The sequence below is a fragment of the Phlebotomus papatasi genome, chromosome 1, assembly GCF_024763615.1.
Source record: "Phlebotomus papatasi isolate M1 chromosome 1, Ppap_2.1, whole genome shotgun sequence".
NCBI classification, from domain to species: Eukaryota; Metazoa; Arthropoda; class Insecta; order Diptera; family Psychodidae; genus Phlebotomus; species Phlebotomus papatasi.
In genome coordinates, this window is record NC_077222.1 from 70,498,337 (window position 1) to 70,570,425 (window position 72,089).

Genomic DNA, 72,089 nt, shown 5'->3' on the forward strand with positions numbered 1-72,089 from the left:
CTTTTTGTTGTTTCGTTAAGTCAACTTATCCATGTTTCATGTTTCATGATTTCCTTGAAATTAGTTATTTAATCTCCGAACCATTTTGTGAGACCTCTCTTGGACTTTGGAGAGAGTTTCATGAAACATACCAACAGTTCGTGCGTTGAACAGTTTTCCTGCAAATTTGCATTATCAAAATTGAACCACATCGAAGTTTGCCATGGAATTCTTACAAAATTTCGACATTTTGAATTTTTTGTAAAAATCCAAGTGACATTAGTACAACTTCGAAGGAGGATTTCATGCCAGTTTTTGTTTTTTCCTTGTGGCTTTCAGGCACATTTTTCAGAGTGATCGGACTCCACAGCAATCAGTGTTGCGCCAATTCAGTACACTCGTTCGGATTTAATTACATTTAATGCGATCGCGCGAAGGCTGAGTGAGTCACCAACATCGCGCAAGCAGAGGAAAAAAAAATTGTGAGATTTGTGCGACTGTGATTTTTCCTCACCACGATTTCTCAGACATTTGTGGCCTTCTTGGGCAATTTTTCTAGTTCTAGTGTGTTCTGTGGTCAGTGGAGTGTGTACTGGGGCATTCTGAAGGGGTTTCAGTGAAGGGGAATTTGTGAAATTGTGCTGAAGAAAGAGGAATCTTCTTATCGGACGACATAAGACGACGCAAAGAAAAAGCTGGGGAGGAAGTCCAAAATTGACGCGATAAATTGGTGCAAGTGGCTGGCAGAATCTGGCCAGAGGTGGTGCGAGGAGAGACGGATAAATTGCGCTTTGTGATTTACTCGGTTCATTGTCGCGCGAGAAAAGTGGTTGCGGAGTTGTCTGTGTGGTGTCCGGAAGACGCCATCGGAGTTGATTGTGGTTGTGGAGTAGCGTAAGACGGAGTGGGAAGATGCAAGAAAGTGACCCAGCACGAGTCACAAGGACTTGCCAACTAAAAATAGCCACTAGTCGTGTTTGGTGAGAAGTCTCTTGGTCACTTCGTTTGCATCAATTTGGAGGTTAGTTCGGGTTTTGTGCACTCTCTTTCACCTGCTGTATCGATTCAACAGAGAATGCCCAACAAAACAAGCTGGCAGGACGCAGAGGGAAACACCAAAGGAGAGGAAGAACTTGGTCACCGTGAGTCACACAAACTCACAAGAGTTGAATGACTTCTTTGGCTTTGGTGTTTTCCAAAGCATCTGCCACTTGAATGGGCTCAAGATGAGGGTTGGTGGGCCCAGAAGGGGCATTTTGGTTGACCTAAAGTCCATAGGAAGGTCAAAATCAAGACCAAGTCTCTGAAAAAGGCATAAAAGCTCTTGTTTTTGGGACCATCTGTTTTATCAAAGGTCAAACTTCCTGGAAAGTTCTGAAAATGCCCGATATACTGCTGTAGTATTAGTTAATCAACATCAAAATTGTCATATTGCTCAAACTCTCTTTATCGGTTTCTTGGAAAAGTAATATTGTAATCAATTGACTAATGGCTTTTGATATGATTTAATCACATTTGTAACATTTTTTTCTTTTTCAATTGAGTAACAAATCTCACTTTCTTAAAACATTTTATTTAATCCAATAAACTTTGTCATTTAAATTTGATTTCTTTAAAAAAAATTTGTTAAATTATTTTTTAGAAAAGATATTGTTTTTTAACTAAACTAAACAGGTAACAGAATGTTCTAAAAATCAGAATCTTTACAGCTTAATTTTTGTTTTACTGAGTTGCACGTTGCAGAATTTGATATTCACTGGGTACATTGATATTCACAGAAACACCTAAAACATTTGCAAGGTTTTATTTTACGAAATTAAAGTGTTTCCATTTTTATTTTTGATTATTTCGAGAGGGAAAGTATTTCTTAATCACATTTTCTGGAGAAAAATTTAGTGCTCTTATGATTAGACACATTGAATGGCTTCCAAAACTGACTGATGGTTAAAAATTCGTATCAAATTCTTAATCATTCTGCATTTTTTAAATTCCCAAATATCGTGGAATTTTGCCGGAGAACACAGAGTAAATTTTGAAGTATAGAAAACATTACGAAGATTCTGTGAACATTTTTTCTATTTCAATTTATTTGAAAAAAAATTAGAGGCTTAAGAACTATTTCCAAAGATACAAAAAATAATAACAAATGTTTATTTAATTTGTTCGAATCGTTACAATAAATATAATATAATGTGCTGGGCACACTTACGACTTAAGCCGAGAGACGATTTAACATAAACTATAATGTAAACTAAAAATGAATTTGACTAAATTCCCATTAGTTTCCCATTAACTAAGCCATTTCTCGGCTTAAGCCGAGAGAGGGACTAGTCAGAAACTGATGAAAATGTAATCCTTTCATTGTTTTGCTTTAAATTAAAGTCAAATTAAGGGAAGAATACCCCGGATCGGAATGTTAAGAGACATGCTCCATATTTAGTTGAAAATATAATCCTCAAAACATTATTTGGTATTTTTATGTATACTAATTGATACATTAGTGATCCCTTTAACTATATCGGTGCTTTTGAATTTTTAATTTTTACAATAAATTAATAAAAAATGTGTAATAGCAAACTTGTACTTTGTACCTCGGATCGTTATGGCGCTGGCACACCTTTTCAATTTAATGAAATTCAATCGATTGAAATTTTACCTCTTACTCTTTCAAACTGAAATCAGATATAGCTGTCTCTTTTCTTTCAAATGGAAATTGAAATTTCAATTTCAATTTTAAATTTCATTTGGCAGAAAGAGACAACTATATCTAATTTCAGTTTGAAAGGGTGAGAGATAAAATTTCAATCGATTGAATTTCATTAAATTGAAAAGGTGTGCCAGCGCCATTAGGAATTTAATCAGGTGTCTCAGGGAAAATTGGTTTTATAAATTAAATCTGAGTTAATGCATTGTATTCTTGTAAGAGTCAAATGGTAAAAAAGTAGCTAATAATTTTTAAAAAATCATTTAATTTGGAGCAACAATGTGGTATTAACCTGACGACCCGAGGAACACTGCCGATCGCTGGTGCTCTTCCCTTATATTATTCTAAGATAAATTTTAAGCTTTTAATCTTTAAAATGGCTTTTAAAAGCTGATTTCTTTTTTTCCGTTTACTTACGAACTATTCCCTACTCAAGCTCTTAGTCCTTAGCCCTATAAGGACCAGAGGGTCAAAATGGGGGGGGGGGTCAGAAAAATAGTTTTTCCAAAGTTTTTAGAGTAAAATATAACTTTAGACGGCCGTAGGAAAAAAATTGTTTTTGGGTCAGTGGTGACCCAATCGTCCTTAAAGGATTAAGGCTTATTTCGACAAACATCCTACTCTGGGAATCCTTATACAAAATTAATTACATTTACAAAAATTATAACCAAAATAATCAATCGATAAAATTCAACCTTTTTGCCAAATGCTAAGGTAAAAAAAAATGAAAAAAAGGATGTGGGGGATCTCGTACATTAATAGCCGTACTGAGATGATTGGTATTTTGTGATAAGGAGTCAAGCCTTTGGAAGCTTTCTGAAGTTTGTTTCAATAACATTTTAGACAATTAAATATGTATAAGGAATTATTCATAAGCAATTAGAGAGGCTCGTGTTCCCGGTTTCCCGAATTGGTTTTCCTTGAGTTCACGGAATCCCTGAATAAAATTGGCATTAAAGAGGCATTAATGAGGGTTTCTGGAATAATTTGGAAAGAAGATTTCATTGTCCGTTTTATGATTTTTCGAAGAGTTTTCTTGAAATTGAAATTCTTGTATCAAAAATAAGTAGGGGAAAGCGCGCTACTTTCAGACGACTCAAGTTTTGGATAACTCATTTTTTCTCTACGTCCCTAATGGATTTCACCAATATCTCTTTTCTAGATATTTGAGGCATTGCGCCAGGCTATTAAAAGATATATAATGGGCCAAATGAATTTAATACTAAACCTAGCAAGACCGGTCAAACTGACCTGTTTAAAAACATTTTAAAATTAACACACATTTAAAGGGTACAATGTCGCTATACAACTTTATGAATTTTTTAAAATTTGCATGTAGAGAAAAGTAGGGCACCTTTGAAATTAGTTTTTTTTTTTTACCAATTTTTAAATAAAATTGAGCCTTATCGTGATATAATTATGATTCTCAATTTTTTTTGTGCAGCTAAATTATATTACAATAATGCACAATTTTATTTAAAAATAGGTGAACAACCCCAAATTCAAAGGTGCCCCACTACCCCCTAATATATTTTTTAGTCTTTAAATTTAATTTTTCCTCTTTTGCAATAAAAAATTATTGAGTATCCTATTATTTGATCGAACGCGCTAGCAAAAACGACCAAAAATAGTCAGTAGGTTTGGTGTTGAAACACCTTGAAGAAAATGAATTGTTCAAAACCTGATAAAGAGTATCAGAAGGCATAAAGTAAAATATAAACTTTGAATGACATAACTCGGCCCATTTATCTCCAGTTCTTCTATTCGGTCTCTCTTGAATTAGTTAAAAGATAATTCTTACAAAAAGAAAGTTTTCGGGTAACTACTTAAAAAGTTAAAGAAAAAGTATTTTACTGATGTATTTTTGATCCTTTAATTCAGATTTAAAATTTTGAATTTTCTTAATTTTGAAGTAAATAAAGCTTAAAGATTTAGGTAAAGGTTTAAAATTTTCATTTCTGAGTTAAAGGATAATAATGTTTCTTCTTTTACACTTTTACTTTAAAATTTTCTGTAATTAAAAACTTGAAGGTTCGTTCGACCGGTTTTAAAATTGAAAAGAAAGAAAGAAAATCTTAAAGGAGTTTGATCGTTATTGTGAAGTTCAACTAAAAACCTTGAAGAAATTTAATACTTTAATTTACATTTTGATTGAATAAATATTAATATTAAATATTTAAATATTTTATCCCTTATTCTAATTCCGGTTTTTACCGGAAAATGGTGAAATTGAGTAGATCACTATGGAGTTAAATGTTCTTGAAGTCTATAGTGTATTGTCCAACGGTGGTAGCCAAAATCCTGAAAAGGGTAAAATCGAAAATGAGGATTTCACCTTTGCTTGAAAAATATTGCAAATCTTTAGTGAAAATTAGAAGAATTCATAAAGGCAATAACAATTTTCTCGGATAATCTCCGTGGATCGCACATACATAATTTGCATTATATCTACAATTTATGTGAGTTTAATATTCAGAATTTTGGATTTTGGAACTTTGGCTTTCGGAATATTAACGTTCGGGATATAGGTTTTTAGGATTTTTACTTTCGGGATTTTGACTTTTGAGATTTTGGATTTCGTTATTTTGGCGTTTGGAATATTGGTTTTCGGGATTTTGGCGTTCTAAATTTTGGCATTCAGGATTTTGGCTTACGGGATTTTTTCGTTCGGGACTTTGGCTTTTGAGGTTTTAGCTTTTGACATTTTGGATTTCGGGATTATTATGACGTTCAAAGTATTGATCGGGACCCATTCTATTGCAGGTTCGGTTCCTATTAAAATCCTTTCTCTTCAGAATTTCAATAATCTGTCCGTAATCTCGTTTTTCAGATTATTTACATGCCTTGCGACTCAGAACAGAATAATTCTATTATATTTTGCAAAGTCAGAGTTTCTTGAGGCAATTTTTTGCTTCCTTTATCAATAATTAATCTGTTGCTTCCTCTGCAATTGCTCTTAAAGTTCTCTTGCTGTCTGATACAATGCAGATGTCCTTATTTTCCAGTTTGTGGTTCAGAAGCCAAACAATGCTGTCAAAGCAATACAGATTTCTTTGGTGAAAGATGGTGCAAATTGCCCTAGAACTTGACATTTTAAAATTTAAGAAGAATATGGATCTGCCTTTAAAGGTTTTTTTTTTTTTTAAATTTATGTCAGAGTTTTCGATCTAAACTAAAGTTTTAATTTTAATATTTCTTTTATTTCATTTTTATGCAGTGGGTACTGTTAGTCTCTTTTCCGTTTTCACTTTACCAATTTTTGTCTAAATTAGAATACATTACGTAAAGTTAAAGCAGAGCAATAAAAATTAAATTGAAATTAATCTTTATAATAGATTTATACGTGCATGCCTTTGGTTTATTATAAATAAATTTCTTAAAGAGAATTTGTGTATACTATTTAAATTTGAGAATGTTACTAATAATTAATTTCAAGTGCAAAATAACATAATAATGATTCCAAAATACAAGAGCTGTTTATAATAAATGTTTTTAATAAGCAAGGTTGCCAAATATTTTATTCATATGACGCAAATGAGATCATTAATGAGAAAATAACTGTTTTAACTCTTTCCGGATCACAACATATCCAGCGAACGAATTTCAGTAAAACTCACTTTATTGTAAGTCTTAGTGGTCAAATATGATACTTTTGTAGAGAAAGAATTTTTTCCGCCTCTGGGAAATTGGAAAACTCGTGGGTACTCTCGTCCCCAAAAGAACGAAAAGGAGACAAACTTCAATTTTCCAAAAGCCAATAATATCAATTTTGTGAATTATTTTTGGGTGTCAAATGACTCCTTTACAATGTTGATTACTAAAACCAGAAGAATTATTGACCAGTATCTTGTGGGATGTCCAGAAAGTGGTCAAGAAGACACCAAGTTCCTGCTTGCCAACAGATTCCTCAAAATATGTCACACAATAACACTTTAAAACACATTTCTCTCAACACGATATTATTACAGACACATTAAGCTTTCTCAAAAGCATAAAAGACACTTCCTGGACAATCAGAATTCACCAAAATCAGGAAGAATAGGAAAAACTTCCTTGAAAGCAATCTCCCTCGCTGCCAAATATCAAAATTATCGGCCATAATGGCAAAAATGTCGCTCCCGCTTGGAATTTTGTTACAAGGTTGGTGTTAAAAAGCAAATGGCGGGCATGGCGGGATAACCTTACATTTGACCTCTAAATTTTTGGGACCGAGAGTACCCATAAAGTTTGAAGAAGTTTTTTGAAAATTTAAGAAAAAATTATTTTTCGAATTTATGCAATCTGTAATTGTTAGTTATCATACTTATTGACCCCGAGAGGTTTTTCCTTATTCTGGTCTAAAAATATCAAAAATGTCACAATATCTGCAAGGAAGCAGAAAATCGAAAATTTACGATTTTTGACCAAGAATATCTTAGCTCAGGAGTTAATTGGGATCCTGCAAAAAATCTCCTAGATTTGGACATCCTTATAGTTTGTAATCATCCACAAGAATCGGATTTTATCGATTCTAAATAGTCCAAAAAAAAATCTTTTTTCCATGGGTACCCAGAGTACCAAAGGAGACGAAAGAGTTAAAAGTCCTTTCTGCACCTTTATATTTCATGCTAATAACACTGTGCAACAAAATGAAAACTTTTTCCGTGTGATTTCAAATGACCGGTATTTTCGGATTCCTTGGTGTCTCCCGAGTATATGTCCCGAAGAAAGTTATGGTCCGTAACGTCTGGTTTCTGAGCTAGATTAAGATGAAAATCTTTAAGAAATTGTTTAGAAATATTTTGTGAAATTTGCTTTATCTCAAAAATGGTACATATTAGGATGTTAGTGTCTAAGGATAACTCAAGAATGTGTAGAGGAGGACTCAAGGAAAATATTCCAGGAACGAACCATATCCTTATGTCCTTATTTTCCTTGAAATGTTCCAGATTTTCCCCATAATCTCTAAATATCCTTCAAATCCATTAAAAGGATGCACAGGACGACTTGCATTGTTTACAAAAATTTTCTCCTGAATATCATAGGATCATAAAACTTACCGTTATCCAGAAATTATGCACTTGAATTACATTATGAAGAACAGACTTTTCTCAAAAAATTCAATATTTTATCTCATATCTTACCAATATAAAATTATAGTAACAAATAGTTTACCTTTCTTTGTATTGAACTATCTAACACATTTCTGACATAGGGGAAACTAGGTTCTTACTTTTATAGAATTTCTTGTAAGGTACGGCAAATTAATGGAATATTAGGTGAGATTCTTAAAAATCTCATCTACTATAATTCTACCAAAATTTCATATCTTCCGATCGGGCCCAAACTTTGCCAAAATGTGTTTCGCCACTTCCTGATCACAAATATATGGGTGGCTTTTGTAGTTTAGTGTAAAAAATTAAGTTTTTGGCACAATAACGCTGCGAAAGTACTCAAGTGCTGATATGACCACTTTTACTCGACTACGTTATTTAAAATAAGGTTTAAAAGAAAGTTCTTACAAAATTTAATGAATCTTTAATATTGTCGTAGTTCGTCACATGGAAAAAAGAATCACTATGGTTAAAAAACGTGTTTAAAATAAATAAATTGAATTATCTCGGCTACCAAGCAGCCAAGTAAGAACCTAGTTTCCCCTATGTCAGAAATGTGTTAGATAGTTCAATACAAAGAAAGGTAAACTATTTGTTACTATAATTTTATATTGGTAAGATATGAGATAAAATATTGAATTTTTTGAGAAAAGTCTGTTCTTCATAATGTAATTCAAATGCATAATTTCTGGATAACGGTAAGTTTTATGATCCTATGATATTCAGGAGAAAATTTTTGTAAACAATGCAAGTCGTCCTGTGCATCCTTTTAATGGATTTGAAGGATATTTAGAGATTATGGGGAAAATCTGGAACATTTCAAGGAAAATAAGGACATAAGGATATGGTTCGTTCCTGGAATATTTTCCTTGAGTCCTCCTCTACACATTCTTGAGTTATCCTTAGACACTAACATCCTAATATGTACCATTTTTGAGATAAAGCAAATTTCACAAAATATTTCTAAACAATTTCTTAAAGATTTTCATCTTAATCTAGCTCAGAAACTAGACGTGATAGACCATAACTTTCTTCGGAGTTATCACTCAGGAGACACCAAGGAATCCGAAAATACCGGTCATTTGAAATCACATTTTTTGGTGTTGCACAGTGTAATCTTTCTTAAGCTTCTATATCTTTGATAGATTTTATCAAAATGAGTTTTACACTTAAATTTTAAATAATTTAATTCTCAATATGAAGTACGTGAGATAGGAGAATTTAAGACTTACTTTTCATAGAGTTTTAACTGTTAAACTTTCGCTACTTAAATATTTAAGTACTCCTTATCACAGCATTTAGGGGAATAATGAGGAAATTAAAAGTCTGTGGAAGAACTTCATAGTTACAAAGAGTTAAAGATAGAAAGCATACCTCAATCCTAGTTTTATTTGAATCCTTAAATTTTTTGATAAACTTGATAAAAAATTCAGTTCTTGAAAACTATAAAAAGCTCCGGAGCGCTTTTATTTAAGCTTTTTTTATGATTAAAAGTGCAATTGCTGGGGATATTTAGATTGGAAGAGAGCGACTGTGAGTCTTCATGGTTGTATTTTTATTGTGACTCGTGATAAAATTCTCTGGAATTTTTCTTCATAAAACTAGACATTTTGCAATTTAGTTATTTTCTTTTCAACAGTCTTGGGCATCCTTTTCTTCGTGCTTCAGAGATTGACTGAAGTTGTGCTATAGGATGGAAGAGAAACGAGTAGCAGATTATTTTGTGGTGGCAGGAATGCCAGAACAACCACAATTGCTCCAAGAGAACATTTTCAATGACAGTGGTCATCTCAAGGCTGCCATTTCAACAGATCCTATCATAGACATTGGGGTCTTTTTCCCGGCTCACGGTGAAAAAGTACCCCGTGGCTTTGAGATTCTCGAATATACTCCAACTGGGCTGTATGCTGATTTGAATTTTGGTTCTGTTCGCACCACCGCGTGTTTTATCTACTTCCGCCGGGGCAGAGAAAAGCCACCTCTTGTGGACATTGGGGTGATGTACGATGGGGCCGAGAGAATTATGCCCGATGCTGAGATTGTTCTGCAAACACCAGGAGAACGTGTGGCCAATGTTAATAATTCCTCAGCAAAGACTTTTCTCACTTTCCGGCGTGCCAGACCTGATATGCCATGCAATGAACTTGTGGTGACGGATCTGTGTGTGATCGTGCCTAGCAAGGGTGAAAGACCACCACATGCCTTTTGTCAGATCCACAAGACTCTCAATAAGGGCATGATGGGTAGTGATGTTTATCTGTGCTACAAGAAATCCATGAACCGTCCGCGGCATATCAGCTATCAGCCCGAAATTCTCCACAGATACCCAGCTGCAGATCACAATGATTTCCCCCTAAATCTCTGTCCGAGTGTGCCTTTGTTCTGTCTGCCCATGGGAAGTTCGCTGGAGTTGTGGCCTCATGCCGTTCAAGAGAATGAACGACGCCGCAGAGCCCCAATTGCTCCGATTTTCAGCACATTTGTCCTTACCGTAGCTGATGGAACGTACAAAGTCTACGGATCAGCGCTGACGTTCTACGAAGATTTTCCGTAAGTAAAAGTAGTAAAATGTCGTAATTTACTTAGTACCTAAATCAGCAATTGTCGTAACTTAATGGGGAAATACACAGTACTAGATCGGGTTATAATGCCAGCGTTTTCATTCAGAGCAAGATGAAAAATTGGAGTACAAAATTCAAATGAGTAGAAAAACTTTTGAAAAATAATAAACCTATAAAATTCTATATTTTCTAAATTTAAGATAAAAAAAAAGAATTTGGAATCAAATTTTTATCAAAGATATCCTTTAAAAACTTCCTTGGAAACCCAATTTTAAACAATTTCAGCGACAATGATAGAATAAAAAGAGATTTGTTAAATTAAGCTAATTCAAAACCTGTTCCAAATGGAAATTTTTCGCTACTCTAAATGGAAACGTCATTGTTTTCATGATAAATACAGTATTAAATTATTATATTTATATATTTTCTATACCACAGTTCCATTATTTATCTAATTTTGCTCCAAATAAAGCGAAAATCCATTCATATTCACAAATTTTGATTTGTTAATTTCTGGGAAAAATTAAAAGTGTACCTCTTCTCCATTGAGTTTTTCATCGATCGACCATGTTTTCCAATGAAAAACACAATGAGGTGATTGTTGTTTATTCGTCTTGTTTAACATTTATGTTAAATTTCTGGCTAATTTTAGTTAAATTAAGTGCTAATCTTTATTGTTAACGGTACGTGAAGTTTTCAAATGAAATAATTACCTATTTCGTGAACAAAAAGGGTTTTTCTTAAGTGTCTACAAATGTTTCAATAGGAAACCCCGGAAATATGATTTTTTTTGGAGAGATTTTCTTATTGTTTTAGACGAAAAAGGAGAAAAGACCAAGAATAAGAACAAATCCTGCACTCAAGAGCAACTCAGCAAGGTTTTGGAAGCCTCTCATCGCGGTTTCACTTACGCTGTTTGTCTCCAATTAGAAACTTTTCCTTGTCTCCATTTAGATTAATTTGTTTTTAATAGAAGCATTTTACACTCGAGTATTTTTCTTGTATTTAAGAAGTTTTCAAAACCTAAAGAATTTTCATTAAAAAGTAACATTCTAGAAGAGTCAAGGAGCAAATTTATGTAATTCTCTTCAGAAAAACTTGAACTTAATGTGTTGAATCTTCTGTCAAAGTTAAAGCGTCTGGAAATGGTTTTGAATTAGGACATTTACCGTACTTGATGAATTGATAAAAATACAGTACGTCTTGGTTGATTTGTTTAACAAAATTCATTGTCAATTGAATTTCTATAAATATCAAATTATGTGAATTTTGACAATGTGACGTGAACTAAAATGGCAATGTCACGGCTACAGAATCGTATTTTCGAAAAAGCTCTCCTAAGATTTGAACCCAATTTGTGATATGGCATTGAAAGAGCGTTACAGAATTCCCCTCCTGGACTACCTCTAAAACATATCCGAAAATCATAGAAAAATTGGAAATGAAATCACCCAAGGAAATGAAATCACTCAGCGTCGTTTGAATCAGCAATTGTCGTAACATATTGAGAAAAGAAGCAGTTTAAACATCTTCGGGTTTTAATGAGATCGAGTTTTAGTTCTTGAGGAAGATCGCACGTCAAAGTAGAAAGTTTAAAGGAATAGAAATTTTTAGGCAAAGTAGAATATAATTTTCCAAATTCGATATCTTCTAAGATAAGAGAAATTGAGGCTTCAAATTTTTAGCAAAGATAGACTTAATAAACCACATCGATCGCTTAAACTTTTAAGTAATTTGAGCAAGAAGTAGGGGAAGGTTTTCAGTCTTCGAACACATTATGTCTTCGCAGACACTCTGTCTTCGAACTAAGTTCGAATTAAGTCACACATTTCCTGAAAAAATTAGGTCAGATTCATTAAAGGAATATGGGAAAAATATGAAGTGTTCGAAGCCTGAAAGCCTGCCTCTATAAAAATGAAAAATAGGACTTTTTTGAATTCTTTTTTTTTTAAATATTAACTTTACTAAATTTATTTTTAACATTTATACATTGTGAGTGTTTGTGGAGTATTTCAGATTTTTTGAACAAAAATTCATTGCACGTTTAAAGATTTACAGAGTTCTTCCTTTGAAAGTTCTTTTATCAAAAACTAACACGGCTTGAAAAGAGAAAATATGACTAAGATTTTCAATTAGTTGCATTTACTCGATGTACTTTGTCTCCAGTTCGCCTTGTCTATCTTTTTCAAGCCATTATAAAGAACTTTTGCCAAAAGAAATTGTTTTTTCAAAATAATTTCGTAAGCACATTTCTGATTAAGATAGAGAAAAATGGTCTTAAACAAAATTATAGAAGAATAAGTTTACTATAATATAAAAATATGTCAAATGGATATTTCTTTCATTTACGGCAGTCTGTAATAAAGCCAACAAAGCAGATCAAAATAACACAAATTATTTCATGCTTGATAATACTTTATCAAGTTGGTTAACTGAATTTGTTTTGTATCTGTACTTATTGCAAATAACGCATCACTAATATAGCGTTTGTAACAAATGTAGATACAAAGGAAATGCAGTTAGTCATGTTGCTGATTCAACCTACGCCGTCGATTGTCTGAGAATGTTTTTTAAAACTTCAATTCATTCATTCAACAATGACAATTAATTTCCAATTGGGATCGTGGGCCTAGGATACCCCACGTAGGTTAGCAGCCTACACCTGTCGATTCATCGTCACCTCAGGGTGATGTTCGTGATCGATTCCAAGGCGCTTCAAGGCAAGATCCTGAATTTCATTCAGCCACCTTGTCCTAGTCAGTGGTAAAATGAAAGGATAACCGGGGATTCTTTGAAAGTATCCTTGTTTTGAGACTTATTTAACTCCGGAATAAACAAATAAAAACAATGAAAAGGTAATTTTTGGTGATCGCTCAGATGACAGAAAAAATCAAAAATTGGTATCATTTTTGAATGTTCTGGCATGAGTTACAAGCAAACAAAAAATGTAAACACGAGAAAGATAAGTTATTCTCGGATATTTAACCGATCAATTACTGATTTCAAGACCAGTTAAATTTTGACTTTAGAAAATTCAAGATGGCGATTTTTTTAAGTCATGTCATAGGTATGTTTGGACGAAATGTCCACCTGAATGACCTCCAAAAAATATTCAAAAATAAAAAAAAAAATGGTAGGAGTCGTTGTCGAAATAAACCAAAAAACATGATTTTTGAGGAGATTTAGGCGGATGGGCGGAAAAAAATAAAAACGTCTGGATATATTGTTTTATTTATTGGGGGTCACCAAAGACTGGAAGTTGATATCATTTACCGTTTAAGCTCCAGGACGGTGACAAGTTGAAAAAAAGTCGATTATTATAAATGCTTTCTCTTTGATTTAGAGCAGTAAAAAGTTTGAATATGTCAAGGAAATATTAACCGCTTTTTTATTTTAATAATGATAACTTTTAAATTACTTTTTTTCAATTTGAAATTATTTTAGAAAGTCTGCTATGTATATATTTGTTTTGAAATTTAAATTTCAAGAGGAGAAATTTCCCAAATGTTGGGTTTTTATTTGTCAAAATGGAATATTTTTTTATGTTCTTTTAAATGTAATGTAACTTGTTTTTTCTAACTGTTTTTTTTTTTAAATATTGGGCTCAGATATCCATGGCGAAATTTTAGGTTGTAACTAGATAGACGCGGAATTGAGTATAATTTCTACATTTGTGTCTTATCTTATTTCTGATGACTGTGGGTGGTGTTTAGATAGCAAATTTAATCAAAAAATATATTATAGATTAATTATGTAGGATTCGTAAAAGTTTTGAGAAACTATTAGTTTTGCGGTTTGTGTAGTATTTCTCTAAACTGAAAAAAATTTATAAGGGAATGTAAAATAAAATAAAATCAACAAGCTAAAATGTTGCAAAACATGAAAATGCAAAAGAAAATCTCTATGCTAAGTAAATTAGGTTTTTTTTCTGGTAAATAAGCTGAGGAATTAAATTTCTATAATTATGCTGAAATCTCATAAAGTTTTCATTTTCAAAAAAAAAAATATATATATATATTAAAAGAAATATTTTAATTGGGATTTATAAAATTTGCAGATATGAAAATCTTACGTCGGAACAGAAAGAATTGTTGGAGTGGAATGAGGAGATGCAGGAAACACATACGCTCCATGTCAACAAGTCCATCTGTCTCCTGTCCCATCATCCCTTTGGCGACACTTTTGAGAAGTGGCTGCAGTTTCTCCAGGTAAATCATATCTCTCATTACTAACGCAACAAAAAAACTTCTTATACCGACTGTATGGCGACAGATAAGCCTCTCACTTCGATTTCTTTAAACATTGCCACAATTTTACCCTCCTGGAATTGTGGATTACAGTGTTACTTTTAAATATTATTTCAACGTGAATAGCAAATAACTTGATATCTTATCGGTATGCAAATGATTGAATTTCACAAAAAAAAAATAAAGAATTGTGTTTATTCGCAGCAAATGGCGGCAAGTAGACAACAATTGCCGGTGCCCATTGAGAGATACATTACGCAGCTGCTGGATGAGGTACCTTTCCCCTCGCCAAGCATTCTTCTGCAATTGTCCAATGTCAGCAATGATCGAATACTACTTACTCAGCCTGAAGATTCACCATTGCCACGCAGTGGAGCTGGCTTTAGGCAACTCTTGGCCAATTTGGGCCCTGAAAACTGCCTCCATGTCCTTCTACTTGTGCTGACTGAACAGAAGATCCTCATTCATTCACTCAGGTAATTTGCAATCTTTGATCGACGTTAAAATAGAGCGGAAGTAAAATTTTCAGATTTTTCTAACTATAAATGAATGCTGAATGATCTCTTGAACATACGCTTTCAATTTTGATTTAAAAAAAAACGTAAAAAAAACAAAAAAAATTATAAAATCATCTTAACCCTTTAAGGACGATTGGGTCACCAGTGATCCAAAAATTGAAATTTGTCTTACAGCCTTCTAAAGCTATGTTTTGCTCTAAAGTAAAAAGTCAGAAAAAGGGATTCTTTCAGACACCCAATTTTTGACCCTCTCTCGTCCTTAAATGGTTAAACCCAGAAGATCTTAAATTTTTTGTCTGCTGCAACACTGAGAAAAAAAGAGGCTGAGATTAACTATTTTTCCTCATAACTTTAACACTTTTTAGGTGTAAAAATATATCAACATCTTTTTATGTTAATTTTACATCTTTTTAAGGGTAAAATTAACATGAAAAAGGGTAACTTTAACCCCCAATACACCTAAAAAGGGTAATATTTACACCGATTTCGGATCAATACTGCAGGGTAAAATTAACATTTCTGGAATGTTATTTTAACTTTTTCGGATTTCTCTCACTCAGTGAAGGATGAACAAAACAAATTTAGAACTTTAAAATAAACCAATCTTCTTCCAACTTTAGCCCTTCCTCAGGCTATTACACTTTTATATCCTTAAAATCAGTAAAAAAAAAACGTTTTATATAGGTTTGGAAGAATAGGATGGGAAAGCGTTTTATGCTTTGCAAAGTACTCGAACTCGTGATTTAAATGGTATTACTTCAAAAGTATTTTCGCACCATTTACCGTTTATTGATTTATAAGTTTCATAAATTACTCAAAAGATGGCTCAAAATAGTTTAGAAAAAAATACAATTGAAATTCTGATTAAAATAAATTATCGGTTTATGATAGGTTCATTATCGATTCATAACTGCTTGGGATAGGTTCAAGCTCGTCAAGAATTACAAGACCTGTCAACGAACCCGAATATGATCACATTCGGTTGAGAAATGCACTCTTCAGAGCCTTTATAATCTTTGATCTCGAAAAGCGTTATTCGAATTGATTCAACGGTATTTGCGTATGAGGCCAAAATGTCCGCCTGGAGAATCTCTAAAACATATTCAAAACCGAAAAAAATCGCACAACCCGTTTTCGAGCAATCTTAATCTTAGAAAAACATGGTTTTGGAGGGAAAATGGAAAGGTTGGAGAAAAACGAACGGCATGTTAATAATGCAGAGGCCAACTTATCGGGGGGGTCCTCTGAAGGTCCCAAGTCTCTATTTCTAATCTTTGATTTTTAGCTCCGGTAACAACTTGATGGCTGTGACGGATCAAATGATATTTTGTAGCTCTAGAGAAAAGGCTGAATCTTTTGACAAACAGCGGAAGAATTGGAGAAAACAGAATATCTGTGAGATCCCAGAAAAGGAGGATATTTTGTAAATTGTTGTATAATTTGTCAAATACAGTATATTATATTTTTAGTCTAGAAAATTGACGCTTTTGACATTTGTATAGTTTGCAATTTTTCAATTAGCACGAGTTTTACATAAAATTCTAACCAGAATATCAGGTTTACAAAACTAGTGCTTCACATATTTTTGATAGCGTATGCGATATTTATAGTAGTTTCAAGCTATTTACGTCCTTATACGATAATAATCTTGATTAATACTCTCTAAAGAATTTTCAAAGCCAAATTTAAATAAATTTGGATTCGCTGAAAATGTCTTTGAATTCCTGTTAATCACTTAAACGGTTTAGATCGGTTATACAATCAATAAAATCAGTATTTGCTTGCATTTTAATCGTATTAATTCTACGCTATTTTGGCTAAATTTTAGATAATCTGTAAATTGAATCAAACCGTTTCTTTGGAAGTAAGGGGTTATTTCAAGTTAATCGCCCTCGAAGATTTTCTAAAAATGGTTTTTCAATGTCAAAAGCTGAAAAAGGATCCTAAATAGCATAGTTCCCAAATTTCTTGTCAAATAGCAATAAATATTTTGTTAATCCATTAACTCAATCTACAAAAAAATGGAGATATTATAATATGCATATTATCACATATTCTTCTCGCGTAGGGCCACGCTATCAAACATGCATTTGAACGGTTACAGACTTTGAATTATTTGCAATAAAACATTTCAAATACCATTTGTTTAATGTAAGTGTCTAATGATAGAATTTTTCATCCAGAATTGAAATCAAGAAAGACAATGAAGAAAAATATCATCAAAATCGGCGCGATGTCTGACTTTTCATGCGTCACTTCAATCAAAACTTTGCATGGTTTCGAAAGTTGTCATTCTGTCCATTCTACTTTAGGTTTTCATCGATTGTAAATAGTCAAAAAAATATTTTTCTCAGAATGTCCATATTTTGGATAAAGGATGTGAAAGTGTTAAGGCAATTCGAAATAATTCAACACGAAACATCTCAATATATAATAGAATTATTATATGTCATAAGCTAGTCGTTTTCCTATTGTATTAGGTTACAAGATAGATTATAGCTTTGCTCTTATAATAGCACATTTCTTAGGCGATTTGGGCAATTTTAATTTCATTAGAAAAGTCTTTGAAAAGTTATCAAGTTTGAAGTAAATTCAACTGCTTATGAACTTGCAATTAATTTATGGGTCGGTAAAAGCTCAAGTAAACTCAGGCTGATCTTCGAGAATATCAATTTAAGTCTGTAATATTTGGCAGTAATGGATTAGGTGAATGAAATTAATGTAGAGGCCCTCTAATCGATGAGCCTAAGCCCTTAGTGTACGTCAGTTTGAGTTAAATCTTTATTGCCAAATTTTACAGACTGAACATTTTCGAGAAACAGCCTATGTCTATTTGGATCCGAAAGAGAAGTTGCAAAACGATCGAAATTGTTATGATCATGCTATTTTAGCAGGTTACTGTTCACAAGTGCTCCTACATAATCGACTTTTCATTGTGTTGGTTCCTGACACGATATTTTGGTGGTTTTAGAACACGGCGAGGACTGGGGAAAATAGTCGATACAGGAACCAATGCAAAGAAAAGTCGATAATGCAGATGCACATGAGAATAGTAAAGTGTTAAAAAAGATAATTTTTCATTGGAACAGCACCATAATTGTGCTACAGTAGACTCTCAAATTCGGGCATTTGGGACCGAAATTTCACCCGAATTGGAGAGAAATTCGGGCATCAAATTGATTGAAATGCAACGATTTTTTGTTCTTTCGCATACTAATATTAAGTTTACATACTCGTATTTATGGTAAATTTCATGAAACCCCTTTTATAATGCAAAATCACATCATAACTAAGACGAAACATGCCAAATTTCAGAGTATTATCTTCATTCGAAAACTTAAAAAATGACGATAAACTTTTTTCAAATTAACCTGATGCCCGAATTAAAAAGTAGCCCGATCTTAAAAGAGCCGAATTAGCGAGAGTCTACTGTATTCCAATTATTTATCACTTTCCTGTTCTCAAGTTCTTCTACATAATCGAATTTTCTTTGTATTGGTTTCTGCCTTGACTGTTTTTACCAGTTCTCGTCGCGTTTTAAAACCACCAAATAGTCATGACAAGAACCAATAGAAAGAAAATTCGATAATGCAGACGCACTTGAGAACAGTGAAGTGCTAAAAAAAATATGCTCATTTTTCATTGGAACAGCACAGTAATGCTGATTTTCTAGATCTAAACCTATTCAAATAATTACAGCATAAGATATTTCTAAAGCGCGATTTTTCTTTTGCAGACCTGCAACCCTTACTGCAGTGGCTGAAGCTGTAGTGACGCTACTGTTTCCCTTCAAATGGCAATGTCCCTATATTCCTCTCTGTCCCTTGGGACTCGCTGAAGTCCTCCATGCTCCGTTGCCTTATCTAATAGGGGTAGATTCGCGCTTTTTTGATTTGTACGATCCACCAAATGATGTCACTTGTGTGGATTTGGACACAAACAGTATAAGTGTTTGTGAATCCCAGAAGCATCTGACAACAAAAATCCTTCCGAAGCGTCCAGCGAGAATTCTCAAGCAGACCCTTAAGCATTTGGAGGAGGTGAGTCAGTGTCACAATGTTGACAGCACAAATAGTCTCGATAGGGATTTTAAGAGGAAGAAGCGTGAACAGAATTTAGAACAGAGAATTCAAGAGGCATTTCTACGATTTATGTCGTCAATTCTCAAGGGATATCGTGATTACTTGGTGCCAATGTCAAAGGCACCAACAATTGGTGCCACAGATCCCAATGCACTGTTTCAATTGAGTGCATTTTTACGGTCAAGGGATAAGGCACACAATAAATTTTTCCAATTGCTCATGAAGACACAGATGTTCATACGATTTATTGAAGAGAGGTCATTTGTGTCTGATGGGGATCAGGGATTGGCATTTTTTGATGATTGCACGGAAAAGGTGGGTGCTTATGAGGATACACCCACGGAGATAAGATTGGTGGAATGGGATAGTGGGCATAGTAGTGAGAGGACAAAGTTCATTTTACCACCAGAATGTCAGCCAGGAGCTACAAATGGCCTTCAGACATTCACATATAGTACTTTTATGCTGAATCCCACCCTCTTGAAGCACTCCAAGAAGACACATTTGTCGAATTTTGCTCAAGTTCATGCACATGTAACACCGGGATCACCTATGGCACGTCGGACAAAGCATGAGATTAAGACAGCTCAGAAGATTGCCAGGAAGAGTGCATTGAATCCGGAATCGTGGGCTAAGCATCTTCTGGCAACATGCTATAGCATTTACTTTATCATTCTGCCGAGTGTGGTTACGGATAATCCTGGAAAGGAACACAGTATCCTCCGGGCAGCTTATGATTTACTGGCAAAAGCCAGTAAGTATAAGATTCACTGCGATGAGGTGTGCTATCGGGTGATGATGCAACTCTGTGGCATTCACAATTTACCCGTGTTGGCTGTTAGATTGCACTATCTGATGAAGCGTTCCGGTGTTCAGGCAAATGCACTCACCTATGGCTTCTACAATAGATGTGTTCTCGAGGCTCAGTGGCCGTCAGATTCGACGACCTTGAGTCAATTGCGATGGAATCGACTGAAGAATGTTGTCTTTGGTGCAGCACAATTTCGCAAAGCTGGCAAAAAGTTCTCCTCTCGCAAGAAACTTTCGGTGTCGTGTGAAAATAATCTCAGTACTCTCGAAACTGTCGATGGTACATCCCGGACGAGTTTGGATTCATCACACTCCACCAATGATCCACCTGCAGCCACAACAATTGATTTTACTGCCTTTGATCGGCTCCGGGGACGCCTGGGGAGTATTGTGAGGCAATCAGGACCACAGGAACCAGCTGATGTGTTTTCCAGTGCTGGACTCTTGATTTCCGGTGAGGGAACCAATAAATCTCCCAGTCCCAACAAAGATTCTCCGGTCTTTAAGCCGTCACCGTCGAGTCCGTGTGACTTAAGTCCACGCATGCTGGCTAAATCTGATAGCTTTGCCGGTGATTCGGGGCTCATTGATAAGCTCAACAGCAAAACGAGGCGAGTGCTGAATTTTCAAGAAGTCGAAGAGGAGATTGAAGATAAGCAGCTGAGTTCACAGGAAGAACTCAATGATGAAGAAGACAATAAACAATTGTCAAGTCCAACCAAGTAAGTCCAATGACAATTTATTCACAGAATTCATTTTATTTGTTCATCAATTTAATGCTTCAATTGATTTTGAATCATCGAAATTCCAGTTTTTTTTTCTTTCGAAATGAGCAATTTTTTGGGAATACTCAATGAGTGTTATTGCATTTTTTGTCATTATTTTTTTTGTCACATGAAATTAAATAATTAATTTTGAATCATTTTTTTTTGATTTGTGGTGTCACTGTCGGTTTTTGTTCAATTCTAAGGATTTGTTAAATTGTTAAATTGGAATTGAATTCGATGAATTTCGTAAAGCAGAAACAATTACCAAACGAATATTTTCATTTTTTATTATAACATTGAATATTTAACTAAAAATATTTTAATAGGCTTATACAACTCATTTTTTTATTTAACGTGAAATGTATGATAAAGTACAATGTAACCAATAAGATGGAAAAGTCCATTAGGACTATAGGGTAGTGGTCCTGCCAAAGGATCTCATAATGCTAGGGGGAGATATGAAAGCGAAAATGTGTAGGGGAGACCGGAGAGGTGTGGGACACTTTTTCATGTTTTGACTTTGAGAGAGTATTCCAAGAAATCACGATATTGTATTACAATTTTATGCGGTCTATAGGATACTTAGGGTAAGTGTGCCTAATTCCGGCCAGCTTGTAATTTCGGCCACCTTTTTTGTTCCTCGAATTTCCTTGAACTTTTAGATTTTACGTACTCTAAAGATTATACAATGCAAAAGAATAACAAAAAATGTAGCTTCGACAAACGAGATGACGTGAAAAAGATATTGGAAGAATTCTCGAAGGGCAAGGAACTATGAGAATGAAGGTGGCCGAAATAGGGCACCAAAGCTATGTCTATATTTTTATTCATTTTAAAATGTATTAAGAATGATTTTAGAGCAAATAAAGACGGTAAACTCTTTGCAAGGTTCCAAGCAACACTTTCAGAAGAAAGAATAAAAAAAATCAATTTGTATTTAAAATATTACATTTCAAACTTGAGACTTTGACGCTTGCATGCAACTATGCCGAATTTTGGCACACTTACCCTATGGATATTGACTTTATAAAAAGTACTCGATAGAATTTGGAAAAGAACTGAGTTTTCTTGGAGAAGATAAAACATTTAACTTGTCACTTTGTCCCAAACCTCCCCAATATGGGGCAGTATGGGACGCAAAACGGGATGTTTGGGACGCGTTTTTTCTCGCATAATTTGCATTATTGGAACACGTTAATTAATTTTAAGTAGGGTAGAGTCAGTACTTTTTCGCCAGTAAGCACTTTTTCGCCACCTACAAATAAAATCACTTTTTTAGGGAATTATGAGCTCATGGAACTACGAAATGACTATTACTTCGTTACCTCTAGTCCAACGGATCAGAAAACCATAACTGGTGCTCCACCGACTAGATTATTTGCAAGTTAATTGAAGAAATTGTCGATAAGCTGAACAGTCACCAAAAAAATATGGAGTTCTTAAGAAACTTGTCAACGCTCAGACAAATTGTCTTGCAATATTTTATGTTTTTGCAGTACAGTATTTGATATTTTTTCACTGAAAGTCACTTTGTTATTAACTAAGCTTCGCTCTAATATAATTATTTAATAATGTTTTCCAAAAAAATAAAGAAATACGGATGTGGTGAAATAGGGCTTACTTTTTTCGGTTGTGTAAGTACTTTTCGCCACTCATTTTTCCAAGCATTTTATAAGTGGCGCACCTCGCGGAATTTAGTTGAAACAGACGTAATTGTCAATTGATTTTTGTCGCAAACAAAAAATGTGCAAAAAATCGTTCGAAATACTCTAATAATTGTCTAATATAGATGTTAAATAAGAAAAGTACTGTGCAATGTACTTTTGCGGGTTTTCGAAAGCTGCTGTTTCTTAAAAATCAATTAAAAACAAGTGGCGAAAAAGTGCTTACACAGTGGCGAAAAAGTGTTTACAAAGTGGCGAAAAGTACTGAAACATGCATTGTTGCAGGAAATGTATTTTTTCAACTAGATGCCCAAAGATTCCCGGAAAGTCTCCTGGTTCATTAGAGAGACAATGCATCAAAGCACTTGTACAGAAAATTTCTTTTTATTTCGACAAAAATTGTAATAATTACAAGGGTACAAAACCTTAAGGTGGCGAAAAGGGCTTACTCTACCCTACTAGATAAAAAATATTTCTAATAGAAATAAAACTGTTTAATTTTTTTTCATTACTTAGAAATTAATATCAATTTAATTTGTACAGTAGAGTCATTTATTGTCAATCAATTATTCAAAGTATTTTCTTCTTATTTTCCATCTACCTTTCTTTGCTTTTTTAATTGTAAGTATTGCATTCATGATCATGAAATTCCTCACGCGAGTAGGTTTTCTTGGCAACTTTTAGTTTCGAACTCATTGATGGATTCCTGTTTGATTTTACGACAACTGCATGTTACCTATTTTATCGTCATTTCTCTGAAAAAGCTCTCGTTTTACCATTTCTGGAGAATTTGTGAGAATTGTAGAGGATATTGCTCGAGAAATTTTTGAGAAAATACTTTTTAACGAGATTGAGCAAAGGTCGAATATCCTCTAGTGAGTAAATTATTTATTATCAAGACATTGATGGTTTAATTGTTCCTGTAGACAACTCGTAAGTTAAATCAGCATTTATCGTAACTTCCTTTTGACAACTTTTCAGGAGACGAAATTTTCAGTTCAGCTTTATTTTTCTTAAAAATGAGCCCAGAATGCGATAGTTTTGAGACAAAATAATAAAAGTGGCACTAATAAACTGTAAGTTAACTCGAGAAAATCTTTATAAAATGATTTAAAAGCTGAGATATTTAGAGATATGTTCGATTAAACCCAATAAGATTTTATCGTAACTTCAATCGTTTATAAAGCCGTAACTTCTAATGTATGGAGATTTTGGAAGTTACGACAATTTTCAAAAATGCATTATATCAATTTCAATGACTTTAGTGATAATAAGAACCTTTATTTGGCTAAATTAATCCATTAAACTTTTATCCCTGTCCCTAAAAGCTGTTATTTCATAAATTTTATTGCATAAACTTTTTGCGCCACGTCGCTTGTTTTGTTTTGAATTAATGACAGATGGATAGGGATTTTTTCTTACTTTTTTTCACACAAATATTGAATTAAAATTATTTCATGTTACACTATTCGCATTGTCTTCCGATATTTGGAAGACTTTATAAACGGTGTATTGAGAAATATTGCAATTTTGCTGCAAATTACAAGCCACGCAAACGAGCAAAAGAACTTACGGCAAATGCTGATTACTGAAAATGTTGTATAGAAATTTGTCGTAACTTCCCCAAAAATTGAAGTTACGACAAATTCTGATAAATTTTTCTTAATTAAGGGCACTTACGATAATTGTTGTTTAAAATAATTTTTAATGGGCTTATAAAAGTTTCTTTTCCTCAAGTGCGTTTAATAAAGAAAATTACGCAGATTCTAAATATGTATAAATCTCAAAATCGCAAAAATGAAGTTACGACAAATGCTGAATTAACTGACGAACTGCTCAACTGGTAAACTTTGCACAAGAGGAAGATTTCCAGTAGAAACTGGGCATTATTCTCCATTTTGACAATAAACAATTGCAAACCACCTACAATCTTGTCGAAAATCAACGTCCCATTCAACCCCTTTCAGGTGTCCCAAACATCCCCGCGGGTAATTTTGGTATCTAAAACCTTTGAGGAAAAAACAAGAGCGTGTAATCTCTGAAACTTTTATAAAAATATGTTCCCAGATTATACTGCTAGCTAATGAGATAAAAAAGTTTTGATTATATATCGCTGATATAAAATACAAAGAGCAAAATTTAGAAATCAAAAAATACAATTTTTAAGAAAGTGTTCATAGAATTAAAACAATAAAACTGAGGATATCCATTCTTTTAGTCAGGATACATCTTAATATTTTTTTACGATTGAGTAGTGGTTAAATCCCATTTATTTCAATAATTAATAAAAAAATCGCCTTGTCCCACACTACCCCTGTCCCAAACCTCCCCGGTCTCCCCTACACCACTTCCAGACACTTCCACAATTTATATAGAAGAGCTCTTCACACTTCCAGCATTTCGAAAAACTCCCGAAAAAGCTGCAATACTTCCGGCACTTCTTACACTCCCATGCAATTCTCATACTTAGAAATCAATAATTTATTTAATATTATGAAAAATCTATTTAAAAAAAAATCACAAGAAATTTATTTCTACGTATATTTTTTTTTTAATATTTTGCTTATATTTTTAATTTCTTGCAGCAGATATTCTTCAAATTAAAAATCGAATTGAAAATCATTCTTCAAATTTTTATTTTTTTCATGCCTGTAATTCATAAATATTATTTATGCATTTCAAAAACAAATTTATTTAATATTGTATCAAAAATAATTGTTTTCCAAAAGTTGACCATTTTTTATCGGCTAAAAGTTTCTTGTTACGTTAGTTGCTCTGAAAAATAGATCATCCGACTGACTTTATTTTCGGACACTCCCACTTCCAAAGACTTCCAAGCACTTCATTTTCAGTTGTACACCACTTCTGACCCTAATATCTCCCCCTTGTCATAATGTATAGTAAGGTTTAGCTTGAATAAACTGGTGGTTCAGTAACCCCCTAATCTTGCTTGGCTACCACTAAGATGCCACAAAACATGCAAAAAATATTTTATATTTTTCAAAAGGAACGCAAATCATATTTTTGAGACTTATACGGGCTTCAGATCTAAGACTTAGCCATATGGCTTAACTTCTCTAATTTCTTATCAATCAAGATTTCTTGGAAAATTATCACTTAAGATTGGAGAACATAGGCAAGTGATTTATTAAATTTTGAAAAGGCAATAAAATTTATTACAACTTTGAATTTCGAGATCATCGGGAACTGGACTAAACCTTAGGTCTAAAGCCGGTCTTAGGGTAACTGTTCCAAATTTCGTCCAGTTTGTAATTTCGGTCACTTCTTTTGTTCCTCAAATTTCCATTAATTTTTATTTTTTTCAAACTCTAGATATTAAACAATGCAAAAAAAACAAAAAAAAAATGTCCCTCTTACGAACGAGATGATGTGAAGGAGACTTTAGAATTCCGGAAGGGCAAGAAACTAACTATGAGGATCAAGGTGGCCGATATTTTACCCAAATTAAACCTTATATTCATTTTAAAATGTATTAAATATAATTTAAAAACACTCTTGAAAGAGAAGTAACAAAAAATTCCAATTTGTATTAAAAATATTACGTTTCAAACGTAAGACTTTGACGTTTATATGCAACGCCGAAATTTGGTACGTTTACCCTACCCTTACTTCGTTAAAAATGATTTAAAACAAATATTTGAGAAAAAATCTGTCATTTTTTCAGATAACTTTCATAAATTCGACTTTTACTATTTTATGATGCTGGCACTCCTTTTCAAATTGAATGAAATTCATTCGATTGAAATTCTACCTTTTACTATTTCAAAGACAAATCCAGATTTAATTGTCCCTTTCAAAGACAAAAGACAATCATATACGATTTTTGCTTTGAAAGAATGAGGGGTAAAATTTCAATCGATTTGTTTTCACTCAATTGAAAAGGTGAGCTAACGCTATCATTGCTCAATTTTAATTTTTTAGGTATCTCATTCTTTTTTGGCCTAAAGGTTAAAATAAAAAGTGTTTAAGCTAGCATCAAGCCATTGCAGTCTGAGATTCAGAATAGAGACTTATGAAGAGATCGGGTTGTGGCTAAGTCCAAAAATTTGGAGACTTAAGCAGTCTTCAGATGCGATGAGGTTAGGCCACACATAACCTCAATATTCTTATACTAACTTAAAAAAACATTTAAGTCTAATATAGCTTTATTTATTTGTTTTTAATATCAAAATGTTGTATTTTAAATTTTGAAATATTATTAATTCAAATTTGAAACATTCCTGTATTATTTTTTCTTTATCTATAATTAAATTTACCAAAAATCAGCTTTAGCACTATTAAAAGCGAAAGAAATAATTAGAATCGCTTTAAGATATCTGCTCAAACGAAAACAAGTCATAAAATATAATTTTTAAACTGTATACTTTGTTACGTATTTTTGTATCACATTTAAAATTGCGTATTTAATATAATAATATGGAAGTTTTCCAAACCCGAGGAAACACGTTACGGAAATTTTTAAAACAAGTGGAATAACTAGACTAAGATAAGTTTAAAAAAAAATGAGTCTAGTTGTTTTTGACTTTTGTAGAGAAGGAAAACTTCCATAAAGGCGATAAAAGCATTTAATTTTTTTTAACAAGTTTTATATAAATGTGCACAACTTTTTAAACTTTTTTCAATTGCTTAAAAAATGGGTGGTAAAGCGTCTAAGCTTTTTGTGAAGTGTTCGAATTCATGCTGTAGATCTAGATGCTATGTCCCATAAAAAAATTTTAAAGTTCTTGAGAGAGGTACAATTCATAGGGAGGGAAAAACGTCGTTCTCATACTACTAGTTTGAGTATTTCACAAAGTTCGTTTTTCCACTTTAACGTTTTTCATTTCATCGACTTAAATTGATTCTTATTTAAAATAGCGCACATGTATTTTTATCATATAATTCTGAATAAAAAAATAGTTATTGATTCTTAATGGTTTTATAACTGATTCATCGGTTGAAAAATCAAAATTATGGAGAGGTTTTGTTTTACTTTTGAAAGTAAAAGCCTGTTATTACACTGAGAAGAATATACCGGTGTGCGATTAACATTTTTTTCATAACTTTAACACTTTTTAGGTGTAAAAATATATCAACATTTTTTAATGTTGATTTTACAACTTTCTAAGGGTAAAATTAACATGAAAAAGGGTAACTTTGACCCATAATACTCCTAAAAAGCACAATATTTACACCGATTTCGGATCAATACTGCAGGGTAAAATAAACATTTCCGGAATGTTATTTTAGCTTTTTCGAATTTCTCTCAGTGTAGGAATGATTCAAAAGTACTTTCCTAAATTTTAAAATTTTCTTAAAAATACCTTAGAAGCATAAGTGCAACAGATATGTTAGAATAAAAATTATTTATCGGTTCATTAACGATACTTTCATAGTCCTAATGAACTTTACGAACTTATTGTGGGTCTTCTGCAACGGATAGTACATTGGACCCTCTTTAATCTTAGTCTCACACATTTCAGTTCATATTTGGTTGAAATTGGTTTAAGAATAGTCAGGATTACCAAGACATTCCTATCATTGCGAAATCTTCCGAATCCGTTGGAAAGAGGTCAAAATATACAGAAAAAACATTTCGTAAAATTGTTCGTAAATGTTTGTGATTTCCTATTGGGGACTTAGGGTAAGTGTGCCAAATTTCGGCATAGTTGCGTGCAAGCGTCAAAGTCTCAAGTTTGAAATGTAATATTTTAAATACAAATTGATTTTTTTATTCTCTCTTCTGAAAGAGTGTTGCTTGGAACCTTGTAAAGAGTTTACTGTCTTTATTTACTCTAAAATCATTCTTAATACATTTTAAAATGAATAAAAATATAGACATAGTTTTGGTGCCCTATTTCGGCCACCTTCATTTTCATAGTTCCTTGCCCTTCGGGAATTCTTCCAATATCTTTTTCATGTCATCTCGTTTGTCGAAGCTACATTTTTTGTTATTCTTTTGCATTGTATAATCTCTATAGAGTACGTAAAATTTAAAAGTTTATGGAAATTCGAGGAACAAAAAAGGTGGCCGAAATTGCAATCTGGCCGGAATTTGGCACACTTACCCTACGAAAATTTGGAAAACTTACCCTGGTAAATCGTGATCATGATCACTTGACGACCATTTTTTGTTCTCTTACAAACATTTGTCCAAAGTTTTATCAGGCAATGAAGAATGTACGAGCAATTTTTGTTGAAAAAGTACAAACTTTTACGAACTTTTTTGTGGATTATTCGCCTTACGAGCATTTCGTAACTCCCCAGTAGGAATTCACAAACATTTACAAACAATTTTACGATTTTTTTTTTCTGTGTAAGGTAGTTTCGCATTAGTGCTTAAGGGCAGAATCACATTGACAATAAAATGCTCGCCGTAGTCTCACCGTATTTCTTTAATTTACGCATTTTCATTTCAATTCTTACGCAAATTTTCCATTACCGTATTACCTTATCTCACACACGGTGGCACTAGGTGAAAATAATATAAGAAAATTGAAGAAATAAAACGAAAATTCGATAAACGGTGAGCAAAAAAACTGTAAGAGAAATTAATCGTAGTTTTTTTGCTCACCGTTTATCGCATTTTCGTTTTATTTTTTCAATTTTCTTATATTATTTTCACCTAGTGTCATCGAGTATGAGATAAGGTAATACGGTAATGGAAAATTTGCGTAAGAATTGTAATGAAAATGCGTAAATTAACGAAATACGGTGTGAATTTTACTGTCAATGTGATTCTGCCCTAATCCTTTAAGGACGAGAGGGTCAAAAATTGGGGGTAAAATAAAATCATTTTTCTGCCTTTTTAGACCAAGACACAACTTTAGACGGCCGTAGGAAAAAATCATTTTTGTGTTACCGTACATAATAAAATATTTTTATAGAAATGGTGACTGTCGAATCATTTCTTTGTTAAAAAGGATTCAACAGTTTTTTTCGTGTTGTATAAATTTCGTATAAACTGTAGTTATCGATTTATTACCGATTAATATATAATTAAAATCCGTTCAGACTTGTTAGGGGTTTTATAACTTTTCTAACAGTAAGTTGCCCAAATCGGTTGAAAAATAGTAATTCTAGAACATTTTTAACCTTTTACCTTTTTGACAGTCAAAACCTTAAGTTAAGATTGATTCTACCGCTAGAAACAATTAAAGAAAGTACGGTTTTTTAAATAAGTAAGGAGGTTGGAAATGAAGGTTATGTGATTGATCCGTAAATTGATTTATGGAGGAGTCCTAAAAAGATCCCTAGGCGTTATTTCAAACTGTTTGATCTCTAGCTTTGTTGACAGACGAATCAGACGGATAAACAGTATTGCACCATTTCGTCGATTCCATCAATCGTTGTCGTATCTGCATTTCTTTCGTGTCAGCTTTTCACGCAAGAGGAGATGTCTGTATCTTTCTGAAAAATCTTCTGATTCGGAAAGATATGTTGAAAAATTTAGTCTCCAGGAAATGCAAGCAATAAAATGATTTTTATGAAATAGAAACGTGATAAAATTAATGATCCCGAATTCTGTGATATTTATTACTTAACATCTTTCAATTTATTATAGCTCCATTGCAAAAGCATTTTGAATTCTTTTCTCGTGACGTTCGTGAGTTTTGGGATGCCATTCGCTTATCAGCTTTAAAATTTTATTTTGTAGACTGTGTATAAGATTTGTTTTTCTTACCTTATTCTACCAACCATCGCAACACGAAACAAGCTGCTTTATCACAAATATACTGAGATATGTATGAGATAAAAAATTGAATCAAAAATCTCGGCGGAAAACAATTTTTTTTCGTATAATTTTCCATTTCTATTTGCCAAATGGTTCAAGAATTTTTACAAGAAAGAAAAAAAGCATAAATTGACTTTCTTTTTAGATTTGAAACTTGACTATTTTCTTCCTCTGTAAAAAAAGCACTTTTTTTTGGGTGATATTAAATTTAGCAATGTCAGATTGTTCAAAAATATCTTTTACGTGTCTAGGTCAATAACACTTTATTGTCAGGGGACTGGTTTATTTTTTTATTTATATCCGTTGATTAGGAAACTTTTTTATGAAATAAGTTTTTATATAATGTTCACAATAGACACATAACACATAACGCTGTTTTTTCATGCTGAAAAAATTTGTATGAAATTAAATGCCCATAATAAAAACAAGGTCCCCTTATTTCAGATTGGTTTTGCTAAAAGTTTGTTTTATGTTTTACTATATGATTATGTAGCTGTAGCTACATAGTGTCTACCTACAGAAAAAAATAGTAAACATTCAAGTGATATGGAGTACATGAGAACATGAAGCTTTCAAAACTTTTTTTTTTGCTCAGTAAAACTTTTAATTTAAAGTGAAAAGCTTGTGGTGCAAATGAGTAATTTTCTCTTTGCTCTATCTCATCTCTTCTTCACTAGAATTTCACCTCGAACACCTGTGACACAAAATGATCCACTTGGCGCACTAAATGACGATGACCAGGAAATTTCCGTGACTCCACAGACAAAAAATGTGGATGGGGATGAGGAAAGAGATTCATCGTGCAATAACAACAATACAATGTATACGGATCAACCAATTTTGTTCAAGGGACACAGAAGTGCCACTTTTGATGAATCAACACAGCTCAACAAGAGTATGCATAGGTCTGAGACAATGCCAGCGGCCTCGGTGACATCGAGTTTGGCGAGTTTGGGATCATCACTGAAGTTTAGCTTTGGGTAATTAAGAGTCACTGCTATTTTACCCCGAAGTCACTTTTTTTCCTTCCTTTTGTGCTGTATATTCATATATTTTTTTTATCCTTGTGCGTTTGTTGAGAAAGCAGCATGATGTTCTCACACTTTTTAGCTGTGATTCTTTACAGTCAGTGGTTTCCTCCTTCTAAAGTGAAACGCGACCTTGTCCGAAATTGCTTAAAGGGGTTTCCTGAACAAAAGGACAAAAATAGCTATATTTGCGATTTTTTGGAAGAGTTTCCTCAATTTTTTCGCATATTCTTATACATATTTAAAAATGTTTAAATATTTTTTTCACTAAAAAAATATCGTAAAATGTTGAACTAATTAAGATTTCATCGGAATGCCTCGTCAAAGCAGTATCTAATTAGTGGAAAATTTGCAGCTTGTAATTCTTGCTGTAATCCAAGGAAATTTCGATTTTCCTGAGTATTTCATAGCTGAACTAAGAAGAACTGAAGAAAATCATTAAATTAGAACTTTTATTCATGGTTTAAAAAACGAGTTTTGTGAAAGACAAACGTGTTAAAAAAAAGTTCAAGAATCATTCAATTTAACTGAAAGAGAATTTAATTCCTGAAGAGAATTTCAATTGAAAAAAAGGAGTGGCAAAGCGTCCCAGGCTTTGCAAAATGTTCGAACTCGTGACTTAGATGCTATACCTCAAAAGTACTTTCGCATCATTTAGCGTTTACCGGTACTTAACCGATTTGAATCGATACATAAATCACTCAAAAGATCCCGCACAATAGTTTTAAGAGTAATAGAATTGATTTTCGGACAAAAAATAGTTATCAGTTAATAACCGGTTAATTATCAGTTCACAACCGATTTGAACCGATAACGAATCGGTTGAATGAATTTAACTGAATGTCAGAAAAAAACTTAGTTATCTGTTCAGGCTTGTCAGGAATTCCAAGACCTTTTTAACGAGCCCATACGTAATACCATTTTACCATTTTTTGGCATTGGAAAACCGTTTTTAGGAATGATTCATCGGTATTTTCGTATATTAACGAAATGTCTACTTGGTTTATAGGGTGTTTCAAAAAGAAAAATAATTGGCACTAGTCTTAGGATACTCTACGTGATGAAATAAGAAAGTTTTTCTTCGGCGACCATATGATCAGACGCTGTTTAGAGGTACCTAAACGTCCCTCTAATGTACAGGGTGGCTGAAAAAAATGCAACAAACTAAGCGCTATATTATTCTCATTTTTTTGTTCAACTTTTTTGAAATAAAGAAAAAATGGTAGTAAATACATCAAAATTTTAGAATATTATCGATTTTGTGCAATACGATCTTATTTTGACTTAATTATGGCCTTAAGTTTGTTAAAAGTGCTATCGCAGTTTGCACGAATGTCAGCCTTCTGAATGTCCTGCTATACACCAGGAAAGGCTGCCTTCAGCTCTTAGACACTTTGCAACTTTTTAGTCCTAACCTTCACCAACAAAATGCCTTTTTTTTGGAGAAGTCAAAGCATTTTTCATCCAAGAATCGTTGAGGTCATAGTGCTCCCAAAATGAAGTTCGAAACATTTTTTTTTGGCAAATCTTGTTCGGAGCGTTATGTCTACGACGTTGTCGAGTCTTGATCGAACTTCCATTACTTCTTACTAAAATTTTTGTTTGTCCACGACTCCAACACTCCTTCCAGGACAATTTCTAGAAACACATTGGCAATCGTTTTGACGGTATAGCCTAAAAACCCCAGTGGAAAGCGATAATTTGTCTTTTAAGGAAGTCCAGAGTCCAGACCTTCAAATAGGTGGTCCTTGACTTCCGATGGTCATTCGAACCATTATCGTATGAACTTTCCTTCAGATAGATTCAATCATTTTGTTTGCACATCAATTGCTCAATTGAAATTTTTTCTTATCAGAAAAAATGACATTCTGGAACTGAACATGAACGTGCAAGCGAATTTATTCCGTCGTCGATCGAGCATAACTTCTTTATGAGGATCGACGATGTCTCTTCCTTTTCAGGATTTTTAAGGCTTCATATAGAGGTTCTTTAACAATATTTCGTTTGTCTGCAGATGTGACGCAGATTTTGTTCAATTTGTTTCTTCACTTTAAGGACGATGACTAGCGATGGAGCAATTTTTCTAGACCTCCACCAAAGCATTTCAAAATGCTACTAGTATTTCTGTACCAAGTTATGTTTCGAAAAACGGAAAGTTTAATTACATTCATGGTTTTGAAGAGCCCTAACTATTGCTGCTTCCGCATTTCCTGCAAAATATAGCGATATTAAATTGTCACGTTTGAGTTCCATTACGGTTTAATAAAAAAGTTTTACAAAATATTATCGAAAATGTTTTTGTAGGCTTTTAGCCAATAAAATGTACTAGGATAAGTGTGCCAAATTTCGGCATAATTGCATATAAGCACCAAAGTCCTAAGTTTGAAATGCAATAATTTTAATTCATATTGATATTTTTTGTTACTTTTCGGGAAGGTTGTGTGGAACCTTGAAAACTAGTTTATCATCATTGTTTTCCTTAAATTACTTCCTAAAATATTGAAAAATTAATAATAATATGGGCCGAAATTACACTCAAAGTGGCCGAAATTAGAAGCTGGCCGAAATTTGGCACATTTCCCCTACCACTATGCAAAATATGAAGCCTCTGTCACCAGTAGTTTGACAGCTATGCACTCTGAAAGTTGTTGCATTTTTTTTCAGCCACCCTGTAGAACACTTTCTACTTAGAAAAAATAACATTTCAATTTTCAATTAGTTGATTGACCAAACTTCTTTAAAATTAGGGTATTTGGCCTTTCTTAGGCCTTTGACCTTGATGGCGGTTTTTTCGGTGAAAGGTGTCGTCTAAGGACGAAATGTTCGGTTGGACTACCTCCAAAATATTTTCTAAAATGAACGAAATCGCGAGGGCCAATTTTGAGATAAGTCGAAAAATCATGCTTTTGAAGACGATGGAAGGGGTGGGACTGGGAGGTGACTTAGATAAGTTAGTTCGCTAGAGCATGTTGACTTGTGGGGGGGTCGTCGAAGATCGGAAGTCGATATCTCTTATGGTTTGAAATGAAAGCCAAGATGGTGAGAAGTTGAAAAAAGTGGATTGTGAAAACTGTTCTCTCTTGGAGTTCGATCAGTTAAAATCATACACTCAGTCCCAGGATTAAGCACATTTTCAGGACCGAAAAAAAACGCGCAAAATGGAATTACGCATCGAGAAAAATTGCATACCCGAAGGAGCTTTCTTTTGAATGAATCGGCCGTAGAACGCGTAGAACGAATTTCACGCGGAGTAAAAGTAGTTCAAACAAAAAGATTTAACTGTTTAATAGAAATGCATTAACAAACGGTACGTTTTGGCCAGAGTTCTTTAAAAAATGGTTAGAATATTTAAAAAATTTGCCCTAATAAAAGAAAGTAAAGTTTTATTCTCAAAAAAGTAGCAAAATGTTTTCAAATTCCCCGCGTCGCAACATAGAATACATTCAGGTGTATTTCAAAAATGACTTCATAAATTGACTCCCAAGGGTAGGCAAATTTGCATAATTGTATGTGCATAATTCCGTCAGGTGCATAATTCCGAAGGACTTAATGCCGGGACTTAGTGTAAAAACACATTTAAAAGCATAATAAATGCGTTGCTCTGTTACTCCGGCCGGACTCACACTCTCTTGGACGTAGTTTCAACTGATGTCGGACGTGTTCCTGAATTCCCCCTGTAGAAGTTTCAGATGTGTTTGAAACTAAAAAAAAAACAATGAAAAATCGAGTTATACTAACTTCCGTCACGTGGAGCTCTAGGACCATCTTCTATTAATTTATAACTTTGACAACGAATGATTAAACTTCCTTCTCAGGATTATCTGGTTCAACTTTGAGATTAGTTTCCTCAGCGCAATTCTGTAGCCTCAAATATCAGATCGCAATTAAATCTGCAATCATTCCAAGTATAAGCTCTTCTTGGTGGTTATCTGTAAAGAATCACAGCTACCATAAGGCTTTTATGCTCTTTCTTAAAATTTCAATTGCTTTCTGTGTAATTTATTTAGTTAAAAAAACATGACTTTTTTGCTTCTAGATTTTTTTTTAAAATTTTTATTTAAGAGTCATTTGAATATTTATTTCTATGTTTATATATTAATTTGCAAATATGTGTACATATACATAAACCATAGACGCTATTCCCCTGCACGTTTGTCGTTGAGAAAGGATCTCAAAATTCCAACGCAAATAATCGAGAACTTTCCCAATATCAGGTGAGTTTTATTTCTCATTCAAAAACATTTGTTGCTTCTTTTATATATATAGTGAATTTTATAATATAGTTATATACTTGTTAGCTGAAAATATCTTTCATCTTTTTTTTTATGTATTTGTGTTGTTTTTATTTAAAACATTTCGGGGCTCTTTTTAACTTTAAACTTGCAAATTTTTGGAAGAATTTTTGTTGTTGGAGTTTTTGGGAAAAAGTTTTATTAAATTTTATCCTTTTGCAAATTCAATTCCCATTCCACACTGTTCATCATCAAAATCACCTCTGGGCGTCCACAATTCGGGAATGGTTGACTTTTTGATGTACATCATCCAGTCCAAGTTTGACGGGAAAGAAGTCAAATGAAATCATTCAAGGTGGAATAAGCACCATTAAGCATGCAGCAACATCAGTTGTGAAGAAATTGGATGAAATTAAGGAGGCAATATCGACCAATTCAACACCTGTGAAGACGGGAAGTTTGGAACGTGGAGCTCAGCTACATATGTCAGAAGATGATTTGTTGACTGATGATCCAGCTTCTAGATCTCGACGTGCCAGTGATTTGGATCTATGGGGGAGATTGAGTGAATCAAGGAAATCCAGCTACAATAATTTAGTGCCTCTTGGCGAAAATACGTCCAGCAATAGTTTGAACAACAACTATCCAACAATACCGGACAATTTGTATCCACAATTTGTGGAGGTAGGCAAAAAATTTTTTTTGCACATGCATTCTGTCTTTTTCATCTGGGGCCGTATCCTCCAAATGTGAGAGTTTTATTTTGTGGGAAAAGCCAACTCTCCGTGTGGAACTCGCCTATTTGGTATACACGAAGTTTTCGATTGGAAATTTTCTCATTAAAAACCGGGGAGAATTCTTTAGTGGTATTCCCGGTAAACTTGGTTAATTTACATAGAAAATAAGCAAATAAATTAAAATATCGCGTTTTTTTCAATTTTAAATGGTTTCTAAATGATTATTTCAGTTAATAAATACAATTTCCGTATATTTATAATAAATTTCAATGAAGTTTTTTTTTCTTAACCCTTTAAGGACGATTGGAACACCGGTGTCCCATAAAGAAAATAATTTTTCCTGACTACCTAAATTTCTTTCTTTCTTATGTTAGTACGTAATCGTAAACTAGAAGGTTGAAGGAATCTAGGATATTTTTTGCAAATCTTCAGCTATTTGCTACAAAGTAAATTTTTAAGCTAAAAAATGACGAATTTTTAAATTCTCATATTGAAAATTTATTTTAATTATTTTTTATACTTCCAATTTTTTTTAAGTCAAACTGTTTTGGAAAAGAAACTACAATACTCAAACATAATATTTTTCATTAGAGCGAAAATTAACAGTCACTAGTATTGCCAGAAAAATTATTTTAATTTTTGGGCTATTTTTGTCCCTATCGTCCATGAACACAAAAAATACACCAAATCAGAATTTGTTGGATTTTCTAAGGTTAGATGTAAGACCTATTACTGATTTTGTTTATCGGTTTCATTTTTATTGCTGATTTTCGGTCAGCGAAAACTGTCTCGTCGTTAAAGGGTTATTAAACTGTGCAGGAATTTCGAACTTTTTTCTTATTATCTCTCATTATTTTTCTAATTGTTAGATTTTGATACTAATCATTTTCCAAATTGTTCATTATTTTGTTTAAGCTCTCGTAAATAAAAGGACGGTTGTAGCCATTTAATGATTAGATCTTTGATTAACCTATTTATGTTTTTTGATAAATACGAAATTGAACATATTTTTAGCAGTTTACTTGACCGTGAACTCTTTAAAACTCTTAATTTTTGTTTTAACTAAAACCAGAGAAAAAAAATCGCATAATTTGCAGGGATTTTATCGGGAAAAGGTGCTTTTTTAGTAAGTTGAAATTGTTAGATTTCAAGAACCAACAAAACAAATATTTTAAGCTGCAAAATAATACCAATTATTATAAAATTATTAAATTGATAAAAATTGAACAAATATTTAAAAATCGTGTAGTTACGTGTTCTTCCTTAAATTATAAAAAAATATATTGAGTGAGGTTCATGATATTCGCATCTATATTATCCTTTTTTATTCGACATACAATCTAAGAAAAATTGTAACTTCTCTATTGATAAACTATTTACAATGTTTGAAACGCTTTTCTTTAGGTTAATATTAGTCTTTATTTGAGAAAATTCCTTCAAATACTCCACGTAAAATAGAAAAGAAAACGGATAATGTCTATAATTTTTCGCGAAAAACATATCAATTTTGAATTTTGCTCTTGAAGGCATTGAATAAACGAGCAGTAAAAAGTCAAATTTGGTCAGCAAAAAACTCGAAATGATCAGTAAAAAATAAAAAAATGGTCAGTAAAAAATAAAAAGGGCAGCAAAAAGTTTAAAAAGATCAGTAAAAAATTAAAAAAGAGCAGTACTTTATTAAAACCGGTCAGTAAAAAATGAAAAGTGGTCAGCAAAAAATTAAACATGATCAGTAAAAAGTAAAAAGTGATCAGTGAAAAATAAAACATGATCAGTAAAAAGTAAAAGATGATCAGTAAAAAACAAAAAGTGGTAAATAAAAAATAAAAAGTGGTCAGTAAAAAATTTAAAATGAGCAGTAAAAATATTGAATTTGGTCAGCAAAAAATTAAAAATGATCAGTAAAAAATAAAAAGTGATCAGCAAAAAATTTTAAACGAACAGTAGAAATATTCGAGATGATCAGTAGAAAGTTAAAAAGTGATCAGCAAAGAATTAAAAATTAACAGTAAAAAAAATAAAAAAGTGGTCAGTAAAAAATTAAAAAGTGATCAGTGAAAAATAAAATATGGTCAATAAAAAATTAAAAATGAACAGTAAAAAATAAAATTTGATCTTCACTTTTAATTTTTTACTGACCGATTTTTATTTTTTGCTGACCAATTTTAATTTTTTACTGACCAATTTTTATTTTTTACTGCTCGTTTTTAATTTTTTGCTGATCTTTTTTTAATATTTCACTGATCAATACGAATATTTCTACTGATCATTTTTAATTTTTTGCTGACCACTTTTTATTTTTTACTGATCATTTTTAATTTTTAACTGCTTTTTTTAATTTTTTTTTGCTGCTCATTTTTAATTTTTTGCTGAGCAACTCGAATATTTTTACTGCTCATTTTTAATTTTTTACTGACCATATTTTCTTTTTACTGATCATTTTTAATTTTTTGCTGATTAATTTTTAATTTTTTACTGATCAACTCGAATATACTGATCAATTAGAAGTTTTTACTGACCAAATTTAACTTTTTACTGACAAAATTGAAAATTTTTGCTGATTATTTCGAATTATTTGCTGATCAAATTTGATTTTCTGCTGACCACTTTTGACTTTTTACTGACCATTTGTTTTTTGCCCCATTAAAATAGCGGAAGTGCGAATTGTTTATCAAACATTGCGAATATATCATGAATATTTATCGAGGTTCTCAAGTATTGCAAAAATGTTACAAAATACTCGTCAAATCCGAAAACAATACCAAATTAGCGATTAAGAAAACTTCTTGACGAAAAATCGTAACCTCTTAACATTTAATATGCATCGTCGCTTGAAAATTGGTTCAAAAAATCACAAAAAAATACAAGAAAATGTGAAAATATTGAAAAAATAAATAATAAAAATTGTTGCAGAATAATATTACAGAGAAAAATAAGGTGAAAATTACCTTACACCTTTTTTTCTTTTCCGAATCCCTGTTGAAATTTTACTTATTATTTTCAAAACAAAACACAAATTTTAAATGAGAATTCTTAAATTTTACAGGAAAATATATATTGATATGAATTCTATAATCCTTGTCAAATTTCTAAAAATTAAAATAAAAATTCAATGAAAATTGTTTTTTTGTTAAAAATTCTCTGAAAATTCACTTTAGCATTATTTGACAATTTCCAGAAAATTTATACAAAACCACAGGAAAATGTGAAAATCTTTATACCTATAAATTGGGTAAGTGCGCCAAATTCCGGCCAGCTTACAATTTCGGCCACCTTTTTTGCTCCTCGAATTTCCATGAACTTTTAGATTTTACGTACTCTAGAGATTATACAATGCAAAAGAATAACAAAAAATGTAGCTTCGACAAACGAGATGACGTGAAAAAGATATTGGAAGAATTCTCGAAGGGCAAGGAACTATGAGAATGAAGGTGGCCGAAATAGGGCACCAAAGCTATGTCTATGTTTTTATTCATTTTAAAATTTATTAAGAATGATTTTAGAGTAAATAAAGACGGTAAACTCTTTACAAGGTTCCAAGCAACACTCTTACAAAAGAAAGAATAAAAGAAATTAATTTGTATTTAAAATATTACATTTGAAACTTGAGACTTTGACGCTTGCATGCAACTATGCCGAAATTTGGCACACTTACCCTTCGTATTTATAATTGAATTCGTGCAAATGGAAAGGGCCTTTTTTTTTAATATTTTTACTGAAGTAAAATATTTTAAAAAGAGAAATTTGGCATGAAATGTCTTTTCTGTCATTTAAGTGTTAAGAGGAGTCGCAATGAATAAATCAAAGGTTATAATAATGTTATTTAATTGTTTATTCATTCATTGAATTTATAATTACTTCAGTATTCAGTTTTTTTGCGACCAAACAGCGCGTGGAATGTCAAAAAAAAACGATTTCCACAAGGAGTTTCACACGAAAGTCTCGCTTGATTCTCTCTGATATTCGTGGATACGGAGAGAAGGCAGGTGGAAAAAATAGGCGATAATGTCATGGAGAGAAACTCGCGTAAAATCTTCTCTCACAAAGTGGAGGATACGGGCCCTGCTCGTTTTTGCCATTCCTAGATAATTGGTAAAATATAACGTTGTGTGCCTCTTTGTCTCTGCCAACAGGTGTGTGAGACACAAGAATGTGATATTACGATAGAATTAACATCCTGCTCACAGTGTCACAACTGTTCTGTACTCCTATACGATGAGGATATAATGGCGGGATGGTCGGCGGAGGATTCCAACTTGAATACAACATGCCATGCCTGTAGCAAGTTAACTGTGCCATTCCTCAATGTCTACATGAATGTACACAGTGAGACGTTGCAGAAGGTGAAGAAATCAGAACGTATCAGTGTGCCGTATCTGAATCCATTGGTGCTGAGGAAGGAATTGGAGAATATTCTTATGCAGGAAGGTGATGCTGTCCTCTGCAAATTGTCCTTTGTAGAGGAACATCCTATCATTTACTGGAATTTGGTGTGGATTATGGAGAGAATTGATGTTACTACACATCTGCCTAATTTGTGCCTGCCCAAACAGGTAATTTTTCTTAGTCTTATTTTTTTTAAAGATTTATCTCAGACATGTTCTAAAACATATTCAACTTTGGAAATTTTCCTCGAAATTTTGAGAAAATGTGAGATTAGTGTATGAGGCTTTGTGAAATATTCAAACTCGTGACTTAGATCCAGGATCTAAAAAGTATTTCCGCATCATTTACCGATTACCGCTTTATAACCGATTTGAACTTATTTATAAATTATACTCAAAAGATCCCTCAAAATAGTTTTATTAAAAGTAATAAAATTGATTTTTGGAGAAAAAATATTTATCAGTTCATAACCAGTTTATTACCGGTTCACAACTGATTGGAACCGATTTATAATTTTTCAAAACATTGTCTAAAATATACCTCAGGAATAATGTAATTGAGTTTTGGATAAAAAGTTGTTAACGGTTATGAAGCGGCTCATTACAGTATCAGAATTGTTTGGAACCGATTTATAAATTATTCAAAACAGTATTCAAAATACACCTCAAGAGTAATATAAATTGAATTTCAGATAAGAATTAGTTATCGGTTATAGATCGTTTCAATACCGGTTCTGAACCGATTTGAACAGGGGCGTCTCGACATTTCATTTTTCCATACGTTTTTGCATAGAGGCACTGAAGACTCAGCCAATGACTAGCAGGCAAGACAGGCAAGACTTAGGCAAGTTTTTTCCTAAAGAGAATTAACTTATCAGTCTGATAAATTTTGAAATCGTACATTAACCCTTTAACGACGAGACACTTTTTTCGGACCGAAATCAACAATAAAAATTTAACCGATAAACAAAATCAATGAAACGTCTTACATCTGACTTTGGAAAATCCAACATATTCTGATTCGATGCATTTTTTACCTCTACGAGCGATAGGGACAAAAATAGCCCAAAAATGTAAGTAATTTTAATTTAATGAAAAATATTACGTATGAGTATTGTAGTTTTTATTGCCAAAAAGGTTTTGCTTAAAAAAAATTGGAAGTATAAAAAATAAATAAAATCAATTATGAATTTGAGAATTTAAAAATTCGCCATTTTTGAGCTTAAATATTTACTACATAACGAATAGCTAGAGACTTGCAAAAAATATTCTAGATTTCTTCAATCTTCTAATTTACAATTATGTACAGACATAAGAAAAAAATAACTTTAGGTAGTCAAGAAAATTTATTTTCTTTATGGGACACCGATGTTCCAATCGTCCTTAAAGGGTTAAAAGCTATCTAAAAATACATATTTCATAATGTTCGCCGAAATAATATAAGAACTAGGAGCGAATTTGTTTAAGTAGCGGTGCAATATCTGCAAATTTTTTACAAGGAAAAGTGAAAAATAGCTTCACTTTTTATTAGGCTTGATGGGCCCCTATATTTGAACCTAGTCAAGTTTTTTCAGAAATTCTACGACCTTTTCAAAGAGAATTAGGACTCCATTTGGTTGCAAATGCGCTCTTTAGATCCTTTTTAACTTCTGACCTTGAAAAAACGTTATTAGGAATGATTCAATGGTATTTTCGTGTGTGGACGATTTTTTTCACCTACGTAATATCTAAAATAGGGCACTCAATGGGTCAAGTGGTAGAGCACTTGCTCTATGATGCAAGTGTCCCAGGTTCCAATCCCTTTAGATCACCAGGAATTTTTCTGACGTTAAAGGTGTTCGTATTGCATTCAGTGAGCTTCATTGCACTTGATCCCACGGGCATGAGACTGAGAACCTCATCCTGTACCAGAAAAAAAATAATGTACCAGAAAAAAATGTATGTCTAGAAATCTCTTTATGGAAGGTCTTGTTCCTTCATGGAATGTTGTGCCAGCATTATTATTATTATTTATCTCTAAAATATATCCAAAATTGAAAAAAATCGTTGAAACGTTTTCGAGCAATCGCAAAAACATGGTTTTGGAGGTGAAGAAAAGGTTGGGAAAATAAGGAGCATGTTAATGTTCTCACGATCGACGTATGGGGGACCCGCCGAAGGTCTCAAAGTCTCTATATCTAACGGTTTGAGCTCGGTATGCTAATGACCGGACGGACAGACGGAAAAATAGCGTAGCGTCAAAAATCTCGAAATTTCAGATTTCCGAAATTCTACCAAAATATGGCTCCTTAGGGCCCAAATTGACTCAGGCTGATCCTATTTAGCTTGTAAAATTCAGCAACAAAGATTTATCCCAAACTGTTATTTACTTAGGGCTTAGGATCATCTATTACAGATCCTTTGCATAAATTTCCTTTACTTAATCCTTTATTATCAAATTTTAAAAACTAAATACTCTTCTAGAGGATCAGATTGGGTCTATTTTGGTTTTTAGGGAGTAAGGAGTCGAAATGTATAAATAACTTAAATTCAATATAGATTAAGATGAATTACGACAGAGAAGTTTTCAAAAGGAATTGAGTGCTTTTAGCTAAGAACTTGCAAAAAGTTTTCTTTGATTTGGATGTCATTCTACATTGCAATTAACCACAAAAATCAATTTATTGTAGTCCTAAATAGTTACTAAAGAAGTGTTTTCTTAGGTACTTATAATCCTAAAAAAAACGAAAGAGTTAAGAAATTTTGATGATAACTGCGAACTCCTCAAAATTCTCATTAGAAAACTTTAAATGGGTTTGAATCGTTCTTTACATGGAACTCTTCAATCCTAAGTTAAATTTGAAAGATTTTTCATATAATTAGAAACTCTTTTTTAAAAATTGTTTGTATTTAAAGAGTTGAAATCGAGCGTTCCTCACAAATAGCTTTGAACTTAAATATAACTTAAATTAGTTTGATATTTCCAATTTTAAAAGGGTCCGTGTCCGTGGTGCAATTGGTAAGAGCGTTTGGCTCTTGGGCGGTGTGATCCCTGGCTCGACTGTCACAGTTGTGAGTTCGAGTCCCGCTCGGTGCAAATTACTGAAGCGGCTTAAACCGAATAAAAAATTGTAAACTGAACAATTTACAAAATGGCAATTAAAGCCTGGTACATTGAAATAAATAAATTATAAAATATTTCGAATTTTCTCCAACTATTTTGAAATTTCTTGCGTTTTTTAGTTTAAAGATCTGAAGAAATGTAACGCTTTAAAATTAAATATTATCTTAAGAGAATACGTATTAGCTTTTAAAACTAATTTCAAAGAACTTAAAGATTTATCTAATAATTGAGGAGTTTAGAGCAAGAATGGTTTCTTTTGTATGCATTTCCGTATTAGCATATAGATTCATTCTCGCTCTGAGCACCGCAATTGAGAAATAATGAATCACTTTTTAAAGATCGATATAAAGATTTATCCCTGAATTGGAAGATTTATGTTATCTACAAAGATTATTTGCATGAATAGCCTATTTTCATCGCACCAAAAAAAATTAAAAGGACAAAATGGTGTTGTCTAATCTGGATAACATTCGGAAATTGTTCAAGTTAATCAAAGACCTGTTGGTCATTTTCAAGTCAAGGGGGTCATTGAAATTAAAAGATTAAAATCAAGATTTATATAAATATGCTTAGTTACAACTTAAATGAAAAAGTCCCTAAGAATTTTCTGAAATGGTAACAGGAAAAAGAGGAAATTTAAAATCACAATTTTATTGCGATCGGTTCGAATAATATCATTTGGTAAGTCTAAAAGCTGGACTGTGAACAAAATTACAAATAAATGTCCGGAAATTGAATTTTAATTGGATTTAAATTTATTCATGATGTTAAATCTATGTATTTAAAACATTTTAGATTGATTTTAATGTTAAATTAGTGAAATGGAAAGCAAAATATTATAATTAGAAAACGGATTGATAAATAGTTTAAAAATCTCTTTTCCAAATAACATAGAAATAAGAAAGGTAATATTAAGATTAAAAAAAACTTAATATTTAAAAAGAAAAATGCCAATAATTGGCATTTCAAATTGAAAAATTAGCATTTTTAAAGTCAAAAACTCGATTATATTAAAACAAATAATTTAAAATATTTCATCTCGAAAATATAGCTTGATATATTTTCCAGTTGATTTATTTTTGGACAGATATGAAGTTAACATACAACTTTATTAAAATACAACCAAATGAAATAAAAGTCATAATGAAGTTTCTGAAATAACATAGAAAAAGTTAATTAATGAAAATTTGCAGTATTTTAATCTTTTCTCTTCTTTGTCGAATAAATCATTATCGTCATATAATTAATAAATATTTAATTACATAAAATATTTTAGTCCCATCGTTCTCATCGTATGTTTTCATAGCCTGGAGTTTGAAAGTATTTAAAACGTTCAAAGCTTTAACTAGTGAGAGAACATTATCAGACTAAAATATTATAAAGGAATTATCACAAATGGCTCACATTTTATAAAAAAAGAAAATGGAAAAGGGACAGAAAATTGCACTGATTTCTAATATACCTAACATATTAACGTAAGAATTATCATTTAGATTTAGGGGAAGGTTTTAAAGCTTCGAAAGTTATATTCTTACCCTTCTTACCATTACACTGGAAGCAATTGTTGTAAAAATATGTTTATTTTTTAAGAAAATTTTCCGTATCATATTGCAGATAGAAATATCGATTTAAAAAAAAGACAATTTTTGATGAAAATCGCTTCCAATGTGTCGAGACCAAAGTGTTGGCAAAAGTAACTACAATACAATATTTTTCCAATACAATACAATACCATAAAGGGGTCATATTTTGGTAGAATTTTGGAAATTTGGAGTTTCAAGTTTTTTTTGACGTCACGCTGATTACACGTTCGTCCCACTGTCTGTTAATGCATCTACAGCCCAAACGGTTTGAGATAGGCACTTGAGACCTTCAGGGGCCCCTCTCATAAGTCAGTTTCCACGTTATTAACATGCCTCTCATTTTTCTCCAACCCCTCCCTTTTCCCTCCAATACCAAATCGAAAACCCGTCTTGCGATTTTTTTTTAATTTTTGGATATGTTTTAGAGGTTGTCCAGTTGGATATTTTGCCCATACACGAAAAGACCGTTGAAGCATTCAAAATAACGGCTTTTCAAGGTCAAAGGTTTTAACCTTTGATATAAAGAGCGTATTTCTCAACCGAATGGTATCATTGTTTTTTGTGCGATCTACTGTTTGATTTGTGAATCGGTTCAAATTAGGTTTGAACTGGTAAGCGGTAAATGATGCGAAAAACCTGTCTCTCATATTTTCCAATGAATTTTATCTATGGTAATACATTATTTTAATGGATAGTCTTCATGTACTTCCTGAAATGGACCATAGGCCAGATTTATCAAGAATTATAAATAATGAAACTTTCGTCATCCAAACCTTGAATATTTTCCCGTATACTGTATGAAAGATACGTGTGGGAATTATTACCTATGAGATAAAGTAAGATGGTTAAGGTTAGGAGTCTACCGGAAACGAGAGGGATCTATGCCCGGCGCAATACCTGTGTATGATAGATAAAGTCGATTATAGATACTGCGTGGATAATATCCCGGAGACTCTAGGTTTCCTACCTGAATAAAGAATAGAAGGGAGGTTAGAATGGGGCTCGAATGACAAATTTCCTTCCTTTCCCCAAGATAACTTTATTCTCCCATTCTTTCACTTGTTTTATTTAAAGGCAATAACTCCACAGAATTTTATTTATAAGATAATTGATTTTAAACGAATAAATTGACTTCGATGTTAGAGATTTATAGAGATTTTCTTGACTTCTTGATCGCGTGGTCTTCTTCTCGTGTCTTGACTTGAACGTACTTGGAAAGAATGAGTGTGTGTGTTGGTTCGGGAGTGAATCGTGACGTTGTCTTCTACTTCTCTCTTTCGTCGTGGCGCTGATGTCGCCCTCACTCGCTACAAGCTTCACATAACTTCCCCCTCTTGAGGGAACCTCAATAAGAATTTTCTTCCATGGGTATCTTGGCCACGGTGCTTGCAGCTCTCTTCTGGATTCCATCACTGGTTCGCACGGTGACTACCCTCACTACATTGTCACGTCCTGGATGAACTTCCTGAATACGGCCCATCTTCCATCGCGACGCCTTCAGCTGGTTCTCTCTCAACAAGACCAAGTCCCCAACAGCAAGATTTCGAGATTGGGTACACCATTTGGGGCGCTGCTGAAGAGTGGTAACATATTCCTGCTGCCAACGATTCCAGAAGGTCTGGAGAAGTCTCTGGAGAAATTGCCATCGAGAGAGACGATTTGGATTGAGTAGCATCACATCAGGGCCTGGATCGGGTGTCAGAGGATGACCCACAAGGAAATGTCCTGGGGTCAATGACTGGAGATCCTCCACTTCAGTTGACATGGCACAAATGGGGCGAGAATTGAGGCAAGCCTCAATTTGTGCGAGGACAGTCGAAAGCTCTTCGAATGTCAGAATTGTATCCCCGAACACTCGCCGGAGATGGGTCTTCACGTTGCCTACGCCTCTTTCCCACAATCCACCGAAAGTGGGCGAATACGAAGGGATGAAGTGGAACTCAGTACCACAATCAGACATGCACTTGGTAATCTTGTGCTGGTGGTCCCTGATTCCCTGGAGTCGCTCTTCTCTTGTTGTTCCAGATGCCCCAACAAAATTAGTGGCATTGTCACAATAGATGATTTGACAGTGTCCTCGACGAGCTGTGAAGCGACGTAGAGCTGCCAGGAAAGCATCTGTACTCAGATCTGACACTGCCTCGAGGTGCATGGCACGGGTGGTCATGCAGATGAACACACAAACATATGATTTCACTATGGCGGCCTTACGAAGTTTGGAGACTCTTGTCTTGAAGGGGCCGGCGAAATCGCAGCCGGTGTGGTAGAAGGGGCGCATTGGCTGCACACGATAAGCAGGCAAATTGCCCATCAACGGTGTCTCAGTTTTCGGTTTTGCTTTCGTGCAATTAACACACATTTTCACGACACTTTTCACGAGGGATTTCATCCCAACAATCCAATATTTAGCACGGAGGATACTCTGAAGGAGATATACCCCTGAATGCAGGTGCATTTCGTGAATAAACACTACTAAATCTTTGACAAATTTGTCCTTTGCTGGAAGTATTATTGGGTGACGTGTCTCGTAGCTCAAATCAGCATTCTCGAGCCTCCCTTTCACTCTCATCACCCCATTGTCATCAATGAACGGGACAAGTTTGCTTAACTTGCTGGATTTTGACACTGGATTGTTTTTCTCACAACACTTGTACTCCTCCGGAAAATGTTTCCTTTGGAGATTTTTGATGATACAGTCCCTTGCACGGTTTTGTTCGTGAACACTGAGAAACTTGAGGTTTCTCTCATTGATTTTCTTCCGGCAATTATCGCTGAATCTCAGCACAAAAGCCACTACACGTATTAGAGTCATGAAATTAGAATATTTTTCAATCAACTGAGATACAATGTCAACACTACTTTCACTTTGTGAGGTTAGGACGATCACATTTGACACTTCACTGTTTACACTTTTTTCTTCGGGAATTTGCACCTTCTCGCTCTTCTTCTCAATCACCTTGCGTGGTGGCCAGTTTTCTTCGCCCATTGGAAGCCACTTTGGCCCATCCCACCAGAGCTTGTGCTGCAGAAGATCCTCCGGAAGCATTCCCCTGGAGATGCAATCGGCAGGATTGTCTTCAGTCGGTACGTGGCGCCATTTGGAGGGGGGAATAGTTTCCTGGATCGTACTAGTGCGCACTGCCACGTATTTTTCCCATTTCCTGGGATGTTCCTGCAACCATTGTAGAACGATGGTGGAATCTACCCATGCCTGGACTTCGACATATTTTGGAGCTACAGCTTCCTTCACCTTTTTCACCAAAGTTGCTAAGAGAAGCGCAGCATTCAATTCCATTCTGGGTATCGTCACGGGTTTGAGAGTAGCTACCCGAGACTTGGCGATAACGATGCAAATTTTGGGAGTCCCATCTGGTGCACGACCCATGGCATAGACCACGGCACCATAGGCTTTCTCAGAAGCATCTGAGAAGGCGTGGAGAGTCAAAGTATCTTCTTGGGATGGAATGAGACGAGGAATCTTGACATCCTTCAGGTAATGGTATTGAGACAAAATCTTCTGGTACTCTTCTACAATCTCTTCAGGTGCAGCTTCATCCCAATCAACCTTGGCAAGCCAAAGTTGCTGAAGCATCATCTTGAAGACAATGAGGACAGGGGAGAGAAACCCAAGGGGGTCAAAGATTCTGGCTGCCACCGCTGTAAGCTCTCTCTTTGTTGTTGCCATTTTTGGTGTGTCAATCACCAAGGAAAAACTGTCCTCTCCGGGCTTCCACTGCAATCCCAGAGCAGATATTGATTTTGAATGAGCTCTTACCTCGTCCGGAGAAATAGCCCGCATCTCAAGGGGAATTTCTTCCATCACTTCATGAGAGTTGGATGACCATTTCCGTAGGGGAAAATGGCCGTGATTGAGCACTTCTTGAATGTTCTTGCTCAGCTGCTTGGCATCTTCTACAGAAGATGCTCCTCCTAGGAGATCGTCCATGTAAAAGCTGGACCGGATGGCTTTCGATGCTTCCGGGAATTCTTCTTCGTGGTTCTTGGCCATTTGTTGAAGAACCTTGGTGGCCAAGTAGGGTGCACATGACGTCCCATAAGTCACAGTGCAAAGACGATACTCCTTCACAGGAGAATGTGGATCATTCCGCCATAGGATTCTCTGGAAGTCGCGATCCTCTTCCGCCACCAGGATTTGGCGATACATTTTCTCCACGTCTGCCGTGAAAGCCACTTCATAGGTGCGAAAACGTAGGAGAATGGAGAGCAAATCATCCTGGACCGCTGGTCCTATGGCAAGGTTGTCATTGAGAGATGGAAGTTTGGGTTTGGTCCCTGCCGAGGCATCAAAGACCACTCGTAACTTGGTGGTTTCGCTACTAGGGCGTAGCACCGCGTGATGAGGTAGGTAGTATTTCTCCTCATTGAGCTTGCTATCCTTCTCTATCTCTTCCATGTGGTTCAGGGACAAATACTCATCCATGAAGGCCACGTACTGTTCACGGAGGTTTGGATCTTTGGCAAATCGACGTTCCATGGATTGAAGACGACCCTGAGCGGCTGGAATAGAATCTCCAAGCTTCCCATGGTGCTCCTTGAATGGTAATTTGACCACAAACCTTCCGGTATCATCAGTGGTGTGAGTATTTTCGAAGTGTTGCTCACATGCCTTCTCTTCCGTTGTCAGGAAGATCTTCTTGTCTGGGAGGATACTTTCTGAATCCCAGAATTGCTTCAGAATCTCCTCAAGGTTGCAGTGCGTGTGGAATGAGGTGATTCTCTGACATGGTTCATTGATTCTGCCCGCGATGATCCAGCCGAAGATGGTCAATTGGGCAATAGGTTCCCCCTCATTGCCTTTGACAATCTGAGGAAGATTGATTCCAAGAGCGTGTTCAGCACCCAGAATCACATCAATTTTTCCTGACTCCTTGAAGCTTGGATCCGCCAGTTGAGGGAGTGTGTCAATGTGGCGCCACTGCTTGTCCGTGAGATCTACCGAAGGCAGATCAGTTGTCAGTTTCTGCATCACGAATGCCTCTGCCACTACCTTGTCATCCATTTTGTATCTGGAAATTAACTCTAATCGTACCATACCCTTTGTATAGCCCACTGTAATTCCTCCTGCGCCCGTGACTGCAATCCGGGCCTTTTGCCGTGGCAAACCTAACCTCTGAGCACAATCCTCACTTATCATGGTGCACTCACCACCACCATCAATTAGCACCCGGCACAGCTGAAGATCACCATAAATATCTTTAATGAGAACCGAGGCTGTGGGGAGCAAAGCTTTATGATGCATTGTAGAGTGATGTGTGGTTAGACCTGAACTCGTAGATGGCGGAATTGCTGGAGTTTCTTGCTGATTAGGGGTAGAGGGTTTTGGTGTTTGATTCTGGGTAGCGGGTGAAGCCCGATCTGCTGTAGGTGGTGCCCTTGGAGCTGAAGGCTCCTCAACTGGATCCACGTGAAGAAGGGTGTGGTGATTTTTGCCACACCGGAAACATCTTGACTTTGATTTGCAATTTCTTGAGTTGTGGGAGGGCCTCATGCAGTTAAAGCACAGTTGTTTCTGATTGACAAAGGTCCTCCTGTCTTCGATAGACATTTCTTGGAATCCCTCACACTGACAGAGCAGGTGAGAGGCTGAACATTTGGGACAATTGTCGGCCTGAATATAGTGAGATCGAATGCCACTCTTCGCTGTCTTCGTGGGTTGTTTCGTCTCCTTGGTGTTAGAAGAACTTCCATCCTTGGCGGCTCTTTCCATGACGTCAGTGACTTCCGTCATGAAGTCAAAGAACTCCTCAATCGTAGCCAATGTCTCGGAATTCCTGGTTTCTTCCCATTTCAGCCGAAACTTGTCGCTCATGTTGAGCTTCATCTGATATATCAGCCACGTATCAAGGGTTAAACAATCTGGACCAAGGGCTTGGAGGCCGTCGAACAATTGTCTGTAACTTCGACTTGCGGTTTGTAGATCATCCACAGTCTCGACTTTCTGCTGTGTCTGCTTCATGAACTTCTCGATGAATGCATTCACCAAGTGAACTTTCTTCTCGTATCGTTTCACCAGACGCTCCCAAGTGATTAAATAGTTAGCATCTGTGATCTGGACATTCGCAACCTCCTCTGTAGCTTTGCCTTTCAGCGCCATCTTCAGATACTGCATCTTCTGGGAATTTGTCAAATCCTCATTGTTGTGGACCGCGCTCATGAAATCGTCTTTGAAGCGAATCCACTCGGTGTATTCTCCGTGGAATGTCTGAAGACTGAGCTGAGGTAGTTTTGTGTGTCCGGAAGTTCTTGACACAGACATTGTTGAAGCCCTCTGGATGTCCACGAGCTGACGCATGATGTCTGTTTGGTTTGCCATCATAGCACACAGACCATTTTCTTGGTTTTGATCTTCCCCCTGAGGTAGATCCTCAGGAGCTTGTGATGCTCGAAGCTTGTGAATTTCCTCCCCAAGCTTAAAGCGAATTTCCATACATCTGTCGTGTACGGCATCTCCATCAGATATCTCTCTTGCTCGAGAGATTTCATCATCTTCCGTGAGATCCTCAATCTCACGCTGTATGGGTTCAAATTTGGCTTGAACACGCGAAACTTCATCCAAGAGCATCCTGGCGATTGGCTCAGTGAAACAAGTGGTTGTTCCCAACTTCCTCTCGATGGCCGTGAGTTGGCGCTTGCAATCACCACGAGCTCTGTGGAGTTGTGAAAGTGTAGCTTTGGTATCCATCTCGGGAGTGGACATGTTTGAATAGCTTCCGGTCACCAGTGAGCGGCAGGCAGGAGGATGACTCGCCACGTGTCAGACGGTATTTGAGGTTAGGTTCCTCTTCCGGGACGGTGTGAACACAAATCTATCGACTCCTCTGTCTATCTGGGCTGACCGCTTGAGTGCTGTTTCCGCCGAAGGACCAATATGATTCCCTCGGAGGTCCAATATGCGCTGTTTCTCTCGAAGGACCAATATGTGGGAATTATTACCTATGAGATAAAGTAAGATGGTTAAGGTTAGGAGTCTACCGGAAACGAGAGGGATCTATGCCCGGCGCAATACCTGTGTATGATAGATAAAGTCGATTATAGATACTGCGTGGATAATATCCCGGAGACTCTAGGTTTCCTACCTGAATAAAGAATAGAAGGGAGGTTAGAATGGGGCTCGAATGACCAATATGTGGGAATTATTACCTATGAGATAAAGTAAGATGGTTAAGGTTAGGAGTCTACCGGAAACGAGAGGGATCTATGCCCGGCGCAATACCTGTGTATGATAGATAAAGTCGATTATAGATACTGCGTGGATAATATCCCGGAGACTCTAGGTTTCCTACCTGAATAAAGAATAGAAGGGAGGTTAGAATGGGGCTCGAATGACAAATTTCCTTCCTTTCCCCAAGATAACTTTATTCTCCCATTCTTTCACTTGTTTTATTTAAAGGCAATAACTCCACAGAATTTTATTTATAAGATAATTGATTTTAAACGAATAAATTGACTTCGATGTTAGAGATTTATAGAGATTTTCTTGACTTCTTGATCGCGTGGTCTTCTTCTCGTGTCTTGACTTGAACGTACTTGGAAAGAATGAGTGTGTGTGTTGGTTCGGGAGTGAATCGTGACGTTGTCTTCTACTTCTCTCTTTCGTCGTGGCGCTGATGTCGCCCTCACTCGCTACAAGCTTCACAATACGAGACGTACGAAACTGTCTAATGCGTCTAATGAAACATAGATTTTACTTTTATAGAAGGAATGTCGTGAGTCTCATACATTTAAGATTGATTTAAACGAAGGTTTAGATTCTAAATATCCTATTCCGAAAGGGGTTGATTAAAAAATCCTCCATTGGCTTTATATCCAGTAAACTTTGTCCAATATTTCAGCTCATAAATGCTCTTCTGAAAAGTTCATCTCTTTTCGAAACATCCTTGTAAATCCGTAAAGTAGCAATATCGAAAACTTAACTAGACTATCACACTGTGCAATTGTTATATGAAAATTTTATGACAATTTACATAATTGTCGATAATATGCGCTAAAATCGGTCATCTTTGTCTTTCGATTAAACTTAATTTAATTATGGAAATGGAGTTGGACATAGCCGGATTGTTCATGAATTCCGCAGATTATGAGAATTGACCTAATTAATTTGATACATTCTTGTGGTTAATTGTATCACTTTTGAGCATATATTTGCTTCTACGAAATTTATTGATTTATGATTCAAATTATTTACAGTAGACTCTCTCAAATTCGGGCATATGGGACTGAAATGTCAGCCGAATTAGATAGAAATTCGGGCGACAAACTTTTTGAAATGCAATGATTTTTTATTCATGTGCATATAGATATTGAGTTTACACATTCATATATAACGCAAATTGCATGAAAATCCCTCAATAATGCAAAATCACATCAAAACTAAGACAAACCATGCCAAATTTGAGCATATTTGATTTATTTGATAATTATAATCAATCTTGAAAAATGACAACAAACTTTTTTCAAATGTAACCGCTGCCCGAATTAAAAAGTAGACCGATCTTAAAAGAGCCGAATTTGCGAGAGTCTACTGTATTATGAAAAAATATTTAGAATAGGTTCAGTGGATTAGTAATGTGAAATCCCCATAATAGTGAGTTGTTTTCCAAGCTTTTTGAAAATCATTACGACACTGAGCAATATTTTGCAAGTTCTGGAGTTTTGCAAGTTTTTTTAGTTCTGGATTAATAGAATAATGCCAAGTATAATTGCAGAATTTTCAATGAGGTTGTACTATTTTAATGTACAATTGCACAGTAGTGGTGTTATGACACTGCAGACTCAGTTCTTTTTTCGATTATACTGACTTGTCTCTCAATATAAAAGTGTTCTAACTACATTTTCTTTGTATCTGCATTTGTTGCAAATGACTACAACATACTAAAACTTCAGCCCGATGCACAATGGAATTTTTGAGTTATTTAACTTAGAAAATTAAAAAAATCTTCTTTTTAAAAATAGCGCCCCTAGCGGTGGTTTTATGAACTTGCGATGTAAGAAGGGGAAGAAATATTTCAAAAATAGTGCTAAAAATTTCAATATTTTTTTCTAAATTCCTTGTCCGAATTCTAAGAAACTTTCGACACTGAAGAAGGTATGGAGGCTATCTCTGGAAAAACATTTAAGTCGCTATCTTTTTTTTTATCTTGGAAAGTAAAAAGTAGAGCATACAGCGAACTTTGCTGATTGCTATCTATTGATTGTACAGTGAGAGATTTGTGAATATTCAAAGAGGAGAAAAAAAACTCATAACCATTTATACTCCAAGACGTCACATGAATACGTGCGTGGACTTTGCCTTTCCTTACTTGTGGGAGATTGTGTGAATTTATGGACAATTTATGTGATAATTTTGCTGTCACATGCAATCATAAATATTTTTGCCACTTCTCGTTTTATTTTTTTTAGTAATATATATTTTTTTGTGATTTTGTGGACTGGTCTTTCTATTTCTCATTTCTTTTTTTTTTGTTTTTGGGTGAAAATCCATTTCCAAAGCTTGAATATTTTATTTGAAGATTTGTTTTTAAATTCTACTTTGGGGTTTTTTTTTCGCGCGTGCAGGAGGATGAGGAAATTGATCCATTGAGCGGAATGAAAACTTTGGTGATTCAGTGCCTGTGGGACAATTTGGAGTTGCATTCGGAAGCTGGTCCACCAATGTATGTGGTATGGCGACAGAATCCCTCACCAAGTCCGCTGCTAAAGGCTCTTCTCACTGATCAAACAACTCTCAATCGAACGTGAGTTTGGGGTTTATTTATTTTTTTTGTGTAGTTTATAGAAGGGATTATTGGTTTTGTAGGGTGATTCAGCAAGTGATCTCAGCTGTAAGGTGCAATGATCTGTTGACACCTGTGAGACGATTAGCAAATGAGAGGCACAAATTGAAGGGACGTGGTGTTGATCGTACGCATTCAATTTACCGAGATATCCTATTTCTTGCCCTTACGGCAATTGGTAGGGCAAATATTGACATGGGATTCTTTCACCGTGAATATGCACTTGTGTTTGATAAGTTGACTGAGAAGGAATGCAAAACCTACTATCGTAGTCAAGATCTGCCACCGGCAGCTGCAGCTATTTGCTGTAGGGCATATTTCAAGCCCCTTCTGCTACCTTGACAATTAGACAATCGACAGATGTGGCATTTTCGCAGGTAATTGATTTAAGAGATCATCTTGTTATATCTGCTTCATCTCTGGTGCACTTTTCATTAGCCTTAATTCTCTATTGAGTTAATTAAAATAAATAAAAATGCGCGTGTGTGATTTTTGACACTCTAAAGAGGATTATCGCGTCACCACAAAAGATTTTCTAAAAGTGGTGTCACAAATCTTGATTCTTGACTTTTGTTTTAATCATTCAGATAATCTATTGAGAGGGAGATGTCTAACTCCCATGTTAATTTGTGAGATTCCTCTTGGTGTGAGACAAATGATGCTGAAGTAAATGTAATTCACTTTGATTAATAATAAAAGAGATTGCATTGATAAATGATGTGAGATGTGGTTAACAAATGAATCAACGAATTAGAAGACATTGAGACTTTACTTTTTTTTAATTTTCCTGTCATCTTGTACTTAATAAAGTAAACAAAAAGAAAAAAAAGACAGACAAGCCACTCAATTACCCGATTAAGGTCTCAGTTGTATTTTTTTTTCAATAAAACTTTATTTCTTATTTTACATCAATAAAAAAAAAATACGGAGATAAGATCTTCAATTATTATGTTACTCTTTAGGATATACAAATAATAAAAAAAAAATCTATAAATGGCTTTCGTAATAATGTACAGTGTCGGCACAGCTGATGATGAGAATAAAATTAATGAGAAAAGTATCAGAGATTTTATATTTGTTTATATTCTCCTAAAATGATTGTTGGTTGGTTCAACAGCGCGTTAAATTGATTTAATTAACAGTTTACTTTTGACGTGCATCGATGATGAGCCACATTTGACATTCACATTGTGTACATATTAATTACAATTATTTTAATTAAGGCATGATGAGATCTCTGGCTATAATACAAATTAATAGACGTCGTTGGTTGGTTCATTTTATTAAACAGTGCAAGTTTGCGTTGGTGAAGACTGCAAGTAAATGATAATTTTTACTCCTCAATCACTCATTTCGCATTTGTTTTGAGAGCAGTGCACTAACCACTTGCCGCCAAATTTATTTCAATGGATTCCCCGGGTTTCCACAAATAATGACATTGAATAATTCCGAAAGTTACAGTTATTACAATGAAGTTCTAAAGCATCCAATTTGTTTACTGTTTAAAGTTTATCAAAAGGATGTTATTTTTCAAATTGAGAAAACTTCCTTTCCTCATTCTGTATGGAAGGATCATCCTTTTGGCAAGATATCATTGAGCTAAAAGAAAAGAAAAAACAGAAAGAAAAAGCTACAAAAGAAAGTATATAAGGAATTAGTGTTTAAAATTGATGTAATAAAATGCAAAATGAAAGCAGACTATCAATGTTTCTTCCGGAAACTTCAGTGGGAAAGTAAGGTAAAGTACCCTCGAGTCGGCCGGTTCCTCAACTCGGCCAGTTGAATTTATTTAACCATTTTTTTTAAACGTTTTATAGTCAATTTCTATGAAATTTTCACTTATTTACGTTATATATAATATAGGGGACAGGCTCATAATTTTGTCCAGTTTCTTATTTTGGACACTTTGAGGATAAAATTGGACACTAAAAATAAATTGATTAAAATGATGGATTTTTATTCCAATATTTGATGAATAATGAATTCTATCTAAATATTTGTTCTTTTTGGAAGATTTTAACACTAAATACGTTAAATTTTGAATATGATTTGAGTTGAAATTGCTTTGTTGAAAATTCAGTGTGAGCAATTGCTTACGAGAAATATGACAGAACTTCGTATTTACTTCTGTCTTATTTAGCTGTGATGAAGTACTAACAATGTTTCTTCGCCTTTTTTAAGTGATATTATTAAATATTCATTGAATATTGTGTTGATTCACATTAATGGTGATTTGTACATTTGACCTGAAGTGAGATTTTCCTTGTGAATTATGTTTTTCGTGTGAAAAATGGGCAATTTTCTAAGAGATTCACCAGTGAGGTGATAATCCTTATTTTGGACATGTGTTTTTCTCACGAAATTTCGTAAAGCTTTAGTTTTTGTGATGACTAGGTTGGACAAATGCCTGGAGAAACAAAGAAGCATCATCTCTACGAAAGAGATTTAGCGAGAAGTGCCTTGAAAGGCTTCCTGAAAGGCCAGGGAATGAGCGAATCCGCACGTACTTGGAGTACCGAAGTCAACTCACTTTAATGAATGATATGCAAAGTTTCTGGGCTTCTTGTGACATTCTACGTTTCCCTTACATGAACAGGAAGAGCGCTTGGTAAGATTGGTTCATGAAATGAAGAACAATGGGCATCCTATTGAGGCGGATTAGCTGTCCAAATTTACAGCCAAGTTGTCCAAATTAATAACCAAGTTGTTCAAAATAAGAGTCAAATTCACCTCTACATATCAATTCATTTTTAAACGTATTCAAACTAATTTTAGTAAAAATAAGACGATAAATAGCTTGCCAAGTTTCTACACAACCTTTCTGAAAAGAGAGTAACAAAAAAAAGTAAATTAGTATTGAAAATATCGCACTTCAAACTTGGAGCATCGATACTAATAAGCAGACTGTCCAAAATTATGAGCCCTTACCCTATTTCTTCTTTTATTTTATTAAAATTCTATTGGAAACAAGTGGCCAAAAATACTGAAATATGCATAGTTGCATAAAATGCATTTTTCACTAAAATATCCAAAAAATTTTCGGAATTCTCTTGTATTATTGGGAAGAAACGGCTTTAAGGTATCTTAGTACAAAATTTTATTTTATTTAAATAAAGTTTATAAAAATTACAAGCACATGAAACCTTAAAGTGGCCAAAAGTACTTACTCCAACCTATATTCTGACAAGTCGATATTATAGAGGGAAATTTTTTATTCTTTTAAAAATTATTTACTTTTTAGTATTAGTAGAGACTAACAGTGCGATGTAACTTTACAGACATCTCAAAGAATAACTCATGCTTAAGAAATTTCCGATGCAACCCTGAGTAGTGAATTTTATAAAATATGAATTCAAATGAAAATTTATTATTAAAGATAGCATTAAAACGTACGAAAATTTGTAGTCATGGAAAATTATTCTAAATTGATTTTGTTACAAGTTATGGGAATGTTCAAAACTCATAACAATCAATTGAACGTTTTATTTTACTAAAAGGAGAAAAGAATTTTATCTGCCCTATATACAATGATGTTGGATTTATTTGTTGAGTGGAAATAACCACAATGGGATAATGTGATGAATTTCATTTGGATGATTTCCTTTGAGTCCAGACTTCCTGTACATATATAATGGTCAAGTCACAGATGACCTGCTTCAGATATGTACATTAGAGTGGGTGTGAATATTCTGCAAATTAGCACATTTGTGGTGGCATTCTCAGCATGATATGTCTTTTTGAAATATGAGTATGGGGGGGATATGTGAGAAATATCATTGAAGACTTCATAGAGAAACTAAAACTAAAGTATAGAATCTCATTTAATGCAATTTTATATGGTGAATTTCATATCAGGTTCGAATAACATTAATGGATTGTTCCTATAACATTGCCTTTGACGTATTTTAGATTGCACGAATTCTTGGCATAGAATTTCATTATTATGTCGAACTCAATGTGAAAGTTGATTTAGGAACTTTATCTTAGCTTTGAGTTATAGAGAAAAGTTATATTCATATTTAGATAAACGTGTTACGAATTGATGAAATTCAAACATTCAGGATTTTTTTTCACTGATATAAGTAAATAAATAAAATTGTTAAAGTTAAAAGCGTAATTTGTTGTGCAATTTTTATTTATTCAAACAACATTTTTTCAGTATAAAAAAAAAATAATTCGAGCAGTATGTCATTTAAAAAAGGGTTCTATTAGTTCTTGAAAAATTCTTAAATGGAAAGAATGAAAGTGGAACAAAGAGGGATATTTTATAGTTAAAATGGTTTCTAAATATTAAAATTTGTAAGTATTTAAATAATATCGAAAAGAGAAAATTAAGAAGGTGAAAGCTATTATTTTATGGCATTGTATAAATGAGCAGTAAAAAGTTAAAATTGAGCAGTAATAAAAAAATTTGAAACAGTGATATTATCGTCCAAATTTTGGCAAAGGGAAAATAGAGGGCTTTTTATTCTATCTGCAACAATTTTAAATATTAAATATATAAATTAGTCCCATTTTTGTAAAGATTTAAGTTTTTTACTGACCATAATTAGACATTTTACTGCTCATTTATAATTTTTTTACTGCCCATTTTGATTTTTTTACTGCTCGTTTGTTTTTTGCCTTATTTTATTTTTTTTACTAACGAAAATACTTTTTTTTACTTATAAAAATTATATTTTTTTACTGATCATTTTGAAATATTTACTGACCAATTTGATTTTTTTTATTTGCCAAATTTGCTAATTTATTGACCAGTGTTTTTCCGTAAAGAAAATTGAGAAGTTATGAAATATTTTGAGATCTAAGATAGGGGAAACAGGGGTAGGATTAGCCAGCAAATGAAGCTTTTTTTTCGCGAGTGGCATGTGAAAAAATGATAAGTTTTGTCTAATATTTTTATGTTTCATAAGTAGCATTAGGATATTGGCTATATGAAACAGTGTAGTTCAAAGCTCTAAAATCCTTGGCTTTTTCTTGAGAGGATAATGAAAAAAGTACTGCACATTGGATACACTTACCCCTGCCTGGGTAGAAATAGCCACTTTTGGGGTACTAATTGCCACTAGTTTCCCAGATGAAATTTTAAACTGGATATACCAAAGATTGTTTCGCTTGATACATTGAAGCCCACTGATGCTAAATATGTTACTTAAACCTAAAGAAAAAGGCTTTAGCCAACTTTTTTATGACATTTTTGTAATTGAGGCAAAATTAATGCAAACATTCTGAAAAAATCTATTTCTCAAGTTCCTCATACAAATGGCAATATTGCTTGGAATATCAATAGTACTTTTTCATCTAACAATTATCCATCTATTAGTGAAAAATCATTGATAGTTTTAGCCCACCACGGAAGAGTGACTACAACTGCCCCGAGGGCTGTTTCAGGGCTTATCATCTTATATAAAAAAGTGGATAATAATTATCCAAGTGAAAAATATTTTTTAATTAGGTTTATTAAACCAGAAACGAGGTAAAACTATGAAATCTTGACTAGAAACTCAGAAAACCAAATGCTGGTCCAAAAACTGTAACATCAAAACTACAATTTTATACCCATTTTATAAAAATGCTTCTAAATTGTAGGATAACAGGATCAGAGTTATAAATATTTCTGGGAATATTGGGATGTGTTCCTACTTTCATTAAAAAATACTTTGCTCGATGTACATTTTAAGAAAAACGAGAAAAATCCACTGTCTACTTTTACCCCTGGCTATAGGTACCCCGGTCTCCCCTACGGTTTTTATCGCTTCTCGGCCTAACGGCTAAGATCAAAGTGTAGTAAGATATGGTTTAGTTTAAAGTAATTTCTGATCAATTTTACGTTTTGTTTACCTACCAAAATGGATTATTTTTCTGACCATATATAATTTTGTCTTTTACGAATTTTATACACTGAGAGAAATCAGAAAAAGTTAAAATAACATTCTGGAAATGTTAATTTTACCCTGCAGTATTGATCCAAAATCGGTGTAAATATTACCCTTTTTAGGTGTATTAGGGGTTAAAGGTACCCTTTTTCATGTTAATTTTCATGTTAATTTTTCTCAGTGTATAATAAAGCACCAATTTGAACAATAATGCCGAATAACGACTTTTACAGAAGAAGAAAATTTCATAAAATCGAAATTGCTATCCTCTTCTTTCTTAAACATTGCACGTGACTGTTCAGAAGGACCTACATTCTTCTTGTTCTAGTGAGCATCATAAAAAAATCAATTTAAGATTCGAGTGTAAAGGTATGGGGAATATTTGTGCAATAAGCTTAAAAAAAAAGGACGAAAATTTGGATTTCATGAAAATGTCCTGATCTAAATGGTATAAAAGGGGTGTAAAAAAAAATAAAAACAAGAGACTGCTCAATATTCAAACTCTAAAAACACTGCAATCAACCTGGTAAACTCTTCAGAGGAAAAACTGGGGAAAATTTCGTTTTCTTTTTAACTATTTGGGATGCTACAGCATTATGCAAATGTAATTGAGAATTTCTTCCAATAAAATGTTTTACTTTCACCATGTTCTCTGATTATTAGCTAGAACTGGAAATTATAAAGTGTTCTAAGATTTAGTCAATTAGATATACGTAACAGGATTAAATAATGAGACTCAATTACACAATCGTGTAATTTTTCTTAAAGTATAATGCGTAAATTTTTTTTTGAACAAATTAAAAAATATTTCAATGAAAATGTAGGAAGGGGATTTTAATTACGAATAAATTAGAGAGCCAATATCCAAGGGAACTTAACAGTTACAGTTTAAATAATATTTAATATTTGATTAGCAAATGAACCAAATGAACTTAATTGGAAAAAATTCTTCTGTGTGAAACTACTCCATCCTTCCCTAGTACTGGTAATTTTATTATTTTGCTCATAATTTCTTTTACTGAATTAAACAAATTTACTGATTTGTGTGTTTTTACCCTTATTGTGATGCTAGGATTTAGTCGAATTCCTCCTATCGATTTGATAATCATAGCGTATATTTTTGGAACCATTTATAATGCCAAAAATGAGTAGCCAAATTTTCAGATTTTAAGATATTTTGAAAAAAAAAGTCTAAAAATAAGATATTTTGGATTACCTCGAAATTGCTCGAAATTTACTTTTCTGGGGTGGATCAATTTATATTCATTTGAGAGTGTAGCTTAATTAGACCAATTAAACAAAAAAGAAAATTGAAAAACCGGTTTTCGAGATATTTCAACTAAAAAAATCGGATTTTTTTAATATTTTTCAGGTTTTCTAACTTTTCTCTAAATCTGCTCATGAGATTTTAATCATTTAAGGGGTTACGTGGGTCAGGAAGACTACAAGAAAAACACAATATTTTCACTACATTTTTTTCAAAACAATAATTTTTTTTTTAATTCAAGCTTTTAGGCATATAAAAGTACAACATTTAAACTATATTTTCTAAAATTTGCATTTAAAAATTTTAAAAATTCAACCATAGACCTAATTTTTGGAGTTTTTTTTTCTTAAAAAAAACATACTTTTCGGTTGACAAGTTTTCTTGAAATTGATTCATCTGAAACCCAAAAAGCAAATATTTCCTGTTAGCCGATGTGTTAAATTGGTCCTTGAACGAAAAATTTTATCTTTACTTGATCACAACTTATTCTCCAAGTCGAAACATGGTGTAAAAGGGACAGATAATCCTAACCGGCTTATGTAGGTGAGATTCTTAACGTTAGCTAACTCGGAGTGCATGCAAATTCGATTTAGAGCTGAAATTGTGAGTCGCCATTCAGTTATCTTGAATCAAATTCGTGAAATTATACAAATTTTGTATTTAAATCAAAATATCAAGGATTTGGATGAACTGGCACAAAAGTGATATATGGGTGAAATGTAGACCAGAATGTACTCTATAATTTTCCTATAGAACATGATCTCATCGATTACTCAGAAGCCAAGATAAGCGAGGTTTTTTTGTTTCTTAACTCGTTTTTTCATCCAGAGTGCCCCAAGTGTTCATTTGTTGAACTTCAACTAAATCAAAGAATTGTTGTCTTTTATGGGACTTTCCATTCAAAACCCTATTTTAAGTGTCTTTGTGGAGTAGAGGCAGTCAAATTGGCATCTGAGTGATTTCAAGCGTTATTATGGGAAAAATCAATTTTTTCACACTTAAACGGCAAAATCGGAGTGATAGCGTAGTCTGAGCGGAAAATGATGTATGGACGAAATGTAGAGACAAATGTGCTCTACAATTATGTTGAAGTAATCATCAAAATCGGTTCAGCGACAGTCGAGATAATTGAGGTTATGTGATATTGAAATTGGTTTTTCGACTGTGGCGCCCCTGGTGTTGGTCCCACGAAGTTCAAATATTCTAGAAAGTTGTAGCATTTGGTGAGATCTTTCGTTTAAGCCCTCATTTATCAAAATCGGTCACATAGAACCGGAGATATGATTTTTTGAATTTCGTGAACTTTGACCCCTCATATCTCCGGTTCTATTGAAACCACAGCGCGCATACGCACCATTTTGGAAACGTCCTAGACTGGACTACAACATACTAAAATTTCATTAACTTGCACAATGCCGTTTTTGAGAAAAGTGACTTTGAATTTCGATGAATTTTGACGCTATCACAGCGCCACCTGTGGTGACTTTTTGAACTTCCATCTGAAAGTGCTCATCGAGACGAAACCAAAAAGGTAAAATTTAGGTCGCTATGTTAATTAGAACCGGAGATAGAGGCCGGTCAATGTTCGAACTTTGACCCCTTATAGCTCGGGTCAGGGGCCGTATCCTCCAGATGTGAGAGTTTGATTTTGTGGGAAAAGCCAACTCTCCGTGTGGAACTCGCCTATTTGGTATCCACGAAATTTTCGATTGGAAATTTTCTCATGAAGAACCGGAGAGAATTCTCGAGTGGTATTCCCGGTGAGAGTTTGATTAATTTACATAAAAAATAAGCAAATAAATTAAAATATCGCGTTTTTTAAAGTTTTAAATGGTTTTTAAATAATTATTTCACTTAATAAATACAATTTCCGTATATTTATAATAAATTTCAATTAAGTTTTTTTTCTTAATAAACTGGGCAGGCATTTCGAACTTTTTTTTATTTTCTGTTATTATTTGTCTAATTTTTTTTTGAGTTTGATACCAATCATTTTCCAAATTGTTTATTATTTTAGTTTTATTTTGTTTCAGCTCTCGTGAATAAGAAAACGGTTGTGGCCATTTAATGATTAGATCTTTGAATAACCTATTTATATTCTTATTAAATACGAAATTGAACAGAATTTTAGCAGTTTACTTGGTCGTGAACTCTTTAAAACTCTTAATTTTTATTTTAACTAAAACCGGAGATGAAAGATCGCATAATCTATAGGGAGTTTATCAGGAAAAAGTTCTATTTTATTAAGTTGAAATTGTTAGATCTCAAGAGCCAACAAAACAAATATTTTAAACAAATATTTTTTTTTTATTTTTTATATGTACGTGTTCCTCCTTAAATTAGGAAAAAATATATTAAGTGAGATTCTTGAAATTTGCATCTATATTATCCTTTTTTATTAGACATACAATCTTAGAAAAATTGTAACTTCCCTATTCAAAAAGTAATTACAATACTTGAAACGCTTTTCTTTAGGTTAATTAAGTTTTTATTCGAGAAAATTCCTTCAAATACTCCATGTGAAATAGAAAATAAAACGGAAAATGTCAAGAATTTTCCGCGAAAAACATATAAATTTTGAATTTTACTCTTGAGTGATTTTATGTATATCAGTATCTTATAAATTTAAAATTTTCAACGATCTTTCTATTTTTCTCAAATTGACTATAGTTCTTATATGTGTTAGAGTTGTTAGAGATAAAACCGAATTCTGAAAGGGTATAAAATTCTATAACTAATTCTGTAATAATCGAAGAATAAAAAATACTCGAACTGTAATTAAAATAACGGAAGTTCGAAATGGTTATCAAACATTGCGAAACTATCATTAATATTTGTCGAGGTTCTCAAGTATTGCAGAAATGTTTCAAAAATACTCGTCAAATCCGAAAACAATATCTAATTAGCGACTAAGAAAACTTTCCTTGGCGAAAACTCGTAACCTCTTAACATTTAATATGCCTTGTCGCTCGAAAATTGGTTCGAAAAATCACAAAAAAAACAAAAAATGAGAAAATATTGAAGGTAATCCTTGTCAAATTACTTAAAAAAAGAAAAATTAAAGGGAAATTGGCTTTTTGTTACAAAAATCTCTGAAAATTCACTTTAGCGTTAATTGACAATTTTCAGAAAATTTATACAAAACCACAAGAAAATGAGAAAATCTGTATACGTGTAAATAGGTATTTATAATTGAATTAGTACAAATGCAAAGGTTTTTTTAAAAGTTTTTTTTACTGTAGTAAAATATTAAAAAGAGAAATTTGGCAAAAATTCCTGTGCAGTCATTTAAATGTTAAGAGGAGTCGCGATGAATAAATCAAAGCTTACAACAATGTTATTTAATTGTTTATTCATTCATTTAATTTATAATTACTTCAGTATTCAGTGTTTTTTGCGACCAAAAACAGCCCGCGGATTGTCAAAAAACGATTTCCACAAAAAGTTCCACACGAAAATCTCACCTGCTTCTCTCCGATATTCGTGGATACGGAGAGCAGTCAGATGAGAAAAATAGGAGAAAACGTCAAGGAGAGAAGCTCGCGGAGAATCTTCTCTCACAAAGTGGAGGATACGGGCCCAGGGGTTATGGATCGACTTAAGGTTTTTTTTGTTTGATAGGTATAATCAACGGCTACAACATACTAAATTTTCAGCCCGATGCACAATGGAATTTTTGAGTTATTTAACTTTTAAGATTTAAAAATTTTCTTTTTAAAAAAAGCGCCCCTAGCGGTGGTTTTATGAACTTACGATGTTAGAAGGGGAAGTGGCATTTCACGAGAGCTTTCCAAAAAGCCCTCACTTTTTAAATTCTGACAATTAGAACCGGAGTTATGGCCATTTTAAGAAATTTTTTTTGGACCCTTATAGCTCGGTTCAGGGGGGTCGGGGGACCTTAAGTTTGGTATTGATGGAAAGCTCTAAGGCCCAGCTATAACATACTAAAATTTGAGCCCGCTCGATGCTATAGGGGCGGAGCTATTGAGAAAACAAAAAAGGGGGGTCTTCAAAATGGCGGTAGGAGGGGTGGGGGGTGGGGGGTCAATGCACCAAGTTGCAATTTTCACCCGATATATAACCTTTGCCGAAAACCGCAAGTCGATATCTTTTTTAGTTTAGGAGCTATTGAGCTCCAAAGAGCGGCCGGCCGGCCGGCCGGGAACGTAAATTAGCCACATATATATTCGTGATCAGGAAGTGGCGAAACACATTTTGGCCAAGTTTGAGGTCGATCGGACGACATGAAATTTTGTTAGGATTATAGTAGGTGAGATTGTTAAGAATCTCACCTAATACGTCAAAATGGTTTACAAAAATTCGAATTTAATTTTTTTTTTCAAAAATCGCAAACCGCTAAAACAGCGGTTTTCAAACCATTTAAGAAACCACTACTTAAGGAGCACCATTTTGCCAGTCGATCGGATTTCAGAAGAAATTGATTTTTATGAGCTAAAAGTAACGGAATATTATTTTTTCTGATAAGAAAAAGTTCAATTTATAAAATTCCGTCAAATTTTGCCATAAGAAATTAATTTTTTTACCAAATTCCAATCGACTGCTAAAAATTATGCTTCTTAAGTAGGGGGAGGTGGGGCTACTTTGAGGAGCTGTGGGGTTACATTGATATCTGATTTTTCGCCTATTTATAAATGAAGCAGGTCCTTACAATTATTTTATTAAAATCCACAATTTTTGTGTCTATCCAAATTACATCCTGTTAAAACCCAGTTTCCTTTAGAAACATGAGAAAAAATTGTATAACAAAATAGTCCCACAGCTCAAAGTAGCTCCACCTCTCCCTAGTGGTTTCTTTAGCGGTTTCATTCACTGTAGGCAGTATGTCTCTATAAGGATTTGTTAGATACGACATGTAGTGATTGGTACTTGAATATCCTACCAGTATTTGAGAATTTTTATAAGTAAAAGTCACCACTTTCCAATAAATTTATACCAATTCCTTATCAGATAACATGGTATTACCTTTAAAAGTACAGTATTTTCTTCCTTAAGAGTCCTTTTTCTTGAAGAATTGATAACTAATGTTTCCCGAACGACTCATCCTCTTCGTAATAGCTTTCATTTTTATGTTAACGTTCCTAAAGACCTTGATTAAGCCGTTTTTATTACTTGAAAAATTATGGCCTCAATGAATCATAAATTTTAGTTTTCAAATAAAATTTTCTTACTATTGAATGATTTGATTTAAAGCATAAGAAGGATTTAATGATTTTATAATCTATATTACCGTTTTTTATAAGAGTTATAATTTATAGAAGCATCAAAAAATAAAAATACGTATTTGAATTTCGCTTACTGTATGGGAAAGGCTCATAATTTTGTCCAGTTTCTTATTTCGAACACTGAGGATAAAATTGGACACTAAAAATAAATTGAATAAAATGATGGATTTTTATTCCAATATTTGATGAATAATGAATTCTATCTAAATATTTGTTCTTTTTGGAAGATTTTAACACTAAATACGTTAAATTTTGAATATAATTTGAGTTGAAATTGCTTTGTTGAAAATTCAGTGTGAGCAATTGCTTACGAGAAATATGACAGAACTTCGTGTTTACTTCAGTCTTATTTAGCTGTGGTGAAGTACTAACAATGTTTCCTCGCTTTTCTTGAGTGATATTATTGAATATTCATTGAATATTGTGTTGATTCACGTTAATGGTGATTTGTACATTTGACCTGAAGTGAGATTTGCCTTGTAAATTATTTTTCGTGTGAAAAATGGGCAATTTTTTAAGAGATTCACCAATGAGGTGATAGTGGCTTCTTGTGACATTCTACGTTTCCCTTATATGAACAGGAAGAGGACTTGGTAAGATTGGTTCTTGAAATAAAGAACAATGGGCATCCTGTTGAAGCGGATTAGCTGTCCAAATTTACAGCCAAGTTGGCCAAATTATTAACCAAGTTGTCCAAAATTCGAGTCAAATACACCTCTACATATCAATTCATTTTTAAAAGTATTAAAACTAATTTTAGTAAAAACAAAGACAATAAACTCTTGCCAAGTTTTTAAACAAGAAAAGAGAGTAACAAAAAAAGTCAATTAGTATTGAAAATGTCGCACTTCAAACTTGGAACATCGATACTTATAAGCAGACTGTCCAAAATTATGAGCCCTTACCCTATAGTCTCTTTAACAGAAATAGTAATTGTGAGAAAATTCTTAAAATACAAGACGTATTATTCAATTTCATGCTAACTTTAACAATCTGCCTGAATAATAAGATAACATGCTATTAATTTATTGAACCTAATAGGATTATTATTTACAAATAAAACCCTTCAGGTTCACAAATAGAATTTTCAATGAAAGAATTACACCTTTATAAGCTGATCTAGTCTTATCACTGGCATTTTATTCTTTTTTCAAAGTATGGTTTAAATTTTTGTAACGCTGAAATTTCGGTTGATTTCTTTTATTACATTTTAGTTTTTGTTTACTGGCAAATAAATGGGATGGCGTATAGCTTTGTAGAAAAGTCCGCGTAATTAAGCTTTGTATGAAGATCATTTGCCTCCTTACTAGAAGTTTTTCTATTGTTTAACCTGTTCATTCACCTTTGAAGGGGTTTAACAAAACAATCAAAACTCTTGTAAACTTCGAGAGCTTATAGAGGAGTTTCCATTTGATGGGTTTCTTTAATTTCTTCGTTGCCAGAAAATCAATCATTTAGTAGGTGGGTGTCTTATTTGATCGTATCTCCTTGAGAATGTCTGATGATATTGTTAGGGCATGAGGGAAAAGTTTGACATCCACACCGCAAAAAGTTGCGAGCAGACGCTAATTACGTAGTGGCGGAAATTCATCGGGGACTTGGAAAGTCCTTGTCCTTTTTTTCTCTTTTTTTTCTTGCCATCGTGGTGTGCAAATTGGGGAAAGATGCTCATCTGGTTGTTGTCTCAAGCGCGGCAGATTGTGCAAATTTCCATGGGGGCTGTGGGCGGCTTTTATGATAAAAGGGTCGAAAAGGATGTTGATCATCATCCATCGTCTCAGACTGAAGGATATGGGGATTGATGTCTTGGCGAAAATTGACCTCAAAAGTGTCGGTACACAGAGGTAGGATAAAGGGGTTGAAATGTGAAGAAGCTTCTTCATGCGGAATTCCATATTTTAAACTTTTCAAGAAATTCACAGCTAAGGTTTATTTACTTTTCGTAGTGACAAGAGGGAAAGAAATACACTTTACTTTAAAATCTCATGCTGTTCAAATGGATGTGAAATGGGAAATCTTTTATCCTGACTTCCTACGTAGCACAATGCTCATCCATTGCCGGAAACTGAATTCCATTGTTCAAATATATTCCACCACATTGCCATTTATCGCTCATTCTCACTGTCTCTGCACACCCATCATTGACTTTTCAACCCCATATTTTTTCTGCTTCCTTTTTTTCGGGACATATTTTTTTCTATATATATTTTATAAAAATTTCATATTTACACTCACATGTCTCTCATGTTGTGTGCCATTACGATGGCATCTCTATAAGATCTTTCGTCAAACAGTGACAAGGGCATAACGATGAAAAAAACCTCTACATCCCTAAAATCCTTGGCACTGTTCACATATTTTTCTAACCCCGAAAAAATTTACTCGCTTACTTTCAGTGACAGAGACATAAAAAAATTAAAAAAAAAGAAAAGATTAAACGATAGAAAGTATTTAAACATTTTGATAAAGCCATTGGGAAAATTTGTTTTGGGATACTCTTTTGTTTGCACACCAAATATGACCTAAAATGTTTGTTGGAAATTAACCTGAGAACTTCCAAAAATTAAACCCAGACTTGTTAACATACCACAGCGTTAATCTATTCATGAATTCCAAAATATATTCAGGTGAAAATTGAAATTTAATATATACAATATACACTTTCAACAGTAATCGATGGAATTTATGTTTTATAAGGGAATATGTAATCACTTTCACTTAAATAATTAATTTTATAATATTAATAATAGCTGGTACAAAAGTTATTCTGTGACTTGGAACAGGAATATTGTGTTATGACGAGTCTTGTTGCTTTATTTTTTACTATTTTTTTTTTCAATTTGAACAGGAAATACTTCAGCTATAACACGGACGAAACGAGAAGCCTTTTGTTGACTTTCGAAACCGATCTTCGAAAGTTTTTTTTTTCTCTTGGGGAAACTTCTGTGAATGCTCATAATCTATTCATTCACAGCCGAAATTTGATTCTCTAATAGGCAGAAGGAATTCTATTTGCACAAACTGCCACTGGTTCTCGAAGATTTCAAATTTGATTTCGAATTTTGAAGTAAAACTTTCGTACAAGGTTTAGAAAATTTATGGAATACCTCGCTAAAGCTATTGGAAAAGTTAGTCAGTACTTTTAAGATGAATTATTTTATGGAACATGAATATTATAAACCTAGTTTGTTTGTTTTATTTTCTTATAACAAAGTGGAGACTACAAGAGACTCTGACATGTTGGCACTCGAAACACTTCGAAATTCGAATAGAAAATATTTCTCCCACAACGCGGATGGAACGAAAAGTGAAGTTGTGTTTGGCTTTCGAAACTGATCTTCGAATGTTTCTTGTCTTCAGGGAACTTCAGTCGTGAGTGCTCAAAGTATCTTACTTTGTTGATAATTTTTTTTAAAATAAATTAATCAGATTTCGCAATAATTTTCTTATTGAGAAAATTAAAGTGTAGGTGCAGTAACATGCTCCTGTTACGTTTAGGTATAGTGGAGACTGGGGCACCACTGAAACCATTGTGATTTTAATTTTTTAACTACTTGGATTACGACGAACATTTCTTAAGTGGGCAAGTATCCCTATAGTATGTATGAAGTCATACAGGTCTCATCCTCTGAAGTATAATTATCTAATAAGAAAATCTCAGTGTTCGGTGGTGCCCCAGTTTGCGCTAATTTTACTCCACTTTTGCGTTTTCTTTTCACAATTATTCTCTTATGTACAATCTTTATTTTTAATCAGTGTAAAGCAAATGAATTAATTAATAATATAATTAAATAAAAGACAAAGTGGCGATTGCACTGTAACATTAAAATTATCCTAAATAGGGGAGACTGGAAAAATTAGTCACGGACGGTATTAGATATTGGGATTTTATAAGTTTGCCTCAAAAAGAATATTGAGGAAACCATAATTTTATCGAAATAAACACTTCCCCTCCTATTCTTTAAAATATTTATAAATTTTATTTAAATAGGGTAACGTGTGGTATTTCGGGACACTTTTTAGCACTTTCAAATTTCAAGCAGCCTAATGACTTCTCAAATAATTTTTTTCCTTGTTGATACAAATATTTGTGTTCCTTATTCTATCCAGAAAAAGGTTCTTACCGAAAAATGTTGAAAAATGCATAATTTTTTATTCAAAATAGCAAAAAATGTAAAGAATTAAGAATGGTGTATTTTGGGGACAATTGGGTATTTCGGGACAGACAAAAATCGCTATTAAGCAAATAAATGTTACTGAGCCTGACTATTTACTTTTAAGTAGAAGGTCTAAACTTTACTCTTTCATAAAAAAAAAATTGTTTAAATTTCACTTATAAAGTGGCTTAAATCGAAAAAAAAACTCAGTACTGTTTGTGTTGACATCTGCAAAATTGACCACCCTGAAGGTTTTGTAAAAAGTGTAATGTGATTTTCACAATTCACGCGTATTTCACACTTTAAATTAAATAAAAATTTCAGAAGTTTTATGTTTGTCTGATACGCAAAGAGGTTAAAATTTCATATAGAACTTAAAAATGATAAGAAAATAAATGTTTAGAGGATTTTTTATGCGTTCAGAAATACCCATATTATGTCCCGAAAAGCATCTTGTCCAAAAATACCACACGTTACCCTATTAGGTGAGATTCTTAACAATCTCACCTACTATAATCCTAACA

The 72,089-nt window shown here is 33.6% G+C and overlaps 2 protein-coding genes across 5 annotated transcripts; one reads left to right on the forward strand and one right to left on the reverse strand.

Annotated features, from left to right (window-relative positions):
- Positions 1 to 253: 253 nt before the first annotated feature.
- On the forward strand, positions 254 to 56,082 carry LOC129799868 (DENN domain-containing protein Crag). Of its 4 annotated transcripts, none has more exons than XM_055844133.1 (11): positions 254 to 1,000; positions 9,416 to 10,326; positions 14,395 to 14,545; positions 14,771 to 15,060; positions 18,839 to 20,716; positions 30,838 to 31,140; positions 35,322 to 35,402; positions 35,735 to 36,104; positions 40,291 to 40,710; positions 54,805 to 54,983; positions 55,046 to 56,082. In XM_055844133.1, the coding sequence occupies exons 2-11, from the start codon at positions 9,470 to 9,472 to the stop codon at positions 55,362 to 55,364; spliced, it is 4,848 nt and encodes a 1,615-aa protein (XP_055700108.1). In that variant the 5' UTR covers positions 254 to 1,000; positions 9,416 to 9,469; the 3' UTR covers positions 55,365 to 56,082. The 4 variants fall into 4 exon arrangements, with proteins under 4 accessions (XP_055700108.1, XP_055700117.1, XP_055700127.1 ...); XM_055844142.1 differs by having other exon boundaries at positions 260 to 1,000; positions 14,789 to 15,060; XM_055844152.1 differs by lacking the exon at positions 35,322 to 35,402 and having other exon boundaries at positions 260 to 1,000.
- On the reverse strand, positions 46,038 to 49,108 carry LOC129799885 (uncharacterized). The gene is made up of 2 exons (XM_055844174.1): positions 46,196 to 49,108; positions 46,038 to 46,125 (listed from the first exon to the last, which is right to left on the reverse strand). The coding sequence occupies exon 1, from the start codon at positions 49,046 to 49,048 to the stop codon at positions 46,574 to 46,576; it is 2,475 nt and encodes an 824-aa protein (XP_055700149.1). The 5' UTR covers positions 49,049 to 49,108; the 3' UTR covers positions 46,038 to 46,125; positions 46,196 to 46,573.
- Positions 56,083 to 72,089: the final 16,007 nt, after the last annotated feature.

Coding starts and splice junctions, on each gene's coding strand:
- LOC129799868 (XM_055844133.1), top strand. CDS start 9,470: ATGGAAGAGAAACGAGTAGCAGATTATTTTGTGGTGGCAGGAATGCCA. Junction 14,546..14,770: donor AGTGGCTGCAGTTTCTCCAG/GTAAATCATATC, acceptor AAAAAAATAAAG/AATTGTGTTTATTCGCAGCA. Junction 40,711..54,804: donor ATTTGTGCCTGCCCAAACAG/GTAATTTTTCTT, acceptor TCGCGCGTGCAG/GAGGATGAGGAAATTGATCC.
- LOC129799885 (XM_055844174.1), bottom strand. CDS start 49,048: ATGGAAGAAATTCCCCTTGAGATGCGGGCTATTTCTCCGGACGAGGTA.